This window comes from Eulemur rufifrons, chromosome 7 (assembly GCF_041146395.1).
Source record: "Eulemur rufifrons isolate Redbay chromosome 7, OSU_ERuf_1, whole genome shotgun sequence".
In the NCBI taxonomy this organism is placed as follows: Eukaryota; Metazoa; Chordata; class Mammalia; order Primates; family Lemuridae; genus Eulemur; species Eulemur rufifrons.
In genome coordinates, this window is record NC_090989.1 from 10559059 (window position 1) to 10630059 (window position 71001).

Genomic DNA, 71001 nt, shown 5'->3' on the forward strand with positions numbered 1-71001 from the left:
AACGTTTAGTACTTAAAAAACTCACGTTCTGCTTTCTCTTCAGAATAAATAAATCTTTCCTCTTTTACTAAAAAGTCTCATTGCCGTTTATGGCTGCAAAGTACTCCACCACGTGGAGGTTCCAAAATGTATTGAACCACCCCCCAGTTGCTGCTGTTCTAGCTGTTCCCAAGCATTTGTCTTCGCAAGCAAGGCTGCAATGACTAACCGCCAGCATACATTGCTTCAAACATGCTCTATCATCTTTACAATAAATTCCTAGACGTAGAATAGCTGAGTCAAAGGTAAGTGCATTTGTAACGTCAATAGATGTTGTCATTGTGCCCTCTCTGTGAGTTGCATGAATTTTCAGGCTGACATGAAATTATACAATGGCCTGATTCCCCCTGCACAAATCCACACGATGTACTTTGAAACATCATGACTTTGCAAACCCTATAGGCAAGGCAACAAAATGTTATCTAGTGGTAGTTTTAATTTGCATTTTTCTTGTAGGAGTGTCAGTGAGAAGCTCTTTTTACGTCCAATGTCCATTTTTTTCCTGTGATCTGTTTGTCTGTATCCTTTGCATGCGCTGTCCTTGGCTCACCCAGGCAGCCCTCGTTCCAGGGTGCTGGGTCTCATCAGGATCTCTCTGTTTCTCAGTGATCAAGTGGACTCCCCATGAAGACTTCAACCAGACCCAGGCCAGCACTCTCCTGGGGCTCTTGCTGGGTGACCACGTGGAGGGGAGGAATGTCACCAACTCCACCAGGGCCCTGAAGGTGCCAGATGGGACGAGTGCCGCCTGGTACATCCTCACCATCATTGGCATCTACGGGGTAATTTTCCTCTTCCGGCTGGCCAGCAACATCCTCAAAACAAATGATAAGTCCTTGGAAGATTTTTATTACTCAAATTTGACCTCTGAACTCAAAAAGAAAGGGCTCCAGAGCACGGTAGCCAAATGTACCGCACTGACCATTAGCAACAGAGCTGCCCTGCAGCCCAACCAGGCCAGCCTGGGGCCAAAGTGTGCAAACAGCAGACCCCAGACCGAAACCCAGGAGATCCCTTGAAAGTCAAGGCCAGCAGGTCTCCAACCTTCTCTCGGGGGCAGCAGCTTTGGGTTTACCTGGAACCTTGGGAGAGGAACTGAGCCCTTGGGTGGGGGAACATCACTGAGCCATGGGTGCTTCTGGCTAATGGGTGTGACCAGAGCCTGTAAATTATTTCCTTCTCAGGCTTTCTGGTGTTTTGAGAAGAGAGAGTGTGGCAGCGACTTCCAGCCACACTCGCCCTTCACTGGCAAAGCCTGTGCTCCAGGGAAGAGTGTGGGTACTGGATGTTCTCAGATGAATCTGAGGGACTCCTGGGCTGCACAAGAAGGTGGCTTCTTGTCATGGATGGATGGCTGAATTTGGAGTCAAATGCCCTGGATTAAAATTCAACTTCTGGGGGTCACATAAACCAAGCAGCTAGTTGCTCGCCTGGAACATGTGGGGGCTGGGACAGATAGTTTCAAGGAGTCATCAAATTTGTTAATATCATAAGTTGGAAATTCTTCATTTTCATTGAAAGAATGGGATGTATTGGGGAAAAGCCTTAATTTTGGAGTCAGAAGAACCAAACTCTAGTCTGGGTTTGATTATCAACCGCTTTGGTGTCCTTTCTCCTATCACTTCACCTCTTTAGAACTTAATTTCCACACAGACAAAATGGGGATAGTGATGCCAGATCTGCCAACCTTGCCAAGTAGATAAGATCCAATGAAATCATGCATATGAATGTAGTTTGAAAAGTAAAATAAATATGTAAATATAAGCTTTCCGTGGTGGTGTTGGTGGTGACCATGGTAATGACAGTTGAAACTGATGGTATTCTTGGTGTTGATAGTTTATGGTGATGGTAGGTGTTGGTGGTGGTGGTTGATGTTGATGGCGGTGTGGTGGTAGTGGGGGTTGATGATGGTGGTGGTGATTGTGGTCATGTTGGTAGTGGTGGTTGCTGTTGATGGGGGTGGTGTTGGTAGTGATGGTTGGTGTGGATGGTGGTGGTGGTAGGGGTTGTTGATGATGGTGGTGGTGATGGTGGTGGTAGTTGGTGTTGATATGGTGTTGATATTGATAGTTATTGATGGTAGTATTGGTGATGGTCAGTAATGTTGATGGTGGAGGGGGTGACAGTTGATGTTGATATTGATGGTGGTAATGAAGATGCTATTCTGTTACAGGAAATAACTAGTCCATTGGCAATTAGTCTCTCAACAGTGGCTGTGTTGCCTTGATCTACAGAAGATTCTTCCACAGGAGAGTCTATTGGTTGGTGACCTATGCTAGGAATTGAATCTGTGAGATTCAGGTGTTCCACATAGATAAAACAGATGCTTTGAGATTTCCTTACACTAGAAATCATATGATTCACTCAAATACTTTACAAATACCTGTTATTTATATATACTTGTCTCTGCTTAAAAAATAAATAAGATCTATAACTGATTAAAGAGATCATGATTAGCAGAATTTCTACAAGTGGCTTGAAGCAGGCAAAGAGAAAAATTACATTTTGTACCAATTTCTATAAAGTTCATCCAGGTCAGATTTTGGAGATAGCTCCTAGGCAGGAGATGAAATACTTTCTCCTGTCTGCAGAAGTGGTTTGCAATCAGCCCCACGATCTCGTAAATATCATAATGAAACTCCAAGCTTTTTTTTGGAGTGTGAGATATACTTCCAAGTTTTTTTTTGTTGTTTTGTTTTCACATTTTCCACATCTTCATTACCATCATCATCATCCCACAGGTTGGAAACAAAAATATTAGTTTATTTAAATAGTTCATGTGAGCTTTATGTACATGTTTGAGATGCTTACAGGGAAGGACAAAACAGAAGAGAGATGGACAAAAGTGTAATCCACAGTGAATGAAAGCGCAGAATGCATTAAAGTGGGGATGAATGGTCAGGACTTCAGTGAATTTAAGGATAGGACAAGTTAATTGGCACAACCGTACCTTGTTGGTTGCCTCTGCAGCATGCCTTTCTCCCTTCCTTAGCCCAACTCCCCATCTGCCTTCGGCTATGGCTCCAGGGAAGCTGAAACTGCACCCAGTTCTTTGGTTAGAGTAAGAGACCTTAGTTAATCCAATCAGTGCACCCCATATCCTGGCCTCACAGATCGGGTCCAGGGTGAACACCTGACCTAAGCAAGCCACCCTGATCAGAATGACCAGAATTCGGGAGCAGGAAAGCTCACGCTTTCTCAGGATGGCACTGAAAGCAGACCTGAGCCTGGAGTTGCTGGATCCATTTGCCGATATGAGAGAAGCCAACTTGAGGGCAAAACCCAACGTCTAGAGGACAGCAGAACTGAGAAATTGTGGAGACCACAGCCCTGATCACCTGTGCCCAAAGCCGTAATTAACCATTGGGATTTTTCAGTTTGTGAGCTGATGAGTTCCCTTTAGTAAGTGTGTTGGCACGCGGCTTCTTTCTCCCTCACAACCAAAAATATCCCAAATGATGCTGTTACCTGCCAGCTTCCTGTCTGCATGCAATGAGCCAGTAACGGTGGCCACAGGTTTTGCAAACAAGAAAAGATTTTATTCATAAGGCTGTCGTGCAGGGAGATGGGAGAACAAGTCTCAAATACACCTCCCTGAAAATAAGGCTTGGGGTATTTTACAGGGTAGTGATTGGTGAGTAGGAAAATCACAGCAATTGGAGTTTCTGTGCAAGCGTAATCAAGCTACGTTTCCTCATAGGACCCATGTGCAGACAACGTGGTGTTAATGTGACCTGAGGGGGAGTTTTTGGCCGTCTGATGTCAAAAGGTCACTCTTCAGGCACCCACAGGCCCAGCTGCAGGGTCAGTGGTCTCAACCAGCTTGAACTCGACAAAAGCTGCCCCTAGTTCCTGAGAAACAACTTTAAGTCTCTGTTGTTACTATAAACGCACAGCCAGAGAGGTCATCTGTAAGGAAGCTAGTGGGAGCTCAGTTGTGTGTTATGTGGCTAGTGACTTGCTAGCGGGAATGTTCAGATCAGCTAGAAGTAAGAGATTAAGAGTAAACAAGGCAGGTTAAGTTTGCAGGACTCAGTCAGGTCCGTCCTCTGTTTCAACACCAATGGACAAATTATTTCCTAAAAAAAGCAGCCCTTGGAGTAGAATCTGAAAAGAAAAGATATGTGATGTTGTATGTGGGAGGTTGGGATCACTTTTTTCTCCAATATTTTTCTATTTATAGGCTTTTTGTATTTATAGGGAAAAAATAGACTTGGTATGCTTCTTATTTCAGCCACTGATCATTCCTCAGATTTCTGGTTGCTTGACTTCTCAAAGAGAGTCAATGAGATTCTATCTCGTTTAACCCTCAACCCCGGAGTTGTCAATAAACTGCCATGGAAACCCCGAGGGGGGCCAGTCACAGTAGACCTGTGGCCAGAGACTGGCTCCAAAGGCATTTCCTAAAGAGCAAAAGCCACCATGGTCCTGTTGGCACCCAGACATAGTTACATGCACTCCAAGGACATTTTCCCAGGCTACCTCACTTCTGCTTGATCCAAATTCACACACTTTCTAGGAGCTGGTCTGAGAGTCTGCCTTGGAGATGTGTCCTTGGGTAGGAACTAGATCTGTGTGGGCTCCATCTCAAGAAATACTGATGGGAAATCATCTCAAGTATTATGGATTTTTCCGTGCAAAATCACTTAAATCTAAAATGTTCAGGGTCAGAGCCATTAATCACTATCTTGACAAGCTCATGAACTTGAACTTGACTCATAGGGAAGGTGTGAGCACCACAGCATCATGCTCAATTCAGAGAGTGGGAAAGAGATCTGCCCGGGCCACCAGCCGTGGTGGAGACAGGAACAGAGCACACCGATTCCCAACATTCCAGATGCCTTTCTCTGTGCCTGTAGTAAATTTCCCCCAGGATTTAAGGGATTGGGTCAGATAAAGGCCTTTCTCTTAAATGGAAATTATTTAACATCCATGCAGAATGGCTCCAAGAATGACTTCCTCTGAAGATCTGTAGCTGGTGGTACCAGGGTTTGTACCAAACCAAACCAAGGTTACTAGAGCTTCCCCAGGTGATTGGAACACACCTGTCCTAAATACAATTCTCACCAACTCAGTTGCCTTATGATTTGATTTTCTGATGTGACATAATTATCATTATTTAAAAATTATCATTTCTAAAAAGGATTTTAGAAAAGAATTTAGAGACTAAGCATTTGTTAGTATTTATACAACCCTTCCCAGCATAGCACGTGGGCTCTGATTCTCATAACTGATCCTGGTTGTATGGACTTCTCCTGGAGCAGAAGAATGCCAAGCCACTCTTCAAATAGAGGTACAGTTCTGTTGGCAACCACAGAAAACAATTCTAATTCATGCAAAAAGATTGTATGTGTTCACATTATATATATATAAAATAAATACAAGATAAAGGCACAGATATGACTTGGGAAGGCAGCCAATTCACGGAATCTAAGGGACAGCAGCTCTCAGGAAGGACGGGGCAGTCTGCTCCGAGGCCCGTGGTCAGTGCCGCAGCTGGAGAACCTCCTCTCTAGGACCCTCCCAGAAGCTGGCTCAGCTCCCACATCTTCTCTTTGTGCCTCTGCGCAAGTTTCAAGCATCAGGGGGAGCACAATCCATTGGATCAGGAAAGAGCAGGTGCTGTAGGTGGCCCAGGGAGTGGACAGCTCTGACGGGCTGGGGCTGGGTCATGTGCTCCCTCAGAGGACCGGAAGAAAATGCTAATGAGAGGGACTGTTGCTCAGCTATCACCCCCTCTGTGAAAACTTCTTGACCCCCTAAGGCAGAATTTGTTCTCCTCCAGGGCTACTGTAGCACTTTGTAAACACTTGGATGATTCAAAGAGAATAAATTTTATTCAACAGAACTTCTCCAAGGACAGGAACTGCATTTGTTTGCCAAGTGTTTGGCACAGGAAGTGAGTCCAGGGGAATGCAGGTGGAACTATTCCATGGAGACAGACAGGAGGGATGGCTTGGGGGTCTGCAGGAGGGCAGCACACGAAGAGAAGTGGCCTTGCTGTGACTTCCCCACCTCCACCCCCACCAGCCCTGGTCCTCCGTAATGTTATGAAACCCATGGAATAAATGCCTGAAGTGCGTGGCCTGGACACCAACGAAGGGATGCAGGGATGTGTCCAGACAGATCCGGGGGCGTGGGGGTCGAAGCAACAGGCAGATATGGGATGTTAGGGACAGAAGTGCTTTAGTGTAGGGTCAACTACTTTAGTTTAGTTTAAGCTAACAAAGTCATGGAGAGGCTGTCAAACTAAGGCTGGGGCCAGATTTAAAGAAATCTTTATAGAATGGGATGAGGATGAGGGAGGTTGGAGGTGGGTACTTGTGGGAGGCATCTGAAAACTAGGTCCATCTACTAGAGCACTTATCACCTCGCACTGTAAATGTAAGTATTACACTATAATAGGGTAAATATTGCTGTTTGCCCCACTGAACCATGAGGTTATTATTTTAAGAATAAGGATAACATCTTCTTGATCTTGGTGTTACCCACTCATTGCAAAACACACAATAAATATTTGCAGCTGTGCTTTAAAAATAGCAATACTCATTTAAAAATAATAAAAGCTAGAGTGAAAGGACTTGGTATGTACCAGCCACTAAATGCCCTACAGGTAGCATCTCACTTGCCAGCTGCCCGTCCTCCGTACCCCGGTGTCCTGCACTTGCCTCTGTTACGACACCCACAAACAAAGCTGGAGACAGAAACCACACGGTCACTTGGACAGAGGAAGTTTCATGTAAATAATTATTAAAATATGGTGGGGAATAAACTATAAAGATGCAAAGAGAACTCTAAAGGGTAATCTAGGGCTGAGTATCCAGACAAGGATGAACTTGGAGGGGTCCCCCTCCCCAAGGCTGGGCTTCAGATGTCCTTAGAGAAGGTGTCGTTTCAGCCACTGGCTGGAGTAAGAGTTCACGGCTGCCTGGGCCTCAGCTGGTCAGCAGTCACCAGGCAGCAGGTCCTCCAGGGCACAGCAGCACCAAGACCGGGGAGTGGGTGACCAGAGTCAGGGTGTTCACTCACTGGCAGGGTGGCCAATAGCTTGGTGTGATCCACGCCCGTGGCAGGAAGACCATGGGAAACACCCTCCAGGGCAGAGGCTGGCTGAGCCTAGTGGGTAGCATGCAGGGGCGTAAGGGTGTCAAGGTGCTGACATATACTAGGGACTGAATATGGTATCCCCCCAAAATCCACATGTTGAAGCCCTAATCCCCCATGCGATGTTATTTGGAGGTGAGACTTTGGAAGGTAATTCGGTTTAGATGAGATCATGATGGTGGACCCCCCATGATGGGATTAGTGCCCTAAGAAGACGAGACACCGGAGCTCTCTGCCCACCACGTGAGGACACAGCAAGAAGGCGCTGCCTGTGAGCCTGGGAACAGACTCTCAGCCGGCACCAAATCTGTGCACACCTTGGTCTTGGACTTCAGCTTCCGAGCAGTGAGAAAGAAATCAATGTTTGCCGTTTAAGCCACCAGTCTATGGTATTTTGCTATAACAGCCCAAACTGATTAAGATAGAGTGTGGAAGAAAAAAACGGCAAGGGACGCTTATGAAAGGCAGCAAGACAGGTTCATTCAGACTCCTGCAGTAGGGGAGAGGGACTCCAGTGTAGGCTAAGTTCAACTCCAGCTAAGACAAGGGCGACTGAGGTCTTTAAAGGGAGATCAGAAAGGGAACCCAAAGGGCCACGTGGAAGCGGAGAGTGCGGAGGGGTAAGTGGGGAATTGCAGAAAATGGTTTGCCAGGTGGCAGGGACGACGTGCACTTTGCGGTGTGGCAGCGCGGGCTGGGGCCACTTTTCGGGACGCAGGCTGGTGCGGCTGGAAGCCAGGCCGAAGCGTGGTCAGGTCCCTCAGCACAGGGTCCAGGCCAGTCCCCCGTGCCTGCGGAGTCTGGGTCGCTGGGGGCTTGCTGGCAGGTAAGCCTGGCCCAGGTGTGCGTGTTCACGCCAGGCCGTAATGCAGGGAGTCAGGGTGCTGGGAGCCTGGGGGCAGGTAGGGCAGTGGGTGGCCTGGGGCATGTGGTGTCCCATCGGGAGGGCCGTGAGAAACAGCTCTCTGGGCTGTACCGTGGTGGGTGATGGTGTTGGCTCCCCTACACCTGCCCATCAGCCCTGGCTCTCCTGGGCCCAGGAGGGCCGTTTCCTGCCACCTGGTGACTGTGGACCAGCTCTGGCCCAGGAACTCTGTGAACTTCCCCTCCAGCCATTCCTGGGAGACAGAGAGAGTGCCAACGGACTGCCACGGGCAGGGTGACAGTAAAGCAGAGATGAGGCAGGGTCTTACTGGAGCAGGGAGGGGACAGGTAACCCTGGCCAGAAATTGTCAGGGGGGATGTAAGGGAGGGCTCAGGGACAGACTGCCCACCCCAGAGCCTCTCAGGGACCTGACATTTAATAGTGATCAGGGCCGATCACGTTTAGAAGGAGGCATGGCCTGTCCAGGTTCTGGGTGGTCCTGAACCACCGAGAAATGGATGCCCTCCCCCTCCCCCACCAAAGGAGACTACTCCTCCTAGACCTGGTGGAGGGTTAGACGGTGGATAGTCTTCCATAGGCTATAAACTCTATTTTAAAAAAAGGCATGCGTGAAGTGTCAGTGACTCAGGACAATAAGTTATAGTAGAGCCGGAAAAATCAATAAACCTCAGGACAGGGCAGAAAAAGAGACGTGTATCATCCACCAGGAGCATTAGCAATATAATTAGACACACTGGAAAATTTAATGAAGTGAAACCACACAGCAGGATCACGTTGTTGAACCTCCAGTAAAAGTCGTAAATGTCAAATTAAGCCATGTCGTTTCAATGACACGACTTTCTGTGTCGCTTCCATGTGCATGCAAATCCTAAAGTTCTTGGAGTATATTATTATGTAATTATTACTTGCCAGGGGGATGCTGAGGTGCCTGCCCTGCAGTGTTCTTCATGGGTTGTTTGGAACCCTGATTGTCACGCGCCTGCTGCCCTCAGCTGCCACCAGGGCCCAGGCAGACACAGTCGCGTGTGTGTTTCTCTATTTAGTGCAGAGTGCAGCAGGGAGCCGCCGCCTCTCCACGCCAGGCAGAGCTCTTCGTCCCACACCCCTGCCTTGCAGACACACTTAGCATGGAGTATATTAGGAAGTTTAATTAGCAGAAAACAAATAAAGTGCGAGTCCCAGCTTGAGCCCAGGCTGTGTCCCCTGCTGGGGTCAGACGTGTCTGAACAGTACTGATGAGGGTTTATGTGAAGGGTGAGGGGCAGATCTCCTCCTAGAGGAAAAGAACTGCAGGGGGCCCAGGCACCCCGAAGTCCAAGCAAGAATCTTGATATTTATCTGGGGGCGGAGTGCTGTGTTTGCAAGCACACCCCCGAACCACAGCAACGGGCTGGAGAGGGGAGCGTGCTGACGTCTTAAGCCAGGAATGGGACTTGGCGTGGCTTTCTCCAAAGGAACCTGAGCTTCATAGGAGACAGATGAACACCTGAACCAAGGGCAGGGTACTGCCGGGGAAACGGCAGCTGCGTAGGCAACCATTAGTGCATTAAAGGTGTGACAGGGAGAGAGGATAACTAAGGTTTAATGAACACTACCAAATGCTAGGTGCGTTGACATATGCCAGCGCTGGCGCTCTTCTTATAAACTCCATGAGGGAGGATTTATTAGGGGACTGGCTCAGAGAAGTTAAGAAAATTGCAGATTGACACACAGCTAGTAAGAGGCTAAAAGCTAGCTCTAATAGATTCCAAAGTCTGTGTCATGTTTCCATTAAGTATTTGTCCAAAAACTATTTTTCTTTTCCTTCAAGGTGAGGATTGGGAGGGCTGCTAGTCTCCATGCTGGGCGAGGAGTCAGAAGACTGATGTTTGTCCCAGCTCTGCCACTTCCTATCTGTGTGGCCTCCGGAGCCTTGCATGGAAGGGTGGCTGGGGTTTCAGTCCAGTCCCGGTGCGCTGACTGCTGGAACAATTGTCTGGGTGTGGCAAGCCAGCACCTGCCCCTTCGGTTCCTAGATAGATGGATTTAGCTAGACTATCACTTTGTTAGAGCAGAAGGACAGCTTTGTGTCTGTATAACTCAGGACTTCGTGTGCATCAGGGCTGGTTTAGCTGTGAAAAACCAGCACCCCAATAAGTCAGTGGCTGAAAGCTTAACAGCTAGCTCTGTTTCCCTCTCCTGCCACGAGCACGCAGCAGGTCAACTGGGGGCTGTGCCCTGAGACCAGGTTGCCACCGCTGCCCCTCTTGAAATACTGCCGGAGACAAGAGCTCGGGAGGGCCCCACCTGGGCCAGTAAACGCTCCAGCCTGGAAGGGACACAAGTCACTTCCACCCACTGCTTGAGGGCTGCAATTAGCCCACAGTTGCTCCCAGCCACAAGGGGCAGGGAAGTGCCACCCATCCCGTGCACCTGGGAGGCCAAGAGCCAAAAATCCCAGGAGCCGTACTCACGCTGACCACACGGTCAAACCGGCTCCGTGACCCTCAACCATTTTTGACACGAAGGGGCCGCCCAATCGCATTCACCACTTTCCATCTTCTTTATTTACGTAAAATTAAACCTTTCTGCGTTAAAAAGTCTATGCACGTATATGTCTATGTGAGAAAAAAGACTTGCTCTTGTTCTAGTTCCTTTCAAAACTAACCCTGATGAAGTCAAGGTGTCAGCTGGGAAAACAAAACAAACCAGCGAAGCCTGAGGGCCTGGCAGCTCCCACACGCTGCGCCCACAGATCCCACCAGCCCTGAGTCGACCTTGTTCTAAGACGAGGCTTCTCGCCTTGGCTTCCCCCTAGAATCACCCGGAAGCTTAGAAAGCTCTCCCAGGCCTCGCCCCAGACCAACTGGTCAGACCTCTGAGCGAGGCCCAGACACAGCAACTCTGCGGAATCCCCCAGGTGATGCCTGGACATGCCAGGTTGGGTCTGCCGCCCGGGCCGCCCTAAGGCAGCTCCAGCCCCAGGGAGGCCAAGGATGGGAGCCGGCCGCAGCCAAGCCAGAGGCTGAGCAAGGTGGATGAGAACTCGGTAATCGCCCTGACTCATGCGTCCAGCGCCTTCCCAGCGGCGGGCAGCCGGGGATGTCGTGGGAGGGGTGCCTGGGGCCGGGGAAGTGCTGCCACTCTGCCAGGCCTGGGGACGGCTGCTGAGGAAACAGGAAGCGCATCCGGAGCCGAGCGTGCTCCACAGGTCCCAGGTGCTTACAATTCACACAGACACGAGTGCACATTCACACGCATTTGCACACCCCTGTGAATATACACACACACGCTCACATAAACAACATCCCACACACATCTCCATACTTCCACACACCTGTGCACTCATACACTCTGACGTGCACACTCGCACCTTTCTGGTTTCACAAGAAAGAGAAAGATCAAATTTGAGGGTGAGTGAACCTCATTCTCTCCTTTTCCACGTGGGCAAAGGAGGTCTGAAGAGAGGCCATGGAATGTGAAGAGGGTCCCTTGTCCCTCAGCCCTGGCCACCTCTCCTTCATTCTAGAAAGTACATTTTCTCTCTCTAGTTTTTTTTAAGATTTTTTTTTCTTTAAAGGATTAAAAGAAAAAGAAAAGAAAAAGAAACGGGTCTCTCTATGTTGCCCAGGCTGGTCTCAACTCTTGGCCTCAAATGATCCTCCAACCTCGGCCTCCCAAAGTGCTGGGATTATAGGCATGAGCCACTGTGCCTGGCCTAAAGGATTTTTTAAAAGAATTTCTTCTGTAGAAAAAGAGGTGACCGCGGACTCCTCTCTTGGTTGCTGAGGACGAGAGAAGGGGCGCACAGACCTCTCTTCCTAGGCAGCTTGTGTCTTGCACGCTTTGATGATGTCTGTCCCAACTCCACACGTCACAACAAGGATTAATTAAGATGTGCCTATGAAGGGGACAGGGCCTCTCCTGGTACTAAGTGCTCAAAAACGTGATAATTCCCCCTGCTGTTGGCAGAGCAGGGGCTTTGTGACCTCACATTCAGACCAGTGTCATCGGAAGCATTACCCCAAAAGCAAGGTTGGGGAGGATGGGAAGGGCTGACACGCACATGCTCGCACACGGATGGTGGCAGCATCGTCTACTGAGTCACTAATCGAGGTTTGTTCCCTGCGTGTTTTCCTTCCTGCCCTGCCTTTCGTGGGCAGATGCCAGGCCCTCTGTGGCCTGTGGCCTGGGAGGAGGTTGGAGATGCCAGGCCAGAAACCTGGGGGAGACCTGTTTCCTGTGAGTGGTGAGGAGACTGTGCTACTTGTTCCAAAGAGGGAGCGGGGAGAGGATGGTGCCACCAAACGGAGGGAAGGAGCCAGAGCTGTCCCCTAGCCTAGAGTGGGACCGAGGCTCTTGGGGGTTGGGGGAACTGAGGGATCCCAGGCTTATCAATATTGGTTCCCCCTAAAATGACCGGCTTTCCTGGGGGAGTGGCCTTGGGTACACCTAGATGGGCTGGATCCTGGCTTTGAGGTTCTTAGCCCCAGCAAACACTCCAGGGCCTGGTGACAGGACCACGGGGGCTTGGATCTGGGCACCTCCCCAGCTGCCCACAGTATGCAGCAGGTAAGGGCCTTACTGGCTTTGGGGGGGCAGTAAGGAGCCCCAGTGATGCCTGAATCCATAGCGATTTGATTTAACTAAATAAATGTGATGTTCCCTGCACAACTGAATTTGTGGAGTAAGACTCAAATCCACCATGTCTATACACACATCTATTTATAGTGGCAACTGCTTTGGGTTTTTTAGTGTTTTGGTGGTTTTTGTGGTTTTGGTTTTTGTTTGTTTGTTTGGTTTTTGGTGCAACTAGTTTCTAAATATTCTCTTTTCTTTGATGAAGAATGTGGTCTGTGGTAGGTGGAAGACAGCCCAACAGAGCTGCAGCAACACTCACATGTTGAATTTAGGGTCAGCCATCCATATCGTGTGAGTTCTCATTAAAGCTTTCTGTCTTTGAACTGAACAAACTTGATCTCTCAATTATACAAAGTTAATTTAAATGAATTAAACATATTGCAATGTTCCATCATAGAATTTTGGTTGCCTGGGCAGTGGAGAAGAATTAGAAGTAAAGAAATCTTTTCTAGAAAAGCAGATAGTAGTGGCTCTTGGGGCTGAGGGAGACACTCTGAGGGGGACAGTGTGTGGAGGGCTTCTAGGGGGTGGCCAGGTTCAGCCTCCCATCCTGGGAAGTAGCTGCAAAGAAGTTGGGTTAGGGTTAGGATTAGGGTTGGGTTAAGGTTCGTTAGGGTTAGGATTGGGCTAATGTTATTGTTAGGGTTAGTGTTAGGGTTAGGGTTACGTTAGGGTTAGGGTTAGGGTTCATGCTAAGGCGGTATCCTGCCAACACCCTCCAAAATCCCCAAAATGGGAGGTGACCTCATGAGTCTTTGTTCTCTCTCCAAGGTCCTTAGAAACCCCTGTGGAGCTGACAGCCAGGAAAGGGAAGTTCTGAGGATGCTCGAGGTTTCATGCCAGGGAAGGAGTGGGCAGGGATCCTCCCATGGTGAGAGAGGTGCCCACAGTGCTGTCCAGTTGGCTTCGCAGAGGCTGTAGAGGAAGAGAGAGCTTATTTTAGCAAACACAGTAAGGTTCTCTGAGTTTCTCTGGTGGTCCACAGTACAAAGCTTTCTTTCAGTCTGGGCCCCTCTGAGCCCCCACGTACCAGGGCAGGCTACTTCCGGTTCCTTGTGCAAGAGCAGTTGCTGCCCAGACTCATGCCTGGCCTCTCCCTGGCCAGTGGTGGTTGGTCACAGAGGAGTCCCCACATAGACCTCTCTACTGGTGCCTCTTGGTTCCTAGGATGCCACCCCCAGATCCCTGCATCCTGCCTTATTGCCCTAGGGCCCCTCTTACAGCCCACCTGAGTCTGGTCTCCGAGTGAACCTCGATCTAAATGCTTCCAGGATTCCATGATCCTCCAAACCCACGGCCCCTATGCTGGCTCCATGATCATCCTCAAGGACGTCTAAATTTGTGTGTCTTACACCAAATTCCTCTTGTCATTGTTTTCATAATATATTGCCAGATATACTCAGAATTAAAGAAGTTAAAATAATGAAATGTCATTTTGCCTTTCAAATTGACAAAGGTCAAAAGTTATTAACATCATGAGGTGGTAAAGACCTGGGAAATACAAATCAGCATAGCCTTTCCAGAGGGTGACATTTAAACCATATGGCTTTGACTCCTCCATTCCCCTGCCTTCTACACACGTGCACGGCTGCATGCGCACTCCTGAACCTGTGAGGAGACACTCACCGTAGCAGTGCTTGAAACAGCGAAGACCTTGACATAATCCAGATATACACAAGATAAGGGATTTATCAAATAGTATGTGCCCCGTCCATGCAATGAGTACATTAAAAAGCATGGGGTTTTTCAGTGCTAATGACACGGCAATATGTTTGTGATTTATCATTAGGTTTACAAAAAGCATGTTACAGAAGGAAATATAGGGTATGATTTTTTAAAAATCAAACATCTATTAAAGGGATGTTTATCTGTCTGGAGGTTTCTGATTGGTTAAGCTTAAGTTTTGCTTTACTGTTTACATTGGGTTGAGCTTCGGTTTGCTTACACAGGAACCCAAGGCACTGGAGCTGTCTCAGCTAATGGCCTCTCAATTGATTGTTTTTGAACCCTGGGGATACCTGAAAGACCAGAAAGTCTGCTCACCCCCAGGTACGTGTAGGGTTTAATGAACAGAACACTTAGAAAACAGGAAGAGCACACACTGCATGTAAACAGAGTGCCTGTGACCTCACTCTAAACGCCCTCTTGTCCCTTGCCCTGATTTGCAATCACTTCTTTGCACCTCTGCTCAGCCCCTTCCTCCCGTCAATGGAGAAACCTTCAGATTTGCTGGCTGCAGTCCCCTTGGGAGCCGCCATCCACTACACATTTACTGGAGTCTAGGGAAGCATTAGAGAAAAATTATTCAGTGACACTTGTTAAAGCACCATGAGGAAGACTTCATTCAAGGGGGAGACTATAGCAGTAGGTATAGGGACCACTGCAGTGGTGGGTAGCCACGGGGGAGAGAGATTGGGTTCAAGTCCAAATACAGTGTGGGCACATGGGAATTTATATGTAGCCAAGGAGCAGGGTGGGGGTCAGTGATGGAAAATTACTAAGAGGAAGCACCAGGGGGAAGGAGGATTCTGGCTAAAGTGATTTAACAGGATTTTTGTAGAAGACAGGCCAGGGTGACCAGACATCACCTGTGGTGTGGGTAGAGGATGACAAACCTGATCAGATGTTGAGAGTGATGAGGTATCAAGGGCAGGGGTACTTGCTATCTGACTTAGTAGGGCTCTTTTGCTAAAATTGGATTTGCTGTGATCAGAGTCTCTTTCCTGGGGTGCCCATTTCCCCTGCCAAGGCCCATCTCCTTGTGTTGGACCTTTCTTGACCTTTCTTCTCTCCCACTAGATGGCACCTTCCCTGAGGGTGGGGACTCTGCCGTCGTTCCAAGATTTAGGCAGAGCCTGGAACCTGAAGGAGCTCAAGATTTGTTGATGAAATAGAGAGAAAAAGAGAGAGAAACAGAAGCAAAGAGGGAAGGGAGGGAGGGAACATTTTCCATTTTTGCCATGGGAAGACATTTATTTCATTTGAATACTGGTCCTCGGTCTTGAATTTCTGTTGGTTTGTTTGTTCGCTCCTCCCTCCTATCACGTTTCCTTGTCCCTCCAGAGTCACCACCCAACTCTCTTGGGGCTGTCTTCCCAGGCAGTCTCTCTCAACAATAATGGCAGCCGTCTACTAAGCTCTGAGTCAGCAGGTCATGTCTGCTACCACATTAGTAGCTTTGACATACATATTCTCCCATTTTACAGATAGGGAAGTGGAGGCTGGTGAGGAGTGTAGCTGAGATGTGACCCTGGCCGCATGCAGTGCCAGAGCCTCTGCCCACATCCCAGCACTCAGCTGACCTCTGCTTCACCACACAGCCCCCTGGGGTCACGTTCACGCCTGCCACCTTGGCCTGACACCTGCTTGGACTCTGTCCCAGCATTTCCCACTCTGACATAGAAGCCACGCCAGGAAAGGCAAGATAAGTACTTGATTCTTCTATTTATTAATCGACACAATAATATAATGGTACCCCCCAAAGGCACCTCCAAAGGTGACTGATGAGTTTTTTGAGTACTTTTTTGTACCATTGTGAACTCACAGATTTTTATATATTTGTTCTGCTTGAATTTATTAAGTCATTTTTTGTCTATTGATTACTGATCAATGCTCAAATTCTTCCATCTTTGGCCAATAGGAGCCGCTCTTCATCAGCTCTTGGGCTCTTTCCGCAGAAGCCTGTAGTCTTTGGTGACTTCCTTGCTTTTTCAGGCTGCATGAGATGCCTCAAGCTCAACTGTGCATTTCCCTCCTCAGACCCAGACTCAAAGAATTCCCTGATTCCTCGGTCAGGAAATGATATTTAGAGACTACAGTCTGGGGTTAGCATTAAAAATCACCACTGGGTGGCTTTTGCTTCTCAGTCTTTTCCAGCAGACAGAGGTAGGAAATAAATATTTTTAAAAGAGAAAAATAAATCATTAATTAATACTGATATAGTCAATTCCTTTACATTCACATTATTTTAGACTGAAAATCTAACATTAACATAATTACTTATCATAAGTAATTTCATTTATCATAAAACAGACATGAGCTTCAAAATAATGATACCAGTACTATTATTGACAATAAAACTACTGACTATAGCTTCAGGTTGCATGTGTTTTTCTTTGTCCTCAGCATATATCCCATGAGGGAATATATAATCCAAATATCGTGTGAATATATAACCCAAATATTGTACCATTTGAAATAAATTCATGTCTGTGTGATTTTGTTACTGATGTGATAAGTAGCGAGGTTTACTGGTTTCTGTTTTATTTGTATCGTTTAATGATTATTTATTTTATTTTTCTTTTTGATTTACCTTTTTTAAAAAATATATAAAATGTTGACATTTTCCATTAAAATTATAAAACAAGGTACACTCAGAGAAGCCTAGAATTCTTACTTTTTTCCTCCCTCCTGTTCTCTCCTTCTCCTTATAAGGTAAGCATTTGAATCAGTGTTTGCTTTAGTCTTCTGTGGTTTGTACTTGAACATATAAGCACACTGCATATATATGCATATTTACACACACAAAAGATAACATAATATTTATACTTGTCTAAATACCTGAACAAGTTTCTCATATCCAAAACTGAAAATTGAATGAAAGAGGCAAAGAATTGTTGCCCTAGAATTGATCCATTGCACTACACTGTGTTTCACATTGTTGTCCCAGGCCACAGGGTCCCTTGGGGTGGGGGGAGAAAAGCGGCTGGCTGAGCAGGGGGACACTGGGACCACCATTACCACTTCTACCAGAGCAGTCCCAATTCTGTCCTACACATTTGGCATCCATGTCAAATTTGGTCTAAAAGTGGTTTCCACTACTAAAAGAAAAATCCTAAGAGGAAATGACCGCAAGCCAGTTATCAAACCAAACCTGCTGATCCCGGCCTCTGGGAGGGGATCTGTTTGGGGACCCCTCTGTTTGAGGACCACATTCTTCATGGTAACTTTACTATGATGGGATGGCCTTACTGTCTGGGGTCATCCAAACTTGAGTCCCAAGAAAACTCTTGCGTGGGGAAAAATCCTCATCCATTCGACAATAGAGCAAAGGACCTGAAAAATCATCTTGTCCTTGTCTTCGTTCGTCCCTGTGCACATTATGAAATGCCTTTAGCTCTGATTAAAGGGAGAAGAAAATACAAAGGAAATTGAAAAGACTTCTAGAGAGTGAAGGCAACGGTCACTTTGCCTGTGTATATAAGGTTAAAAGTGCTTTCCAGATGGGGCATTGAATTGGCTCAAAAACTGGCAACACCAGTGGAAGACAGGTGTGTAGACTGACTTCCTTTTGCTTTTTGCCATACCTTCCTTCTGCCATCTGGAAAAAACTACTCTTGATCATGGTTTTACACAAATTCTGTGCACACACAGACACACACCACTCAAGTCGAGGCCCCCCTGGACACGTCCTGACTATATCCCTGGTGCCTGGCATAATGCCTGGAGCATAGAAGGTGCTCGGTGACTATTTTTGGAATGGATAAATGAATGTAAATATTTCCCTCTAATAAATCAAATGTGTAGAGCCATACACTTCGCTCATTGCTATTAAAAGATTGCCAACCTCTGTCCCAGACCTTTGGCAGAAGTGATGTCAAAGTAGCATTTTCCATGGGTCCCATCTGCCATTCCCACATCATGTGGGCAAGCAGGGAGTTGTTCTGAGTATGTACTCCATGATGCTTTGAAGTCCAAAATGTATCTATGGGACTGACCCAGCTGTAAGAAAGCCCTTTATGAGGTCATCATTCCCCCGCTGGCCAGACCTCCCCAGACGAAGACATGCAAGCTTTTAAAACCACTTGAGAAGCCACCATGCCTCACTTTGCAAACCCTCTTTTAAGAAACATCATTATCAGAAGTCAATTTGATAGCATCAGGAGGAAGCAATGCCTCCAATATCTGAAAACCCTAAGAATGCTGCAATCTGATGGATTTAAGACTGTATATTTGGGGGAAACCAATATTCCAGAAAGCCTTGTGACGGGGCAAGACTTTAGTGATGGATATTTCATTCAAACTCCAAATTGGTGTATTGTGCATGCCGGTGGTAGTCAAGGATGGGTGCCTTGGAAATACCGGATGTTCCTGAGAGATGAGCTGTGTAACAAACAAGAAGACAGCCTCTTCTCTGAGTTCTGTGATGCGGTGAGAAAGATTTACGGGAAGTGTGCCATTGTGGTCAAAGACAGAAGGCTGCAGGAGGAGCTGAGGCCAAAGGAAGACAGAGAGGCTGAGGTCCAGCCCTACATCCCAAAGGTCATTAATTTAACCAGCATTGTGTGCTGCCCAGAGGTGGCCAAGTCCTGTGGCCATGAACTACTCTCTCTGCCGTCCCCTTGCAATTACCTGAGCCCTTTAGACGCAGCCTGGTCTTCCCTGAAATGGTTTATCATCAATAACAGAAAAGAGTTTTCTTTGCAGTCCATTGACAATATCTATTTGTACCAGTATATACTTTTAAGTGATTTAATTAGCAAAGGGATTGCAAGGATAAGCCCAAGCAAGTGGAAAACTTTAACTAACAAAGTACAGAGATGGGAAAACTACTATCTTGGGAAATTTTCTTAAGGGCAATTCCTCCAAAAAGCAGTGAGATTCTGCTATGTGTACGGTCTTTACCACCAACTTTGTGGACTGGAGTCCAGAGCACTGCGGCCAAAGATACTTCAACAGCGACCTCACAGGGGTGCTGCAAGGACTGACGGCTTCCTAAGGATGTTAGCAAATTGCTTTGAGTTTACTGGAGGTTTCATTAAAGCTTGTTGGTAAATGAGGGATCTCAACTCTCATCATGTTAAGGCCACTTTGAGGGCTTTGTTACTGAGAGGATTAGAGCTAACCCAACCCAAAGGAGGATGGTGGTGAGCAGGGGTGAGCAGGGTTAAAGGTCGTGTGGTCAAAATTTAGGTCCCAAGAGAAAAGGAGAACCAGCATGCAGTTGCAATAAAAAGCGAAAACTGGCTGGGCACAGTGGCTCATGCCTGTAATCCCAGAACTTGGGGAGGCTGAGGCGGGAGGATTGCTTGAGGCCAGGGGTTTGAGACCAGCTTGGGCAACATAGTGAGACCCTGTCTCTACAAATAATTTTTTTTAAAAAGTGAAAATTAAGTAGTGTGCCAACCAGTTTCACCCAACAAAATAATCCACAGGGAGCCATCAGCAAGGGACATTGTCCAGACAGTGGCCGAGCAAGACTCTTTCCTTCCTTTCATGACGGCAAGGCGGTGGAGGGTGAGTGAGGCATGGGAGGAGGTGAGACCTCACCCAGACCCTCCAAGGTGAGTTGGTGGTCCCAGCAAGGGACCTGGAGAGATACGACAGTGGTTGGTTCCAGAGGGACTTGGTGGGTGAACAGATGCAGTGATGAGGGTCTGTGGAACCCTGTTATCCAACCAACCTCCCTGCCAACTCCAAGAATCCCAACAGAAGGGCGTTAGACTTTGCCATGGAGTTTCAGCTCAAGGCCCTGCAGCCAAGCCACCTGCAGCTGGCACAACCACCCTCTGTTCAACTTTGGGGTTGCTGCCGTTGTAAGTTGTGAGGATTTGTGGTTGTATTTTTCACTTTGATAGAAAACGGCCGGACCGCTATTAAACATGACATAAAACTCACTCCTGTGTATACATGTCCAGGCAGTAATTGTACAATAGAAGTAATCATCCTGAGGTGTGCAAAGAGTAACTTCCATGGGCTGTTGCTAGGGAGGGAGATTGCGCGTGTGGGGGCCGGGGTATAGAGGAACTCGGTACTTTTCGCTCAACTTTGCTGTGGACCTAAAAAATGGCTCTTAAAAAATAAACTCTACTTGAACATAACTTGGGGAAATTTCTAGCTAGCTCCTAACAGACGGCTATAAGATTGTGAGGCCAGGTTCCTGAGAACCAGGTGCAGACAGCGTCGTTTGCTTTGCTTGTCTGCTTTCTCTCCAGAACCTCCCTGTGTTATTCAGAAAGACTTTGTCAGATGAAAATAGACGTTCAATGCTTTTCGGCGACTGAGTGGTGGACTTCTGCAGCATTTTGTCATTGTTAAAAACAGGAACCCTAGCATGCACCCAGAACAGCCAACCACTCCGAACTGCAAGGTTCCAGTTGTTGCGGATCCCACTGGACAGCCAAGAGTGCTGTATACATTTCCTCTGGCTGCTGTTACAAATTACTGCAAGTTTAAAACAACAGGAATTTATTCTCCCCCAGTTCTAGAGTTCTCCCCTAGAAATCAGAAGTCAGTTCCACTGAGCCAAGGTCAAGGTGTCGGCAGGGTGGTGCCTCCAGGGGAGAATCTGTTCCTTCCAGCTGCTGGAGACTGTCAGCATCCTTGGCTTGTGGCTGCACCACTTTCTCCTCTTCTGTGCCAAATCTCCCTTTGCCTCCCTCGTATAAGCACAACTGTGATTGTGTTTATGGCCCACCTAGATAATCCAGAATATCCTCACATCTCCAAATCCTTAACTTGATCACATATGCAGACTTTTTTTCCCATATATAGTAACAGTCACAGGTTCCAGGGAGTAAGATCTGGATACCTTTGGGGATCATTATGCAGCCAACCACAGATGCCAAACAAAGTCTTGTTCTGCCCATTGAAATATGGCATTTCTCCCTGGCAATTAACCTGGGGAGACAACTTTTATTGTGTGTATATTTGTGTGGTCTTTTTCTCTCTGTCACGTATATTTTAGGATTGAAGTTCCTTGAGAGCAAGTAATAGTATTCAAACTTCCTTGATCCCTTCAATGTGCTGTCGCTGTGCAGGCCCGAGTGTAGGTGGCCTGAGTTTGGGGACACGAGTGTGTTTTGCCCCACATCACATGTATTCCACACCTCCCCAGAGTTCCCGAATAATAAGCACTGATAGCTACACGTGCTTGATGCATTTAATCCTCACAACGGTCTATGATACAGGAACTATTATAATCTACATTTTACAGAGGTGGGAAACTGAGGCACAGAGAGACTCAATGCAGAGTTCACGCTTAGAGCCGTTATTCACGCTGCCTCTCCACTGACAGGAAACTCATTTAATCTTCACCACAACCCTATCAGGTGGGTGCTCTCATTTTTCCAATTGTGCAGATGAGGAAACTGAGATGTTGGAATGTCACTAAGGCCACCAGATTCCAAAGCCCGTGCCGCTCACCGCCATGCCTAGCTCAGCTACCAGAGCCCGGCTTTTCCTTTCTAACTCCCGTAATTTATATGGTGTGGGGCTGGCCTCTGACATCACACCAGACGGCAGCTGGCAAAACGGCCACCTACAGCTGGACACCACAACACAAAAGTTTTTCCACACCAAATCGAGGAAGAGGCAGAATATCTTTTTAAACACACAGTTTTTTGCAGTGAGGAAAAAAAAAAATGGAATGTTTTTAGGTTATCAGATGAACAAGATGAACCCACAGGAGCTATTTTTGTTTGAAAACCAAAACAATCTAGCAAAATAGGCTTAGGGCTTTATTCCTTTGAGGCCTTGTTTAGTCATTAGAAAAGCCAGCAGAGGAAAGAGAACATCAGTATAACCAGAGAGATCAAAAGCGCTACCTTTAATGTGCAATTTAGTTACATAAGATTGTATTCATAATTAAGAAATGCCACTTTATACTAAGTGTGGAAACTTCCAGCAGAAACCAACAGAAAGTGCACTGGGCTTTGGGAATCGGAGGGACCTAGTTGGAATCTCAAGTTTCTAGCTTATTAAGCTACGAGACTTTGGGTAAGTTCCTTTACTTCCCTGAGGCTCAGTCAACTCATTAGTAAAATAGGTTAATGCCTGTAAAATGGTGTAGCTCATGCCAAGCCACGACATTGTGTCTGGCACCTACTGAGTCCTCAAAAAACTGAAGCTCTTATCATTACAGTCCATGCTGAGGTTGAAGCAAATGTGTCCACAATTAGACCTAATGTCACTGGCCTCATTTCGTTTTTGCTCTTTGAGGAAAATTTTTGCTTCTTTTTATCACCAGGATGTAATAAGAATAGACACATCTTAAGATACTTTGATCAAAGGAAACTTTGTTCTCTGGCATTTCTTTTAAGACCATCTGCAATAGGTTGGGGAATTAATAATATTAATAATAAGAGGTTTCTTCCGGTGGGGGTGTGGCGGGGAGGCTGGTGAGGATAGCCCAGAATCTCTTTGGGAACAGCCACATTTAGTGTACTGTACTTAACAACAGTGGGTGCCAACACATGGCAACGCAGGGTTGGGCCACACACCGGTAGACCAGTCCTCTGGAAGTGAGACGGCGATGGTGGTGGTGGTGTTCTCCTTCTGAGTGGTTGGTTGATCAAACATCCAGTCCTTTCTGGCCTTCACCGTCACTAACAACCAGCTTCCCATCCCCACCCATGGACCAGGTGACTCCCAAGGAGGGGAGTGTCAGGAAACGGTGCTGGACCCAGGACGAGGCAGGAGGGAAATAAGCGAAGAGAGCATATTACCCACAGTTCAATCCGTCTGCGTTGGATGGGGCCCGTGTGGCCGATCGGGGCTGAGTTGCCCACTGAGGGAGAAAACACTCTGTCCATTGGCGATCATTCTGCCACATCCGAACTGTTTCTACACACTTGACTTCATTCAGTTCAGACAACCACCTCATACTGCAGGCAGGGCAGTGATCATTGAGCTCATTTTACCAGTGAAGACAAGGCTGGGGCCGTAGCTAAGTCACCTGGGCATGTACACAACAGCAGCAACAGGAGGGTCACAACCAGAACCCAAGTCTTGCTGTCAGAAAGCCCTCGCACCCATCTCTACCTGGCTCCACGTGTCAGCGAGGATTAGGTTGGACTATGAATAGTCCACAGAGATGTCAACAAAATAGAAGGAACCCCACCACCACCAAAAATAAGAAGTGTCAAGGTGTCAGTTCAGGGGTGATATAATGGATCCGTGGTCACCAAGGGCCCAGGGTTCTATCTTTTTACTCCATTGTCCTAGACTTGGTTCAGGCCTCAAAGTCACGTCATAGTCCAAAATGGCTGCTGCACAAGCCACTGCATTAGCATTCCAGGCAGTAAAAAAGGAGAAAGGGGCCGGGCGCGGTGGCTCATGCCTGTAATCCTAGCACTCTGGGAGGCCGAGGTGGGCGGATCGTTTGAGCTCAGGAGTTCGAGACCAGCCTGAGCAAGAGCGAGACCCCATCTCTACTAAAAATAGAAAGAAATTATATGGACAGCTAAAAAAAAATATATATATATAGAAAAAATTAGCCGGGCATGGTGGTGCATGCCTGTAGTCCCAGCTACTCGGGAGGCTGAGACAGGAGGATCGCTTGAGCCTAGGAGTTTGAGGTTGCTGTGAGCTAGGCTGACGCCACGGCACTCACTCTAGCCTGGGCAACAGAGTGAGACTCTGTCTCAAAAAAAAAAAAAAAAAAAAAAAAGGAGAAAGGGAGGAAGACTGTCTCCCGGTGACAATCCCTGGCTTCACCCTGACACAGGCGACACCTACACTCAGGGGCTCCCTCACACCTCTGTCACGCTCCTGTTCTGGCAGCGGAGGCTCCTTGAGGTCACACTGGTACCAGCCGTCTCTCCCCTCGGGGCCCAGGACAGAGTAGGGCACTGAACAAAGCTCGAGGACACTCGTGTCACCAAGTCTAGGGGAGACGCAGTACTGTGAGGATCAGGCATGTGGGCATCTTCAGGAATGAGTTGCTCGGACAGCTCTGCTTCCTAGACAAGACTTGAAAGAAAGCTTGGGGAGGGTAACCCTACTGAAAGAATCCCAGATTTTTTGTTTGAACTATTTGGTTTGTGAAATACATCATGAACGTCTCTGTTACGTATGTCTTCATTAAGCAGAATATATGAAACCGTTTAACTTTTTCTTCATGACTGAGGTCACCGTGATGAACATAACGTCATCGAGTGTGGCATTCCCGTGTGGGGTCTGCTGGCACGTGGAGATCGTGCAATGAATTCTCAGGCCTCTTCTGAAAGGCTGGCCTGGGGCTGTCCGGTGGGCAAGAACGTGGATTTCAGTTTCTGCGCTTTGCAGTGTCTTCCAGCTACCCGGGGATGGTCACCTCCTCAGTATGTATTTGTTCTCAGTTATGGTCCAAAGGGCTGCTGGACGGCGGGTCCAGATGGGGACAGTGGCAGTGGGCTTTATCACTCTATCCTCCTACCTACATCCAGCCGTGCACACGTGCAGCCAACCAATTATTTAAAATCAAACAAGTCTGTCTACTTCACATACCCATGGAAGGGAATGGGGCCGGTAACTCCAATCAGTGATTAACCATCTCCCCCTAGTGGTACAAGAGTGTATAGGAAAGGTAACTGAAAACAAACCAAAACCCCAAATGCTCTTTACAGAAAACCCGTGGGCATGCTCAGCGGTTTGGTCCAATCCTTGCCATCTTCCACTATGTTTTCCAAGAAGGTGGCCACAGGTTGCACAAATTCCAAAGCTTAGCTTTAAATCCCAAAGCCTAGGAAAGCGCCTGTGTTTAAAATACACTTGAGGATCTACTGGTCAGGCACACTTCATTCTCCATGAAAAGCCAACAGACCCTCCGCCTTGGATTTCTGGGGCACACGGCTGGGTGACCATGAGGGAGGAAGTGGCACCCAGAGCTGCCAGGTCTGCTGCCAGGCATGGCGGGAGCAGGTGATGCCCCAGTCCTGCAGAGTGAGCTGTGAGAGAGGCCAGGCCCCTGGTGCAGAAGCAGGGACCAGGGTGGGCAGGGCACGCTGCCAGGCTGCAGAGGGGTTCCTGACAAAGGCAAGAGGGTAGGCTGTGGCCTGGGTCAGTGCTGGGCCCCATCTGAGCAGGTCACAGGAGCGTGGGTGGGGGCCAGGTTGCAGAAATCCAAGGGCGTTATGCCTCTGCTCTGGCCACACATCCATGCTCCAACAGGACTCCGGGCCACAGCCGGGCTCCCAGGCAAAGGCTGGAGCAGGCTCCTATAGGGGCGGAGGTACGGGCTTACGTGAAAATCCTCTTCTGACTAGGGTGAGGTCTGCACCTTGCAGTGCCACCGTCTGTTCTGTACTTAGAACGTAGAGCCTATGTAAATTCTTTCCTGCTTCCTAAATTGTGATTGTAACTCCCCTGACTCCTCACATTGAAACTGCAAAGCTCCACCAAACTGGGAACAGCGGGTGGGATTGACATCTATTAATAGACACTCCCACAAATTTTCCACGTGGCTATCAGCTGCGAGACAAACATGCCACCATATTCCCGGCCCTGGTTACTGCTTCCTCATTCCCTGTCCACCCTGGTATCTTGAGAGAAGTGAGAGAACGTGAACCTGTAAGAGAGGGAATGGCCTGGGAAAAAAACAGCAAAAGATATTTTCTGTCTCTTTGAAACTTTCCTGACCCTTTCTGGGAACTGAGCCCTGCAATCCCTGTCTGGGGCAGGTGGTCGGGAGGGACAGGGGACTGTCTCTTGTTCTTTGTGTTATAGCAGATAGCTCAGCTGAACTGTGGCTCCAGCCCAGGCCCGGCACCTGGCCTGCAGAGGTCTGGGTGGGCCTCCCAGGTGGGCGGGGGCCACAGGCTTTGCCTCCGGCAGAGATAGGACAAGTAGCCCAGAACTGAGGGCCCTCCCTTTAAAAGCTCTGTATTTCTGCTTATGTACAGGAATTTGGATTTTGAGGCAATAGTCTGCCATTTTCCTCCTTTGCTGGCAAAGTAATAAACTTCTTTTTTCTCCTTCTCAAACCACTTGTTCTCATTCTTCTGATGTGGCCTCAAGGACCAGTGTCGAGCTTTCGGTAACAAATCCTTTTCATAGAGATCTCAATGTGCTGGGTGCTGAGCAGTAAACAATCTTACCTTACTGTTGCCACTGTTCTAGAGTCTGAAAGTCTCCTATGAACGTCCTGCCCTTCACCTTTATCTGCAAATCCCAACAAGCAAACTGGTAAGGAGAGGACAAAACTGCAGCCGGGAACTCCTCTTCTTTTTTCACGCCAGGACTGGAGAAGTGAATTCTTCCTGGACGCAGAGCCTGTTGCTGCAGGGCTCTCACCCTGCACCTCCTCCCTGTGAGGACCTCCCGGGGCAGCACCTCCACCTAGCCTCCCTCCACCCTAACAATGAAAGCACACACACAGGGCGACAGCACCTGCAGGAGGGAGAGAGGAGAAAAGGGCCTGGGGGAAGGCAGCCCATCAGGGTGAGGGTGAGGGGCCGAGGCTTCCCGGTGACCAGGATCCCAGCCCCACAGCAGATGCCTGCTTCGCCTGCCCCCGCTGGGATCCCCAGCTAGAAATGCAAAACTCCCTCCTCTCACAACATAGGTGTGTGTCTATGTCAGAGAGTGTGAGAGATACACACTCTCCTTGACTTATTCCAAAGACCAGAGACACCCGTTTTACAAAGGTATTTTATTTTAGTAAACAAAATACTGATTCTTTTAAAAGCATATAAAAATTCCCATTGTCTTAAGTTAAAGGCCCAGGTTGGGAGTTTATTCTCTGACACATCACTCAGTGGTTCTTGCTTCTTGGCTGGAGTCCACTGGAGCTGACATTTACATTGCAAAAGCTAGAAAGGAAAACCAAAGGGTAAGTAGGAGAAAATTGTTTGATAAAATTACAGCGAATGTTTTACTTGTTCAGCATTAACACTCAAGTTCAGCCTTGACAAACAGAAACTACTCAAGTTTATCTATTAATGAATGTATTTTTAGCACCACAATTTCCCTTTCATCTGAAAACCTGTTTTGCTTAAAACAAGGCACCAGTCTTTGAGAAGCTGCCAGCCGAGAGGGGAGACCAACTCCCAGTCAGTTCTATGCTCAGCAGGGGAGCCACCCAGGCCTACTTAACCAACAGGTCTCCCTCCGGTGATGTCTGCGGAGAGAAGAAACCTTTATGATCTCACATCTAATCTTCCTCTTCTCAGTTTAACCCGCAAAATGAGGACTGTCAGGAATATGAATTCAATCAGCAACATTGCAATGTAAACTGCCTTCCCTCACCCTTTAAAATTTCTCTTCCCCCTTCCTAGTGCCTGCTCCTGAGTTTCAGTCAATGAAACAACTTTAAAAATAAATCAGTAAAAGGCAAGGTTCCACGACAGTAACTTCTGTCTGGCAAGAGCCCACAGCTCCCTGAGGACCAGCAAGTGGCTGCGGCTGCTGGAAAGGGTGAGGAAGCGAGAGGAGTGCTCCCACGAGCCCACGTGCCGGCATTCAGGAAGGCAGCGCGGCTCGGGCTGGGCACGGTGGCTGAATCAGTTTGACCTGGGCTCAATTTCTGGTTCTGCCCTTCAGCAGGTACAGTGTGAGCCATTCTCTCAATCTGGATATACCCCACAGAGCTGTCAGGACTGAATAACCCAGCTGTGTACGAAATGATTAGCAAAATGCCTGGCACAGAATAATCACTCAGTAAGTGTTGCCACTGTTACTCCTAAGTATGCCTTTAACCTCCTAGTCTGCCAGTGCTGCAAGGGGATTCCCATTTATATTCGGAGGAATCTCGGGCAGGGTGTGTGGTCACCTAGCCCAGTGGTTCCTACAGAGACCTGTTGCTGAGAGGACTATGTATGAGTCATCTAATGGGTTTTCAAAAAAACAGATGCCCAGACATAACCGGAGACAGATTGGAATCTCCCTGAGGCTGGAGCCTGAGAAGCTGCATTTTAATAAGCAGCCCAGCAATTCTGATCCTTAGCCAGGTTTGGGAACCACTGATCTAGAACCCCCTACTGCCATATTTGAATCCTCTTTCAGAGAAGCCCAGAACTCAACCCGATAGATGAACAGATTGTATCGACACACCAGAATGAAGGAGACTGCTGTCATGTGTTAAATCTGTAACAGGGGCCTTGATGTGTTCAACTCCACAAGCACGTTCTGGGCCTCCTGTGTGCACTGTGGTAGGCACCGGCTACAGCGATGAATTAAGCCCTCGTGACTGGTGAGGAGGTCGTCGGGAAGGGCCCTCTAGCCTGGGACTAACCAGCAAGGCTGAGGGGCACGAAGGTCTATGGTGGCCAAGGTATGGCCCCTAGGAGTGGGGGGAGGAAGTGGGAGAGGTGGCAAATGAGATCCGGGTTAAGCACAGATTGGCAAGGGACTTATTTGCCACACCAAGGACTCAGACTTTATCTTGAAGATAACAGGGTTTCTTAAATCAGGTCGTTTCTCAATCTTCAAATGACCTGCGACTCCCCACCTCTACCTTCTCCACTTACATCTACAAGCTTAAACACCTGCAGTCCCAGACCACTGGGCCACAGACTGGTGCTGGTCTGTGGCCTGTTAGGAACAGGGCTGCACAGCAGGAGGTGAGCAGCAGCAGGCCAGAGAGTGAAGCTTCATCTGTATTTGCAGCCGCTCCCCATCACTCACATCACTGCATAAGCTCCGCCTCCTGTCAGATCAGCAGCGGCATCACATTGTCATAGGAGCTCAAACCCTACTATAAACTGCGCGTGCGTGTGAGGGATCTAGGTTGCGCTCTCCTTAAGAGAATCTAATGCCTGATGATCTGAGGTGGAGTGAGGCGGTGATGCTAGCACTGGGTAGTGGCTGCAAATACAGATTATCATTAGCAGAGAGGTTTGACTGCACAATACATGTAATGCGAGTTAATCATTCCAAAACCATCCCCCCCCACCCTCCTGGTCCGTGGAAAAACTGTCTTCCATGAAACTGGTCCCCGGTGCCTAAATGGTTGGGGACCACTGTTATACACAATTTGGGTGTTTTTAGTATGTGTGCTTCTCTGGGGAGAATGCCCACAGCTGTCATTAAATTCTCAAGAGTCCTGAGACCCTATGCCTATTAAAAACCACTGCAGGTTTAGAGAAGGGTGAACTGATTGGTTCATCCTCCGTGCACCTTGGCTCCACAGCAGACAGGGTCGAGGGTGAGGGTCTGCACCTTAGAGGGCAGGTGGGGCCACGTGCCCTCGAGCAACCCTTCAGACCTGAGGGACATGGAATTCTCAGACCTGTCACACCCGTTGATTGGCCACCCTGACCACTGGCTGGTTCCCATTCGCAAGGTCGGGTACCTCGATTCCCCTTCAGTTATCTTTCTTCTCTGACTGCTGCTTCTTCTCAGCCGCCAGTTTTTGCTGTTTTGCTTCCATCCTTTTCCTTTGGTATATTTTCACTCCAGCAAATGCCAGGCAGAGAATTAATGTCTTCGCTGCCAGGATATACAGCAGCAAGGGCACGTGTTCAAGAGCCTTCAAGAGGAAAGAAACCATTTGAAATGTTCTATCATTGATATGGGATGTTTCTTTAACTTCATGCAACCCATATCTAGTGAGCACCTATTCTGCAAGAGGCACAAGGCTAGGTGCTGGGGCTACACTGGGGACCAAGCAGACAAGGTCCCTGTCCTCGTGTGGCCAACAGTCTAGTTACACCCTGCTCTTCATCACTGGCTTGCTACTGGCTTCACGGAGGATCACTAGTCAGCTACAGGCATAGTGACTCTGGTCTCGTGCAGTTTGCTGGCCTCCCAGATCCCTGCTTCTGCGCCAGCAGCCGGGTCTAGCAAGAGGAGCCTGAACCAGGCGGCCTGGGTCACAGCTCTGCTCTGTCACCAACTGACTGTGTGACCTGGTCAGTCACTGGGCCTTTCTGGGCTCCCACCTCTTTGCCTACAAAGTAAGGCTGGGCTAGACCTTCCTTCTAGAATCTCCAGCTCTAGCACTCTATGATTTCCTCATTTCCAGCAACTCATTAGCACTGGCATTTGAAGATAAAATAAAATACAACAAAACTCAAAACATTAAAACTTAGCTACTGATTAACTGCTCCCTTAAACCCACTGGCTAAAACGAAGTCTGGGGAATAACTATGGATTTGAATTCCCCACTCCTTGCACTAGTAGGTTTTATAATGAAAATTCTATTTATCATGATGGTATCTCAAAGTAAATACTATCCTACTTTCATACACGTGGTTAGTATGACTGAATAATTATGAGGTTTTCGTGTTATTAAAAGTTCCTTCCCAAATAAAGTGAACAGGTATGCTTCTGTTGAGTAATCATTATTTTACAGGACCAGGTAGAATTTATTCCAATGAAATCATTACATTAAATTGCCAAATATCATTTATTACATGTAATACCAATAAAATGAGATTGTACTACAGGGAGTACATATGAACCTCCCTCTAACAGTTAGTTTAATGAAAAGTGATCTGAAACTAGTGAGAACAATATGCTCACAGAACTACGGGGCTGCAAAGAACTTTCAGGAGGACCTAGACTAGTCCGCCACCTTGTCTTCTGAGCAAGGCTAGCAGAGCCGCTGCGGGTTGGGAGGTCTGCCGTGTCCTGCAGCTCGCTCGCGAGGAGGCTGGAGCGGGAACGGACAGTCTAACCCCGGGCCAGGCTCCCTTCCCCTGAGTCCTGATTCCTGATGAAGTGGAATTAATGAAATCACGATTTATGTCCATATATGTTCCAATGATTTTATTCAAGTTCTTTAAGACTCAGACCTGGATGTGGATTCCACAGTTAGAAGACGGAGCATCGGCTGCTGTACGCTGGGAACTTCCCAGGTGCTAAGTGCCTTACGTGGTTCTTCACGCTTTCTCCACGGGGCAGACAGACCACTCTGATCGTGGAGCTGAGAACACGGTAAGCAATGGAGAATCTGACCCGGCTTTGACCTTCACCGACACAGTGTCCTGTACCATGTATGGTGTGCTCCCCACCCCTGGCAATTTTACAGTTAAATTATGCAAAGAAACGATGGCTTGGCTACTGAATTTGCCAGAGGCAACTGGACTCACTACCTTTGAAAGCATTTAAGTGGGTACGTATGGATATCTGCGGAAGGTTGTAACAGGATACAATAAGAATATAATGGACATCATGGGGGAGGGGAATACAAATATTTAAGTCATTTTAACTAAAACAGGAAGAACACAAGAACACTTCATAACCAGAAAATAGTTTTCAATGATGAAATCATTTTAACAGGAATAAACACAGAATCACTTCAGAAAGATCACTCTGGTGACAGTATGAAAGATTTACAGTTACGAAAGTAAAACTTTCAAACGCTTTACCCTGGTCAATATAAGCATTTTAAAATATTGATTTGGTTTCTAGACTCTTCCTCCCTTAGCCCTACTGCTAACCACTGCCCTCCGCCTGAAATCCTCAAATTTCTCTGCTTTCTTGAAGGTTCACATTTTAGAGAGGTGGAGGTTTGACTCCATTTATACAAACCAGCCATGAAAAGGATGTCTAACATTGTTATATAAACCTCTTTTCATGTTTATTAGGATTTTCTAGGCTAACTGAAGCACTGACTCAGACTAGGAAAGTTACTCTCTTCTGATTTTCTAAATGTCTCTAGAGTCAGTCTGTTAGACGGAGCCCACACAATAGCTCGTGGTTCTCTGTGATGTCGCAGGAAGGTACGACCTCAGCAGGAAGTTAGCAAACCCCCTGCGACGGAAACTCGCCGGCCAGTGGGCGCAGGTCAGTGGCGCGGTATTTACTTTCTTGTCAAAGGCAGTGGAGAGGCAGAAGTTGGGACTGAGGAGAAGGCAGAGCAAGGGCGGCAGAGGTCAAGGACGCTAAAAGGGCTAAAGCGAGGGCTTGAGGGGAGCCCCTTCCTGCCCCTCTCGAGGGCACTAAGCTTCAGTTGTGTTAAATCCCGCTCTGATTTCCTTCTAACAAACCCCTTACATCTCTCAAAATATGCAGACCTCCAAGGAGGAAAATGAACAATGTTGGGGTGGACTAGATCTATGCTACTTTTTAAAAACAAAATCCCAGTATCTGTGAAATGGGAATAATTAACTTTTTAAATAATGAGGTCACACTCGTTGCTAACGCACAGTAGTGCTGACTGTCGCTGCCAGCCATGGCACACAGAGCCGGAGGGGACGGCCACAGGATGCCTTCAACTTCCTGCAGCTCTCTGCAGGCGGCGTAAGCAGGGCCCGTTCCTTTCTGACACTACCCAGAAGGGGCCCGGGTTTAAACACAAGGCTGCTCCACGGTGCTGTGTCTGCCTACAGCTGGGAAGGTTTGGGTCAATTTTGTTCCTGACGCAGCAAAGGACTGTCACAGGCAGGACTGGGCTGGGTGGTCAAGTGGGTTGGTGTCGCTTCACAGTTAAAGAGAAAACTCTATGCGGTGCCTTGGACCCGTGTGCATCAGCATCACCTGGGAACTTGTGAGGAACGCAAATACTCGGGCCCCACCCCAGACCTACCCAATCAGAGACTCTTAACTAGACCTCAGAGTGACTGCCATGCACGAGCAGTGGGAGGACCACCGCCCTGGAGCACTAAACAGAATGCTTTGAACCCTGCTGACACAGCCTTTGGTAGCAGTTACTGCCTCTCACCCTACCAACTCAGCCACTGCAGCAGGTGATGAATGGCCTCTCTCAATCTTACCCCCACTTTCTGCTCCTTCCCCCTTCGTCCCCCTCCCCACCCCCACCGCTGTGCTCAGGCCCCCAAAAGCATGTTCAACAAACTCCCCTAGTTGTCCACACCTTCACAGAAGACTCACTCTGCCCTCCTGCAGGGCCCCCCAAGCCCTACGGCCACAGAGCTGCGGGAGGGGGAGAGCCACTCTCCCAGCTCCCTGATCCTGCTTCCAGACCCTTCCAGTTTCTCCTTGCAGTAGAAAGCTGCTGGAGGTTTTGAAGAAGGAAATGTTTATAGTAATTGAAAAGATTGCATACAATAAGATCTTATATTTGAAAATACACACATCATACTTATATATGTGGAAAAAAATACCGGAAGAAAATACACCAAAACTGTTAATATTTAATAGTAGCCATCTCTGGATTGTGAAACTACTTAGGGTTTTTATTTGATTTTATATTTTTCAAAGCAGTTAAAATCACATATTTTAGTGGCTGCTCTCTTAACCAACCTCCGCCTCACCTTACTGACTTCAGGGATTAAAAGTGGCATTTCCTTTCTCTCCGTAAAACCTGCTGACAGTTGCCACAGCCACTGAATGCCTCTAGCTAGCAGGTGACTCTGGTTTCCGGTGAACCTCTGCTCCCAGCAGCTGAATGTTGTGTTTACTCACCAACCAGTTTAGGTTGTACTCAATGCTATATTAAATAATTTATTTAAACACAACACTTAGGAAATATGACTACGAAAGAAAAAGTTGTTTCCGTGAAAACTGAATTGAATGCTTTGAAAGATTCAAGTCTGAGTTGGAAAAAAACAATGCTCTTGGTAGGACAAGTGTAAAACATTAGGGAAAAGCATCAAAATCTGGAAAGATTTTGTATGCAGATTGCTTCATAGGATCTTAATCCACTGTCTCAGTCACTTTAGACTCCTATAGCAAAGTACCGCAGTCCGAGTGACTATAAATAAGAGACATTTATTTGTCACAGTTCTGAAGGTTGAAAGTCCAAGATCAGGGTACAGCACAGTTGGGTTCTAGTGAGGACCCCCTTTCGGGGTGCAGACTGCCGACTTCTTGTTGTACCCTCACATGTCAGAAGGAGGGCAAGAGAGCTCTCTGGAGTCCTGTTTAGAAGGGCACTAATCCCATCTGTGAGGGCTCCAGCCTTAAGACCATCTGCCCCAGGCTCTACCTCCAAATACCATCACACTGGTGTTACGGTTGCAACATACGAATTTGGAGGAGATACATTCACTTCATTGTATCTATTTTAAAGAAACTAAAATGTAAAACTGTAGGTAAAGCTTTAAAGGCAGGATTTTTTGCAAGAAAAGCAAGGCAGATCTGAAGTCAGCAGACGCGCACTCAAAGAAAGGTCTGGCTTTCTTCCAGAAGTCTGGTAATAAATGCATATTTGTATGTTTTAACATTAAATATTATTACGCTTTCATTTACTTTTCCTTTTTAATCAACCCACTTCTACAGAACTTTTATTCTGAATTTTTACAATCAGGAGGAAAGAAAAAATCCAAACCATAAATACTTAAAACTATTCTTACCTTCCAGTTCATGGCAGACTAGCTGTGAATTTACTCCTGATCAATGTAGGCCCCCCACAGACAAGCACATGAGGAGAAGGAGCTAGAAGGTCAGGCTCAGGGCACTGGAAGGTCTGATCTGGGGCGAGAAGAAAAGAAAAAGGTCAGTTTGGGCTTTCCGGGGCAGACCACCTTAGGAAGATGTCTCTTCAATGGAAAGAGAGCACGCAAACCAAAAGCAGAGAGATGGGTTGTCCTGACAAGGCGACCTAGAGCCCGGTGGGAAGCAGACAGGCTGGGTGAGGGCCAAGACAGGCCTGGCTCTTGTTGGGCAGAAAGCTCTCCTCAGCCCCCAGCAGAGGTGGCAGTGCCACTCCTGAGGGGACATGTGCTCCCATCCCATTCATCTGTGGAACTAAGAGCCCAAGTCCAAAGGCTGTCCCTCCACCCACCTCCTGCCCTGAACACGGGCTGGTTTGTGGATGGGTGTCTTTCTGTTTCTCAGGTCCTCTGAGTGTTAATCAAGCTAATCTTGGTTTTTAAAAGATTATCTGGAGGCAAGGGAATAAGTGACAGGGGAAAAAATTGTCCTAAGAAAGCAATTCATACGTAGAATTCCCTCTAAAGCACCATGGAAGATAAGGCAAGATGTGACAAGGCAGGGACACAGCCAGAGCACAGGATTTGCTCTGGGGCCTCACAGGTCACTAATTTTAGAACACATACCCCAAGAGCCAGAAGACTTTCTTCTCTGCATGAAGAACCTACACGCTCTGATAATTGACTTCCCTCTGAGGCCTGAGTCTCATCTGTAAGTGAAGAAAGGAGGTGTCAAACAGGTGTCTAGGACCCTGACTTTTTCTGAAATTCAATGATTTATAGCATAATAATCATAGCTTCACTTTATTGTGCCAGGCTATGCTAACGTGCTCAGATGAACTAACTCAGTCCTCACAGACTGCCCAATAAGGCAGCTGATTACTCCACTTCATAGAGGAAGAAAGAAAGTGTAAGTAACATATCCAGGGTCTTACAGGTGGGCCTGGGATTCAGACCCATCCAGTCTGGTTCCAGGGCCTTAACCTCAGTACCATCCTGATGCAGGCAGGGAGCTCCGCATTCAAAAACCATGGCGACACTTTCCTTTAAACATACTTATAGTCAGAATTAAGAAAAGTGGTAGAAAATTTCACAGGCCTTTAGAATGGGGATAAGATGAACTTCAGGGAAGATGTTTTCAAAAAAATTCAATTACAAAAGCATGTAAATATAAAAAGTTATATCTCATCTCTTCAAGGTTATAGTATCTTGAAAACAAGCTAGTAGTTGGCACAAGATAGCCAAGTTTTCCCCAGAACTTTTTCAAAGTCAGATAAGCTAGCAATATGAATTTACACTGTAGATCTGTTTAGATGTAATCACGGTAAGTGAAGGTGCTATAAAAAGAAAATCACAGCCTCAGACACCTGTGAAGAGCTGGCCCCATAGATCATTCAGTAAGAAAATTCCTTGTTAACCTCCCATAAGCAAGAATATGCAAACTGTACCTGTGTCTATCACCTAAAGCTAAAGCCTATCCAATTCCACACTAATAATGAATTACAAGTTTGTCTTACAAGGTAACAGAACTGGACAAGACAGAATCAGACATTCTTCCACCTTCTCAGACACATCTACATAACTGATGCTTCCTTCACTCCCTTCTATTATGTAAAATGTAGATTTCTTGGGCCTCACAGGAAGGTAGCTGCTACCTCATCACCCCCCACCCCCGCCTTTTTCCTGTCTATATGCCTATAAAATGCTGAAGTTTCCAACATCCCCTTCAGAAAAACAGCCACAGCTTGTCTGCTGTTTGTGGTTTTCCCAGACGCATCCTCAAAATCTGGGCTGAATTGAGATCTCCACTGATAGAGATTTTTGCTTCTGTCATTTATTTGGGTTGACAGTGCTCATGACCTTCCTGTATACATGGCCCACTTGTCCTTATGTAGCAGCAGATTCTGACCTGCACTGAAGACGTATGTTCCTAACATGTTATAACTGTTGCTAGAATTTTCCCTTTGAGTATCTCTAATAATCTTAGGGATTAGCTATGTTGTATATTAAAATAAAATGTTTAAGGCTTGTACATTTTGTTTTTAAAATTCCTCCTTTGAGTTGTATACAAATATAGTAGGTGACTTTGGCTGTTCCCCACAGATTTTCTGAGACCAAATTATAGACCCAGTGAATTGATTAGGATATTGATTCCCAAGGTCAAGGACAAAAAATAGGTCCAAAAATCTTGCAGGAGGAAATAAATGAAAAAGAACATCCAGTGGTCTGGCCCTCTGGTAAACATGTGCTATGATACCAGCAATGTGACTTTGGACAAGTCACTTGGCCTCTCCAGGCTTCAACTCCCCCATCTGTAAATTCTCCTTCAGAATGGACTGTAAACATTAAGCACCATGCTCAGCACACAGAAAGCACTAAATAAATGTCAACCATTATTGTTGATAAATCTTTCTTCTTGCAGTAATGGACATCCCAAGCTGAAGGATATACACAAGTCACACCCAGCAGGAAATGCAGTCATTCCACGACAGCAGGATATGAATAAAGAATAAGCTGATGGCCAAGAGAACAGGAGATCTGGACTCTGTTCTTGGTGGCACCAATGGTGGGACATGTGATCTGGGGCAAGCCTTTAACCCTAAGAATCAAAATGTTCTCATTTTGAAAATAAGAGTGCAAAAGATAATTCTTCAACTCTGGAATCCACAACTCAACCATCCTCTCTGATATTACAGAATCTGACTTAAAAATATACTGGTGGTTGCCTCCACTTCATACCTAGAGTGACAGAATTCAAGCTCTTTAGGAAAGAAACCTGTGTAAAGTCAATCTGCAATAGGAGTGGAAGGTGTGGGTGAGGGTGGAGGACAAAACGGCAAACCCCCCTGATTAGCCTTGCTCATTCCCACCCACTGCCTCTGAACTACTTTTCCCCACCTCCGTTAAATTACATGCCCCAAGTCAGCCATTATCACAGCACCCTGCTCCCTCCTGCAAATGAGAACTAAAAAAGCTAAAAATATCACTGAGCTATTTGCTCTGCTGCCATATGTACACCGGATGCAATATTAGAAACAAGAGGCAGCAGGTATCTGAGGGCTGAACTGCAAAAGCCAACAAGATGAGAACAATTTTTACAAGCATAAAAATCTATCAAGGGCAGGGAATTTTAAACTTCCCATGGAACTATCCAGTCTTAGCTTAAAACTAAACAAACAAAAAAACCGACAATTGGCTTAGCTACCACTCCAAATATTTCTATCTCCCTAACTGCAAAAGTATCCTGAGTTTTCCTTTGCCAAGCTTGTCCTAGAAACAAAAAAACATACTCGCTTATTTTGGTTAGGCCAATTAAAGCAATATAGACAATCTATTGCCCACAATCTACATTTTCTTCTTGGCACACCTAAGAAACTCAAGGGTCAGTCTATCTTTTGGTGGCTAACTCCTTCCAGCCACTAATCAGGCGCTGCCCTTTGCCTGAACTTTCTCTCTTACTCAGTATCTACCCCTTTCACGCCAATCCTTCACCCAATCATTTTAGGTCCGGGGGCGGGGAGGGTTCCAGGTGAACCTTGGGCATCACCTGTCCCTTCTGGCTCTGCTCAGGGGTCGGGGGGAGAACCAGCCCCACCCGATCTCGGCTGCTCAGACTCCACATCTCATCACTTCAGGGATATGCTAGGAGCCATCCATGCCCTGGGAGAGCCGCGCTGGTGCCTGCACTCGGTGTGCAACCCTGGGCGAGTTGCTGAACCCCTGTGGGCCTCAGCTCTTTCTCGGTAACCCGTGCGCCAGTCTGGAGTCCTTTTTCCCCCGACCTCAACACTCGGAAGCAACACCTGCCACACTCAGGCCTGAGGTTAAGGGCTAGGGGCCCTCATCGCTTCCCCAACCCTTCCACAAAACAGTGTGTCCAGAACATTCGCTCCTCTCCCAAAACCCTTCGGAGACCAACACCCTCCGGTCGGAACTAACGCTGGGCCCCGCGCGGGCCGTGTGCCAGCCTGAGCACGCGGATCCGCGGATTCTGCGGCGCCTGGGCGGCCTGGGCGGCCTGGCCGGGCAGGGCCGCTCCGCGGGTGGGACCGCCGCGCCCGTCACCCTCCCTGGCCCCACCCCGGGAGCCGCGCGGCGGACTCCGGCAGGCGTTCGTCTCAGAGAGAAAACGCGATCGCAGGGCCAGCCACCAGATCCCAGCGCCCAAAACAGCTTTCGAGCTTAGGATCGTGCTCCCGCCGACCCCGACGTCACGCACTCACAGCTCCCTGCGATGGAGCCTCCGGCGCCGGGCCAGCGCACAAACCAGGATTCCTGCAGTGCTGCCGGGGAAAACTACACGTCCCGAAATGCACCGCTTCGCGCGCCGGCGCAGTGGGTCCGGGTAGCCTCCGTGGGACGCAGGCGCAGTGGGCTCGGGCCGCCTCCGTGGGGGCGCGCCGCTCTGCGCGCCGGGGCAGCTGGCAAGGGCAGCTGGCAAGGGCAGCTCCAAGGGGCTCATCAATGCATGCGCAGGCGCAGTGGGTCCCAGGCGATCCTCCCTGGCGCTGTGACTGGGCACTGCAGTCCGTGTTGGCCTGGCAGTTGGGGGAGTGATGGGATATGGGCCTGGCACCTTGGTCCAGGCCGGGGACATATTCTCGTTCTGAACTTCCTGAGCTGGAGGAGGACGGCAGCTGGAGGGCTGGTGGTCGCGGGGTCCCTCCCCGCCTTGGGCTGTCCCGCATTTCCTGGGTGTCCCCGCTGCTATCTGCGGCTGAGGACACGTGGGTCCCCCCATAAGAAGTGTCCAAATCTAGCGTTCATTTTCTTTGACAACATGCATGCATTTTCCGTTGGCATAACAGTGGGGATCCCCAACACTAGGTTCCCAGATGTCGTCATTCAACAAATGCTTCATAGACGCGTGCAGAGCTGGAGCCCACTCGGTCCTTGCTCCATGGGGAGGGCAAACTGGTTCCCGAGATACGAGGATGGCAGGACAGAATGCACGTAGAGAGCAAACGGGTGGGGGGTTGCATCTGTTGACCAGGGAAGTTTTCCTGGAGAAAGTAACACAAATAGCTTTGTTCTAAGCACTTTGCGGCTCTTGTCTAAAAGTTTCATAACAAGCTAATAAAGGATTCGCAATAATTACAGCTGAGCCTTGAACAACTCAGGGTTTGGGACACTGCAGTCAAAACTTTACCTATGACTTTGAACCTTACCGAAAACAAACAGTCGATAAACATATATTTTGTATATGTATTATATACTGCATTCTTATGATAAGCTAGAGTAAAGAAAGTATTATTAAGGAAATCATAAGGAAGAGAAAATATATTTACTATTCATGAAGTGGAAGTGGATCACCATAAAGGTCTTTATCCTTGTTGTCTTCACATGAGCAGGTTGAGGAGGAGGAAGAGGAGGTGTTGGTATTGCTGTCTGGGGTGGCAGAGGCAGAAGCAGTGGGAGAAGTGGAAGGGGAGATAGGCGAGGCAGGTACACTGTAACTTTTATTGAAAAAAATCCACGTATAAGTGAACCAGCACAGTTCAAACCCGTATTGTTCAAGGGTCACCTGTATAACCATTTCACAAATGAAGAAATGGAGACACAAAGAGATTAAAGTAATTTTTTTCCCAGGATTTTTAAAGCCAACGAGTGTCAGAGCTGGGACTTGACTCTAGGTAATCTGAATCTAGAGTCTATCAGATCAGCCACTACCATGGTTTCCTTTTTAAATAGCCTCAGAGCTATGCTTTAAGAATAAGAGGTACTCAGGTCACGTGGAGCCAGTAGACCAAGCAGAAGGAACTCTAAAAACAAATGGTGTAGAGAAAAACAGCAAGTTGCTTGAACTGGCACTTTTAGGTGCCAGGCTGAAAGTGGAAAGCCTGAGTTTGGTGGGAGTTGATCCTGGAGTGGCAAAATGTAGCAAATGGTTCAACCATTATACAACCAACATGCTTGTAAAGATCAAGCTTTTCTCCCACTTCCCGAAAGTGAAGTTGACTGATAGATAGATAACCTTCTATGTTATAACTTATACTTTCAGTGATAAAAAATAAAATGTATTTAATTAGGAAAAGCTAGATTTTTTTTCCTTGGATTGTTTCCCTGTGTCAAAGGTAAACAAAGCCAGACACTAGTTAAAGCAATAAGGATAGAAATTCAGTAACGAGGACAATAGGGAAGAGGGTCAACTCCCATTTGTGCAGAGGTGACTGAGTGTGGGGGCAGGGCTGGAGCAGGGTCAGGGAAGTGGCAATATATGAACAGTGGGAGGGTTTGGTCAATGTGATCTGGGTTTGTTAATTGGTGCATACCTGGAGCAGAAACTAACTTCTATCCGTGATGGGGCCAGTAAGTTAGAGCAAAACCCGGGGCAGTAAGTTAGAGCAAAGCCCTCACCCAGCAGGGAGAGTTTGAATGTTTGCATTTCAAAGAAACAAAACAGCTCGGTGTGGTAGAAGATTTACATCTCAAAGGGGGAGAGATAGGATTTATAATTGCAAGCTTTCTAAAGTAACTGCTCTAAGAGGGGGTTCAGGGGCCTATCTGCCTGTCATCAGGTTTTGGCTGGAACAAATAGTAAATTCTCCAGGCAGCATTCACTTTTCTCAGGTAGGCACTTTAAGGGGGCCTGGAGTCACCCCCAGGATACACCCTTCAGCTGTCAGAAACTATGCTAGTGTTTGTTCAAGTCTCTTAGTGTGCGGAGGTGGATGAAATCATTTGTGCCAAGAGTCTGCAGTTTTTATAGGCCAAGGTTGGGGTCTAGTCAAGAAGAGGGCTCAGAGGAGCCTGACTCGTTGGTTTAAGGAGAAAGTCTTTGTCACCTGGTGGAAACCTCACATCCCTGTCTGAATATAGAGCAGAGGCCTGGGATTTATGGCCCCACTGCTGCTCTGGGCTCTCTGGGATGCGTGTTTCTGTGTGGGACAGCATTTCTGGGTTTCTGATCTGAGGGAGGAGGCCGCTCTTGCCACATCTGCTCTTGGAATGTGAATGGCTTTCTCGAACACTGTATGGAATGCTTCTGTTAGCATAATGGCAAATCTGTTATTAGGAAACAGATAACTCATATGTATCTCACTCTGTCATTTTGGAGAGACAAAGCTTGTAGTTGATAATGGGAGTCCTGCAAGCATGCTTTGAAGAAGAGCTCCTTGTCTGAATTTCATCTTAGTTCCCCGAGGCTTGAAGCCCTGCACACAGTTGCTTTGCCAGGCTGGGCAGGGGAGAGAGAACATGGCCAACTAGGAGGCATGAAGCTAAAAGATGTTGGGGCCGTGCACATCTATTGCCATTGACTTCCCACTCTCAGTTGCTCTGAGAGAGGAGACCTTGCCCCGTGTTTGGCCTGCCTTCCTTTCCCTGCACTGGCTCTGCCCACTTTGTGTTGATCTCTGGTAGCCCCTTGCCACATTCTATCATCATAATGCTCACTCTCTGACTCCCTCTCTGCTGTATGAGTTCCTCCAGCTCACGGAGTCTTGTGCATGTCTGCACTCCTGGGGTCTAGGCCAGTGACCCAAGTGGATCGATGTTGCCTGATTGAATTAGCAAATGAAATCATCTAATCTCAGTGGACTGTGGTTTTCTCTTGAATAAATGAAGTGGTCTGCCAACAGCAGAATGGTCAGCCCTGACATTCCATGATATCGTGCACCCCACCGTGCAAAATGTTAAGCAGTTACTGTCTAGCTTTTCAACAGACATCAGCAAATTAGACACTTTCTGTACTTTTAGTTTTTTCAAACATAAATGAAAAATCATAATGCAATTGTTTATAAAGTAACATTATAACTTTTTATTATTTTTTCTTAAATGCCAAGAGTTTCTAAAGGTTAGTTTTCTGCAAAACTTTAAATGCTCATTTAAAAATATGTTTCTCTTGCACCAGGTAGTTCTTAAATATTTGACTTCTCTGGTCTGGATCATTTGCCCTTTGAAATGTTTGTTCTGTCTTCAGACTTCCAAATAAGTTAAATGCCAGGAAAATAATAAACGTAAAGTCACCTCATGGCTCTGTTCATTCATTACTTCAGACTCAGCATTCATGAAATAATAAATAAGTTCTCCTATGTCAATCCGGTGAGCAAGTGATAGATTTTGAAACTCAGCTTCTGGAAAGTACATCTGGGTTATTTATAAATTGAATTTGTCACATACAAATGATGAGGAAGAAGATTCAGTGATTTGTAAATCTCTGCTTTCTATCCCGCTGCCACTGCCCAAGCACTTTACTTCAATTTGGCTTTATTTTCACTATTGACATTGATTAAAATGACATTTACATTGCCCAGAAAGTAAAAGAGGACTTCAGCACAAAATAGTACTCCAATAAGCAAACATAAATCACTGAAATTGAAAAGTCATCTGTCTTAGTTGGCCAACCACATAATCTCCATGAAAATTCTCAGCAGAGAGGAAGGAACTCACTTTCTTCCAAACAATGACAATCTGGCCTTGCTTCGAGGCCCTGGCATCTCTTCATATCCGGATATCAGATATCGGTTTGGTGCCTCTCTCCCTTGTCAGGGGGACATTTTGAAACCTACTGCACCAGTATTCTCATGGATGGTGGCCTTTGATTCTTCTAGATTCAAAATTTGACTTTTGTACTTTTCCTGCCAGTCGTCCACAATGTACTGGTGGTAGGGGTCGTTGGAGTGTTCCTGCCTCTTGGATTTCACCGTGCTCACCAGGATGGCTACAATGATGAAAGAGAACATTCCGATCATCACCATGAGGTACAAGATGACGTAGTAGAAGTTCTCAGCATCCACCTTGGCCTGGAGCGCCTCTTGCTCAGCTGTCGTGTTCCTGCGCCAGTTGTCCATGTACGTAATAAAAATCCTTTTGAAGGCATCCTCCAGGGTCTGTGTCAAATTAGATAAAGTAGACATGTTTCCCTCCTGCTGCAATTTAAATAATAAAATAGATGAACAAGGTTAAGGAAACAGATCCTTTCAGCATCTGGCTACCTCAGGGGAGGGAGGGAGACACAAGGGGAGAAGTAATATTATTTCCTTTTAACATGGCTGGTCATTGGTTGAGTATATATTTTCTTAGTCTTTAAGCTGATTATATACATTTTATTCATTTTCTGCATGCATGATTATTTTACAATAAAATTTTAATGGAGGAAATATATACATACACATTTTGATATCATTATATATGTAAACAAATGTATACATGCATATGAAAATGGGGAAGACTAGAAGTAACTAAATCAGAATGTTAGTAGTGGGTAGTGTACTTAAAGACATAGATTTTCTTCTTTATGCTTTTCCCATGTTCCAAATTTTCATCAGTAATCTTGCATTACTTTTGTTTTTAAAAAGGTCAGTAACCACACAACAGCTAGAATAATGCCATGGTCATTATAAGTGCTCAACAAATATCAGTTGAATGAAGCCATGACTCATGTGTAGTCTCTGGTTTTAGACAATTGTGGGGCTTTAGATATAAGATTGAGGCAAAAGGTTGTAAGAGGCATTGACAGACTTTCCAATTTGTTCCATCTTCTATGTCTGGGCAGTGTCCTATCCCGAGTATCCTCAAAGGAGGAGTACGTATATTTACATCTGAAAGAAGTACTCTATGTAAGTGATGTAAAGAAACAATCTGAGAGATCATTCATATTTCCAAAGCCATCTCTCATTTTCATACCACTGCACTGCCCGGCCACCAACATCTCTCACCTGGTTGATGCAATGCAATACAATACAACTCCCCCAAACCCATCTCACTGGGGTTATATGTGCCCTTCTCTGCTCTGCATAGCAGTCAATGTGCTCCGCCCCCCCTGCCTTTTTTTTTTTTTTTTTTTTTTTTTTGAGACAGGGCCTTGCTCTGTCACCCAGGCTTGCTAGAGTGCAGGGGCATGATCATGGCTCACTGCAACCTCAAACTCCTGGCCTCAATCGATCCTCCTGCCTCAACCTCCCAAAGTGCTAAGATTATAGGCGTGAGCCACTGTGCCCTGCCCAATGTGCCCTTTTTAAGACAGAAATGGGATCATGCCATTTGCTTGCTTTTAAAATGACGCAATAGCTTCCTGTTGTTCTTAAAGTAAAATCCTAATTCTTTAACAGGGTTTCCCCAGTCTGGTCTGGCAGGCTCCTGACCACCTCCCCAGTTACCTCTTGCTCACCACAATTTGCTCACACCTGTCTTCTTTCCTCTCCGTCAGTAAGCTCTCTTGCCTCAGGACATTTGCACATTCTATTCCCTCAACCTAGAATACCTTTGTCATCCTCTTACACCTGCTACCTCTTCATTTTTTAGGTCCCAGCCTAATTGTCACTTCTTCTGAGAAGACTTCCGTGATTTGACTCTAAATCAGTTCCCACCACCACTTTTCTCCAATAGCATCTTAATCTTTTTCTTCAAAAGCACTCTTTACAAATGTGGGAATTAAATTACACAATGTGTCTGTGTGTGTATGTGTGTGTGTGTGAATTATTGGCTTAGGGTCTCATCTCACCACTCGACTGTTGTGTCCACCACCTTTGTGTAGCCTGGGATAGCAAATGTCAGACGCAGAGCCTGACACACAGAGGGCACTCAATGGATGTTTGAGGAATGAATTAAAGTGCCAGGCACCGTGCTAGGCTTTGAGAATGCAGAGATAATAGGAACTCTGTCTCTCAGAGGCTTAATTTCATGAGAGAGAACAAATAAATGACAATGCAATGTGCAAAGAATCGCAACAGATATGAAGAAAAGAGATAAGAGAGCTCAGAAAATGGGGCTGAACACGGTTCATAGATGGGGCAAGTCAGCGTAATCAAAACTGGAAGCAACACAGTGAGTAAACCTGGGATTAGCAGAACCTGCAGGTCGACCTACCCAGTAAAACTCAAAGGTCCCAATGCTGGGTCTGCCTACTACTGTTCTGAAAGCAGTGTCCCCTCTCTTTAACATGCATCTTTGCTTTCCTTCACTAAAAGAGAGGTTTAGCTCTCCCCTTCTGGGAAAGAGACACAAATAAACTTCCAGGCATTTGTCCCACAGAATAGGCCTTCCCAACATTTACCTCCTTGAGAGTTACTGTAACCAAGACAGTATGTTTTTGTCAATCTAACATTTTAAGTTCTATTATTCAAGGAACTCTAAGATTGTTCTTTCCCTTTCCTCACCAGACAAGGCCTAGTGGGTTGGAAGGAAACGTAATAAATAGATCAGATTGCCCCAAGCTACACAAAGCACACTTTCTAAGCAATGTAACAGAGACAAGTTTTTTTTCTTTTAAAATAATACAGCTCACTGTGAAAGAGTGGAGCTGAGCTGGCTTTAATCCACACTAGACTTTGCCTCTGGATCCTTTACCCTTGAAAAGACAAAGTCTACCCATCATGGGTGAGTTCACACTCATTTCATCTGTCAATAGACGAGCCCACCCTCACCCTCTCCCTCTGTGCAATGTTGGGTTAATCTGGAAAAGTCCGTGGGGCAGGATCACTTCACCTGTGAGTGTTTTCACCTCCTGTGGCTTCCAACCCATCTCCACAGCTTCATCCAACAAGGAAAATTCTGATGGTGCCAGCTAATACGTCCCCGCAGTGGCACCCTCTAGAGAAAGCTCAGTTTCCTTTTGTGAAGCCAAATTGGAAAACTGGGCAGCGCATAGGGACGGCTAGAACAGAACCGGAAGAGCTAATTGACAAAGGGCCGGTGGTGGGCGCAGAACACCCCTAGGGGTGGGCGTTTCGGGGAGCTGTGTGTGAAATGGTCCTGGGTAACCGTGGCAGAGGAGAAAACCAGAGAAGGGGACCCTCTGGGTAGGGAGTCAGATGCCCGGTCGTGTTCTCCCTGGGGTGCAGTCAAGACTGGAATTATTCTAGGTATTGCTGGTTACTGGACAGTCCTTCTCTGAAGGAGTTCTGTGTACGCGCTGGGTCGCAGAGGGCCCTGCCTTGTCCTGGGTTCCCCGAAGAGGCAGCAGCATCACAAGCTCCTGGGTGATTTGCGCTCTTCTGCCACCCGGCCGCCCACGTAGCTCTGTCGTGGACTGTGCCACTGAGCTTGCAGCTCCCCCAGTGACTCCTTTAAGTGAAAGAAGGAAACATCCTAATACTCTACGGCAATGGCCACAGGATAGGCCACGTTCACTACCCACATCTTTCTGCGAACATTTTCATCAAAGTAACTCAGGAGCTTCTCACCATATGTGAGAAATGCAGGCCAGCTGTCTGGCATACGAGGGAGCGGGCATGGGAGAGGGATGCCTTGACATTTAGCAAGGCCACCGAGACCGGATGCCCCAGAGAAGCCTTAAGATTCAAGGGCTGGGAAGGGATGGGTCACTTGAAGTAAGTATTGGGGAGGAGACAGAGCTGGAAGGAAAGAGGAGAGAACAGTGACATAACCTTCTGCTTCTGGTGTCACCATGCATGAGGAGAAAGAAATACACTTTGTGTTTGCAGACTCTAGGTGAGATAGTTCTTTTTCTTTTGTAGTTTTAGGAACCCAGGTGGGTTGTCACTGCCTCCACAATACTCTACCTGATCTCCCTAAGTCTAGGCAGACACCCCTTTTCTGCGCTCCTCTGCAAACTACCATGTTGGTTTTGTTTCCTTTTTTTTCCCATTACCCGTTTATTCTTCGAATTTTTTACTTCCATGATGTTTAGAGAAATTAAGTAATATGAATCATGATGACATGGGAGCTGGAGCTGCTGGAGGCAGGGATGGTTGTGTTCATCTTTGGGTCCCAGGCCCTTCACAGTGGTGGGTACAGAGCAGATCGTTACTGAATGTTTGGTGAATGAACGACAGTTCCTCTCTCTGCGGAATTCAATTCGAAACCACCAGAACAATGATTCTTAATTGGGTGGGAGGAGGTTGTGATAGATCCTTTGAAAAATAAAATAATACTATGTTATTTTATTTTTCCCCAGAAAAGCATACATGTGCACATATGGAGCTCTACATCCAATTTTATGGGACTCCTGGGCCCCCCGAAAGCCCGTCCAAGAATTTCTCCGACGAAATGCCTTTGAGATAAGGGACTTCAGTGCTGAATGCCACTGGAGTCACTTGGGTTTGTTTCCAGGTGTGGGCATGGCAGCACTCGCCAGCCCTTTAGGGCCAAGTGGCCAGTACTGTCCATTATTTGTTCAGCAATTCTAACCTGGACAAAGGCCCACTGCTGGGCAGATCAGGAGGTGCTTTATGGTAAGACTTAATCATGGAGATGAGGAGGGCTTGTGGGGATTAAACAGCTAAGTGCTGACCCCTGGCCAGGCTGAAAAAGTAAGGTCCAAGGGGATCCCCTTTTTGAATACGGACGCATGAGACGTGGCTGAGTAGCCCGTGTCTGTTCCATGACCACAGGAAAGAACCAAATCACAGAATATGAAAGCAATTTCATTGAAGGACATTATGCCAAAATATATTCAAATTATAAGTGGGCTAATTTAAATTTTGATTCCCGGAATAACTATTTAACCAGTAGACATCGCCCATATTTGGTATACATACTTATCCTACCCCTAAATAGAATACCATGATAGGCATTTACTTTAGAAATGCTAAGACAACTATTATTTGTGTTCTTTTGAACCATCATGAAAGTGCTATTTATATAGGTTAGAAATGGTCAAGTATTGGCAATTTTATGTGTTTCAGCCTAACAGGATCTAAATTTCCAATAAATGGTTCTTGCTGAGTCACTAAGGGTGGGCCCCCAGAGATCATTTGGGCTGGCTTGGTCTTTGGTAGGTGGAATAACATAGCCCAGAGAGCTTAAATCACCTGTCCAAGATCACAGGGCTCTCAAGTTGGCCACAGTGCCTGGACTAGAACCCAAGTCACCCAGGCCAGTGCCCAGCACTCATTGTCCTAGTAGAGGTCACACATTCCAGTAATTCTGTTTCCATTGCCTGTGGCTGGTTGGCTCAACTGGGTAAAAGATACAAGACCAAGACCACAGTCTTAGCTTACCCACCTCATTAATTGTGACCTGTCTCCCAGTTACAGAATGATATCCTAATTCCAGCTGTCCCTGTCACGAATGTGCATGATTCATGACAAGGGCAATCTGGACACTATAAAGAAAGTAACGTTCATTTGACCCCAAAGTCCAAAGTTCTCATTTCTTGAAAGACGGTGGGTTATTAGTGTCACCTGGGCCTAAAATAGGCATCAATGTCTTTCATTTTCATATCAAGAATAGAAAAAGATATTTATTTCATTTATCCCCATGAATCCCCCATTAAAAAAAAAAAAAAAAAAAAAAAACTTTCAAAATTTTTACCCAAAAGCAGTCATTGAAGGAATAAGTAAGGTAAACACAGGGAAGGAAGGAAGGAAGGGCGGGCGGGCGAGAAAGCTAGGTCATATACCAGGAAAATCATTCCTTTTATAGTTTTCTGGAAAAGGAAAATAGGTAACTTTGTTACGTAACTACTCAAAAAAAGAAGAATTTGTAATAAAACGTACCTAAGCGGTGTGTGAGCGTATGAAATTCCTTTACAAAGCCAGGCTGTTCTGAACCTTCTGGCTGGAGCTAGCGAGCTCTCTTCAGGGTCAGACATAAACCTCAGCCTCCCGGGGACCTTCAGCTTGTGACCAGCTAAGCCCTCGCTAACTGCAGTCTGCAATCCCAGGCTTTTGTGAACCCAAATGTTTAATCTAATCTTACGTGGAAAGTTAAATACTGACTAGCAGTTGGGAGTTAACCTTGGTGCCTGATGGGGTGTGCCCGAGCGGAGTGTGGCTTTGAGCAGAGTGGCACAGGTTCCCTCTTGGGGCCCCAAGATGCCAGCTCCAGCCAAGGCAGGCCTGGGCAGTGTGAGCATCTCTCCCCAGGAAAAGCCTTCCCCTCGGGGCAGCCTGGGCGGGCAGCACCATTCCCCGTCAGAACACAAGCTCAAGGACAGCGTCAAGGGGACCCAGGAGAGGAGCGGAGCATGGCCATCTCTGGGTGGGTGGTTGGTTGAGGAGAAGGCCAGTATAAGTTCAGGCAGGTGCCCGTGTTCTGAAAGCCTCCGTGTAAGCTAAATTTTGTTTAAATACCCCTCTCTGGGACACTCTGCAAACGACTTTGTAACATTGTTGTCTTGTAAAAGAGAAACTGGTCGCAAAGGTACTGTAGGGAGGGAACAAAATACTTAAAGTCCTAGCAAGAGCTAAATAAGCTCTATTTGCCAAAAGATTCTTTCGGTAAATAGAATTTGTGGGAGTCCTTGGAACTGGAAGGAGTGGGGCTTCACGACAGCTGTCAAAATCACTTCAAGGTCATACAGCTGCTCTCTACTCTGTAACTTGTGTTGTTGTTGTGTAAAAGGAAGTTTACCTTTGTTTTAAAATTGGGTCTTCTCATTCAATGGAGCTTTGAACAATGTGGCTTGAAGTACACGGGGTAGCAAGAGGAAGATGGCTAAGATTTAAAATGATCTATAAAGTGAGCATACTAGGTGCATTCCAAAGAAATACAAGGATCCCTGTAACACCACGCTGGCTTCTCATTGCACCATTTGTCCTCATGACTGCCTTCACTGACCAAGGTCAGACAAACCGAGCCAGAAAACAAGTTTGAGAGCTGTCAGTGCCCCCATAGAAGTGGGCTAGTCGAATGAAAATTCCGCTAGTTGATTGTGCCACCTGCTGGTGGAAACAGGGAACAGCGGCCAATCTTCCTCACTCCTAAAGCAGCTCTCTCTGCTTAACTTCACCCTTGAATTCTCCAAGTTCCAAGAGGAGGAGAAGCCCGTGTGCAAGTCTAGGCTCTGGTCCTTAAAGGCAGAACTAGAAGACAGTATGCCACGGGGGCTGACAAACCAGGTGAACAAATTACTTAGTTAGCGTCCCTGGTCTTTGGATTCTTCATCTGTAAGATGGAGCTATAAAGAGCTCCTACCTCATTTGGGTTGTCATAAAAATTGAACGAAATAATGGACATAGAGCACTCAGTACGGAACCCAGCACAGGTAAGATAGTAAGTGCCCTATACGTATTAGCTTTTGCAATTATTTTTAAGAGAAATAAGCAAGAAGACATGCCAGTGAAAAGTAGAGCTTGACCTGACCTCACCAAGCAAAAGAACATTCTAGCAACAGGTGAAGAGTGGCTCCCTAATGGTTTATTTTTAGAAAGCTCTTACCCATACCTCACTACACAATTCACGAAACTGTGACTGAGAATCTGGAATGAGATGGGGACCTTAAGAAATGGATACAGAGTGTAAATATGACCCAACATCAGTTAGGGAGTGGAGAGGAAAACGGAAGGGGAAAGAGTTGTTGAACGTTTCTCTCCAACAGGCTTCTTCCTCCTCAATCTGCACAGCAGAGGCTCTCAGTAGATGCACTTGACATCATCATCCCTGAGAGGAGAGTAAAATGGTATCTGCCCAGAAAACAAGGTATGTAAAAGCAAATGTTCTCTTTGCAAATCAAATGGCAGCCCACACCTTTACAGAGCTCTGCTGCCTACATACGGCATATGTTTATGAAACCCAAGGAATTGAGCCTGCTTTTGGATTTAAAATGAGATATTATCTGGTCTGACATCCAGCACTAACAAAACCCAAAATTCTCCAAAAGAAAAGAGCTACAGGAGATTTTGTGTCTTGTTGAGTCTACCTTTAAGCTATAGGTTCTGTTCTTAGCGATACAAACCAGTAGGCTAACAAGATTCCTTAAATAGAACATGACTGCTAATGACAAATAATGGGGGATGTAGAGAGTTGGATAATTTTTTTGGAGATCTTCAAATCACTGCCTCTCTGCCTCACTCCAGTCCTGCTACCTACATACCTATCCTGCTATCCCACAATGGATACACTGGCTACTCTACCTATTGACTTCCTGTTATGGTAGGTGAGGATATTAGCCTCAAGGGCTACACCCGCTTCCCTCCGCCATATCCTCCCAATATATTAATAGTTACATCACAATTTAGGGTTAAATCCAACTTTGGAGTTTGCATTACTATGGTGATATAACTATTGCTACTGGATGAGCCTAGTAGTGAACTGTAATTATGTCTGTCCTATACAAGTTTTTTTTTCTTGTAGTAGTTAATCATTCTTTCCCTCTTTCTCTTTTTATTTCATTTTATTTTATTGTCATTTTTACTTAGCTGTCTTTGAACCTCTTCCTGTAGCCCTCAATGGCTAACTAATAAGTCCTTAATACAATTTCCTACTTGGCCTGCCTCATCACATAATCCATCAGTTTCATTTTTTCGCTAGAGCCACCCCCAGGGGCTCCATCCTCGTACTCCACCTGGACTGGTTGCTCCCTAAGCCTGCATAGAGCTGTCCTTTTGGGATTTTCTTTCACCACCATCCTGAGAATTCTCTTCATCTCTCTCCTAGGCTGGGATCCCTCTCTCCCTCTTTCTTGAGGAACAGGGTACCTAAACATCTCTGACTGTTGGCCCGTATTTTATGAAGTTCCTCAAAATTGGCTGGAAGTCCCAAGTCAAGACGGAGTTCAGTAGAAGTAGTTTTATAAAACAGCTCCCTGAACTCTGGCATAATCCAAAGATTGAGAATATTCTAGAGCTCCATTTCCCATCATGTTCATTGGCGGGGGGAGGGGGGAGGCGCTAATAAATGACATCAGAAACAAGGGTTCTGAGGTCAAATTAACTTGGGTGACTCTGGCTTAACAAAGAGGTTTCATTATGGTAGGAGTTCTTAGAGCCTTTAATATGACCCAAGCATGGCAAATGCCAGGAGGAGGCTATTCTATGCAGCATTTCCCAAATACATCTGATAGTAGAAACTTTTTTTCCCACAATCTTTTAGGGCCAGTGGTACACAGCCCCTGTCTTACGTAGAATAGATCTGAACCCATGGTTCTTAACCATTTTAAGTTGTGAATTTTGAGAATCTGGTACACATTAATAAGTTCTCTTCAGAAAAAATGCACATAAACATACCTCCAAAAACTTTGCATTCAATTTTACTTGATTGCATTATAAATATATTTATTTTATACAAGCAGAATATAAAAATAAATTTTTCATGCAAAATGTGATATTCTTTTGAAAATGAATTAAAATGAAATAAAATTGTACAAATAATACAAAAGGTAAATTTATTTGTCAAAAAATCCAATTTTAAGAGAAGTCTCTGCCATTTTGCTTGAATGAGTTATTCCAACATTGAATAGTCTTTTGACCTCACATAGCACAAACTATCATGTTAAAAATGTATGGGTAATTATGAGAGAAACAGAAATAAAATCTATAAATTGGAATGCAGCAAAATTAATTTTCTTGTTTAAATAAAAGCAAATGTAGAATATTTTATCCATTCAGTGGAAAGCACTTAAAGAAAAAAAAGTTTTAAACAGAAATCACCAAATAATGTGGTAGAAATATATCTGCTATGGCATTAATGTTTGTGTCCCCCGAAAATTCATGTATTGAAATCCTAACTCCCAGTGTGATATTATTAAGAGGTGGAGCTTTGGGGAGGTGATTAAGTCAAGAGAGTAGAGCCCTCATGAATGCAATTAGTGCCCTTGTAAAAGGTCCCAGAGAGCCTGGCCCCTTCCACCACGTGAGCACATAGGGAAATGGTGCCATCTGTGAACCAGAGAGGGAGCCCTTACCAGATACTGTATCTGCCAACACCTTGATCTTGGACTTCCCAGCCTCCAAAACTGTGAGCAATAAATTTTTGTTGTTTGTAAGTCACCCAGTTTATGATATTTTTGTTATAGTATCCCCAACCAAGATAACATCCAAATATATTAATAATCACAATATCCTTAAATAAAATAAGCACATATTAAAAGATTAGGATTATTCCAATGAAAATGATGCTGGAAAAAAAAAACTTTTCACTTTTTCATGAACAATACTTGAAGTTTCCAGTGGAGCTCATGAAATAGGAAGCTTTCTTCGATGATGTTAGCATGAGCCAATGGTTTTGTGAAGAGCTGGCAATGGCTGCTCTAAGAATCCCTTATAGTTTCATTCAGCTACACACCAAGCCTCTACTTTCTCTACATCCAGGTCAGAATATTAGAAGAGATGACAAGATTCTGGAGTGAATAACACCATATGACTGAGGAACTACTAGGATTTTCTTCTTCTCTAAGCTACAAACAAGCACGGCTATTGCCAACAAACATGGCTTCACCAAGGACTCTCGGAACATGTGGGGCTTCTTTTGTTTAGCAACAAAATAAGCAACTTTGTAGGATGTTTTGGAGCTGCTGCTCCAGTGACAGAGCAAAGCACGTTTTGTTGAAGTTTATTCCCTTCAGATGGGGCCTTCGCCCAAAGCGCTCCTGAATTTGCTGGCTTCGTTTGCTGGAATTGAGAACTTTGCCACCAAGAATCAGGGGACCTATTTTACCCTCTAAAGCCAAAGGACACCTCAGCTTCACTGTGTTCTATTTTCCTTGACATTATTCAACTTCAGTGACCCCAAAAGTAAACAATGACAGATGTCATGGACCTAGTGGCTGGTATGGTCTTTAATTTCTGCTCATGGAAAGTGAACATAACCCGGAGATCTTGAGGGCTGTGTGTCACTTATAGTCCCTGGTAGCATTTGTTCCCCGGTGCCTTAACCTGGAGTGAAATGGCACCTTACCATTATATTAGGGTTGTTTCATGAAGATAATTTTCAAAGAGGAAGAGAATCAAAGCAAACAGAAAAGATCCCCCGTATGCAGGCCACCGATGTGCGGGGCTAACACTGGACGGGAAGGTGAAGCAGGAAGGCCTGGAACTGCAGGGGACAGCCGTGGGGGCTTCATTTCCCCAGGATCTATCAGAGGCCATTGGGCTCTTGTAGGAAAAAGCAGATCAACCCAACCAGGGACCAGAGGGAGGGCTCTCACATGCAAACTGCCTGCTTTCCAGTTTTGCCAAGAATCAGGCCTGCCTTTTGAGTCTCTGCTTAGAGCTCCAGTTCCTCGTAAGGCATCCAGCAAAATCCTTTCCAGATATATGGTGTTTGTTGTTGTTTTGTTTTGATTAAGAAAATTTATTGTAAACATTGTATACTGGAAATTTTCTATGAGAGTAGATTTTAGGTGCTCTTACTACACACACACACACACACACACACACGAACATGGATATGTTAATGATAATATAAATATGTAAAACTATATGGTAATTTGCTTGACTCTAGTAATCATTTCACTATGTGTATGCATATCAAAACATCATGTTATGCACCTTACATATAGACTATAAAAAAAGGAAATCAAAAAGATTAAAAGAGAAATGTTGAAGAACAATGAAAACATGGGTTATAGAAATTATTTTAGTTCTATATGAAGACTAAACTATTTTGTTTGGAAATAAAAATACTTGATGTTTTATCCAATATTTGTTAGATGCTATATCATTTTTTCAGACATGCATATCCTTGACAGCATCTCTCCTTCCTCCCAGAGCTTTGTTTAGGCAGATTTTCAAGCAGGTTTTCTCTGGAACTTCTGTTTCTGATTCAAAGGCAGAAGCCCAAGATGGAGAGTGTTCAGGGCAGGAAAAGCGTCCCCAGGTACCCCTCCCTGGGGAAACCACCCGTCACAAACTCCTGCTCTCCACTCTCCTGATGCCCCCAGATTTGCCCTCAGTGAGGACACCCACCAAAGCCAAGCTCCTGCTCCCTTGGGAAATCTTTCAAACAATTCCATCTTCATGAAAATTTAGAACAAAGCCATGGTTCTTTGCCTTGTCTTAGAGAAAACTCATCTCCAGACCTCTCCAGGATTGCAAAATGTGGTAGCTTTGAGAATTTGCTTCCTTAAGGAGACAGCACAGCTTGACCGAGCACCCAGAAAGGGGATGGCCCAGGAGAACCTACTGTGTGCATCTGGAGGATTCCTGATGACCACGTTCCAGTGCATTGTTTTCAAGCCTGACTAGGTAGGGTGTTTACAATAGGTCCCCCTTTGCTAGGGCTAGAGAAAGAAAATTTAAACTCAGAGGCTGTGGTGTTCGAAATGGCCACACCGTGTCCCCACAGCGCTGCCAAGCACGCCGGGCTCACAAAACAACAGGCAAAGTCCAGAGGCTTTCACCTCTGCATAGACAACAAAGGGCAGCCCTGATGCCCCTGGAAAGGTGGAGCTGTCTCCACCGTCTGCGCCCACTGCCAACAGCCCTTGGAAAGGCTTGGGGGTTGTTCTTTTTCCATTTTTTTTTTTAATTTTAGAGAACAATGGATACCACCACTCTATATTTCTCTTTAAAAAAAAATTTTTTTTTGGAAATAATTATAGACTCACATGAAATTGCAAAAATGTTGAATTCCATCCACGTACCCTTCCCCCAGCTCCCCCCAGTGGTAATATGGGACGTATCTGTAGAATAGGATCAAAAGTAGGAAATTGACCACATTCAGATTTCACTGTATTTACATGCACGTGTGTGTGTGTGTGTGTGTGTGTGTGTAGTTTGATGCAGTTTTACCTGATGTATAGATTCGGGAGCTACCACCACAATCAAGGCATCTCCCTTGTGCCACCCCTTTATAGCTGACCCCCCTCTCCCATTTCTAGCCCCTAATAACTACTAATTATATATCCCTCTCTATAAATCTGTCATTTTGAGAATGTGATAGAAATAAGAACACACAGTAGGTAACCTTTGGAGATCAGCTTTTTCCCACTGAGCATAATGCTCTTGAGATCCATCCAAACTGTCTTGTAGATCAATAGCTACTTTCTTTTCATTGCTGGGTAGTATTCCATCACAGGGATGTTTAACCATTCGTTCACCTATTGAAGGAAATTTGATTTCTCTTCTTTTTTTGCTATTACAAATAGAGCTGCTATGAATGTTCATGTATAGGTTTTGGCGCGAAGATAAATTTTTATTTCTTTGGGCCAAACACTCAAAGGTGCAATCACTGGGTTCTATAGCAGATGCATGTTTAGTTTTACAAGAAACTGCCTGCCAAATTTGTTTTCTGAATTGCTGTACCATTTTACATTCCTACCAGCAATGAGTGAGAGTTCCAGCTACTCCAAATCCTCACCTGCAAGGCTGTGATTTTTGTACCTCTTGGTCATGAAGCCGTAGGACTCAAGAATGTTAGAACCAAATGACCCTTAAAGATTATCTGGTCCAGCCCCTTGATTCTACAGAAGGAACCAAGAAGCTGAAAAAGGACCTGACCCTCATTTCTACCTCTTTCAATCCTTCCAGAATCCTTACCACCTTCCCTGTTTGTCCCCTCTCAGGTAGAACCATCTCCTCTTTATAATATCCCTGGGAAACTTGCCAAAGGCTGGGAAGGACCTGAGATCTTTGTTCAAGCCTCTGGGAAAAGTCTTGTCCGGGAAATTTGACCTTGTGCTTTGCTTCCATTAGTGAGACCAGGCTCCAGTTGCACTTTCAGATTCTTGCATGGCTTGACTCTTAAAGCAACACTGCATTATCTACTCTCAGGAAATCACTAATAACAACAAAGTTCAAATACAATGTGAACTTAGAGCACACAGCCAGCTTCCTTAGGTTCACCTTGCCTCCTGCCCGTCAGTAATATCAACAGCCATTGCTACCAGCTCAGCTACTCCGATTTGTCGAACACCTGCTCTGTGCCAGGCAATGTATGAGGAACTTTAGACACTGTGGCTCTGGTCTTTATGCCAACCCTGCAAGGTGGTTACAAGGAACCCCATCTGACAGATGAAATGTCTACAAAAGGTCATAAGCTCTGACTCCAAAGTTTGGGAACAAAGGAACCAAGTCTAGGTTGTTCCTTTGCACACCCCCTTCTAGTAAAGAATGCATAAAATATTGTTTTTCGTGACAGAAGTGGCTTTTCCTGTCATTTTCTGAGCTTAAATGTGCAAGTGCATCTCTCTTCCTGGGTTTATACCTGAAATTCGGTGGTGGCAGCCAGCTAGCGCCAGAGCAGAGCTTCATTAATCCAGTGATCAGCCTGACTTCACAGGAGCCCTCAGCTGATTCTCATGTCATGGCAAAGGCTTCCAACCCAATGGTATCATTTCTAGCACTTTAAGTTCTTTGTTAAAATAGCAGACATCCGTGCTTCCTTAAAAATCACTATTAACATCTGCATGCCTTTCTAAAAAGGGTACATCTCACAGCAAAAATTAAAGAAATGCAACATCCAGGTATAATATAAAATGTTTTCACTAAACATCAATTGTTTTAAAATGCTGCTTATTCTATCTTCAAATTTTCTGAATACAGATGTGTCTGTTAAATAGATGTGTTTTAGACCCGTACAGCATTTTGAGTGATTAAAAGCCTTTGCAGTTCTCTGTGCAGATGCAGTTAAAACAGATCCGTAGCTTTGTTTAATATTGAGTTTGTTTGAGAATGTTTTAAGAACTCAAGTCTTTTTGCTTTGCTTGTCAATGCCCAAGTTCTCATAACCTGCTAATTTCCCCCGTTTCTTTCTGTGTGGACAGATTGTTTTCTTTTTCTTCATTCTCCCACGAATGGAGAAAGACGACTGCTTTATACATGCCTCATGTCCCCGTGACCTGGAAGGGCTGTTTCCCTAGTTTGCATATTTCCTACACAGAACTTCTCTTCTTCCTAGTTCTCTTTTCTTTGAATTTTAAGTACAGTGACCCACTTGGTCTAGTTTGTCCTGGGAACCCTTTTGGTCCTAGGCAAAGCAGTGTGGCTGGTCACCCTAGTTTCAAGTTTGAGCAAAAGTTAACCCGCATTAAGATTGAGATTCAGCTTCAACCATGGTAGCAGGCTTCGTTCTCAGTAACAGACCTATTATTCATGGGTTCACTCATTCATTCATGCAGCAAACATAAAGTGAAGCCCAATGTCCTCTGCCATCCCAAATCCATCTATGTGACTCTTAACATTTCCACCTTTCCCTGCAGTTTTTGATGCCAACATTTCATTTTGTATCAATCATCTTCTAAGGCCCACAGTGCTGAACGCGGCATCTAATTCAAATGGATGCTTCATTAATGGTTATTAAATGAAAGGGGGAAAAAAAGTGAATGCTCTTCTTTTCCTTGGGGCCACCACTGTCATCACTTAAGAGCCTTATAAGCCCCTTCTGAAAGCTCAAGAAAGCTCCTAGGAGGGAGTAGAAAAGGGGACGAATGGGGCGTCATGATGTCACATAGGGTCCTGGCTCAGATAAGGACAGCAGTGTCCAACGGTTTTCAGAATCTGCCTCAAACTTCAAAACTCCTTGTTACCCTTCTGGGAATAAAATCTCCCCCATTTATTTCTCATGAGGTTTATATTTATGTGTATGAGGGGCTTGCAGGTAGGAGAGATTCATAACTCAGGAGCCATCTTAATTTTATATCAGACCTCAAAATTGAGGAAGAGGACGTTGCGGTGACTGGGGGAGGAAGAGGAATTTGCCTGAGAGATTGTCCTCCATTCCCAAATAAGTTCTGTCTCTCTTTCCCAGCCAGACTCTCTATAAAAGGGAAAACTGGACAACAGGCTAGTGGGAAAGGGAGCAAGTCCTGGCAACCTTCTGTGAAACACGTACACCACGCTGTTTACAAATTCCTGTAGCCAGCCCCGAATCCAAATGCAGACAACTCTGTTTATGTAACCAAAATAGATGCTTCAACCATGTGATTAAGGTGGCTACTGGGAGTTGAGCCCCTGAGAGGAGACATTTGCTGCAGCAGAGGCCAGAGGGGAGCGCAGGGCACAGGATCCCCTGGGTCCCTGGGCAGGTAGGAGGTTTTTTAAAGACTAGTTTTCTGGTGCAGAAATCTCCCAGGATAGGCGTGTCTATGATGCACTGGAAAGTGGAGACAAGTCACAGCCTGGCCCTTTCTTTGCTGTCTGTCACAGAGGATGGAGTTCTTCATGGAAAAGGGACTCATCCAGCACACTGCAGCCTCATCCCCTCCCAGCTGGGGTGCAGTAAAGGGTCCGAGCTAGCAAGCTGCTTCCTCAGCGTGGAGTCTGGAACGAGGCCCCCCTCCTGCACCACCAGACTTCCAACATATGGTTCCAATCAGCCACCCACTGTCTGGGTCATTAAGGAGGCTCGAATGTTCTAGGGCCAAGAGACGTACAGCCCAATAAAACATTCCCTCTGAAGCCTAGTCCTGAACTCGCCATGCCCTTCACACCTCTGGACCCCCGGCCTCATGACTGCGATGGCCTTCCTCCAGCACACTCATCTTCAAGGTGCAGCTCAGATGCCATTTCCTCTCCAAACGCTCTCCAAGCCCTCCCCATCCTGAAGGAGCCATTCCTCACACCTCTAGGCATTGTGGTCACCCATCTCCAGATCAGCCCACTCCGCTCATAGTCACCTGTTACCCTGGAGTCATTGTCCTTCCACTAGCCTTGGCTCTGGCATAGTGTCCAACATGGGCAGTCACGTGGTTAAATGCCTTACCTTTCTGAGTCAGTGGAAGATGACATGCAGGGGACAGGTGTCTGGGCCACAGGATGAGAGCAGGAGTGGAGGTGCCATGCCCACAGTTGGGGCTGCCAAAATCATCCCATCAACTCTCTTCATCCTTCAAAGGAGACCTAGATTCTCATCACTTCCGAGGCCAGGCATGGCCACCTGGCGCCCATGGTAGCTCACCTCATGCTGGGCTTCTCCTAGCTCTCGTGCTCCAGGCTCCTTGGACTTCCCCATTGCTGGAAGGAGCCATGTGCTTGGGGACCTTTGTGTACTGTTTCCTCTCCCGAACCTGCTCTCTTACCCCCTCAGAGCCACTCTCTGCCTCATCCTGCTCACAGTGCAGGTCTCCACCCAAATGCAACCACCTTAGGGACAGCTTCCTGGGCAGCATCTCCCTGGGTCTAAATGTAGTCCTTTGTTGTGTGTTTGCACCACATGCCGGGTGCTGCTCTGTGTGACCTGTCTGCACTGTCCACCTACTGAAGTGCAGAGCAGGGGGGTAGAGGAGTGGATCCCAGGAGTCTGGCCTTCCCCCCCGCCCCCCACACCTCTTCCCAGCACTTGAGTGTTCGTTTCCTGTCTACTTTCCTGCCAGACTCCCAGAGGGCGAGACATCCATCTTTCCTCCACTGCCTTCCCGGAGCCCAGGGGCAGATGAGTTAATGGATCCACGAATGAATCAACCAAAGGGGACCTAGAAGAACCCAGGAGAGACAGCCTGGAGCAGCCAGAATCAATGTCACCTTGAGGCAAGACTAAGCTTGAACTTGACCGTGGCCCACCACAACAGGGGCTTCCAGGGAACAAAGGGTGACTGTTCTCTGCCCAAATCAACAGGATCTTGCAAAGCAATTCGGTCAGAGGAGAAAAGGCAACAGAAAAACCCCACAGTTTTAAGCTGAGTGTTGTTTTCTCTTTTCCTTTGGAAAGAATAAAAACAAGTGTTTGTCACTGAGTTGTTCAGGGGAACTCAGGTGGCTGCGGCACGTAGCAAGAGGAAGTTCTTGACAGTCAAAATCTCTGATCCCAGAGGCAGACACAAGGAGAAAGAGGCCCCGTTGAAGTCACACTTGGATGCCAAGTTCATGGCACAAGGGAGGGCGCTGTGGGAGCCAGGCCCAGGCCTGGACACACAGAGGGCATTCACAGCCCCATGGCCGCGGCCCCCTCCCACCTGCTGGCCCTGCGCAGTCCCAGCAGCAAACAGAACTCTCTGTCCGGTTCCTGAGTCCGGCCTGTGCAGATAACTGCAATAATTGGCAGGTGGGCCTCTGGCTTCTGGGCTTCAATTCACCAGGGGCTCATGAAAAAAAACTGGATGTTCCGCCGCAGTAGCCGGTATTTAGCTTGGGCTCGGGAAGCCTCAGCTTTCCACGACAAGAAACGACTGTGCGGCTGCAGCTGCCCTGGGCAAACACGAGCTCCAGGACAGCCCCGGAGAAAGAGGCCCCCGCTGGCCAACACTCAGTTCGCTCCCTGGGAAAAGAGGAGGAAACAGCCCTTCCCTTTGACCTGCTGCCTCTCTTGGGAGCACGAGGAAATGGAGAAGAAAAGAATCTTTCTGGGAGGATTTCTTTTTCTGGATGGAAGGGAGTGATCATCACCTCCAGAGGTTTTCCAGGCCCCAATGCCCTCGTAATCCGTCCCATGAACACCTGTGATAACAGGGATATTTGTCCCTGTCCACAATGGCACCATCATGTTAACAGTGTCTGCTGCCCACACTGCAGGAATCAGCCTCCTCCACTGCTCTGCCTGCTATGTGCCCACTGCAGGCATCACCAATCAACAGCGGTTATCTTTTCCACTCAGCCTTAGACTCAGACTCAGAATCCTTCTCAACACTGCAGCCCAGGAAGCCATAATAAACGGACAGGAGTCGGCACAAAAGCTGGAAAGGATTGGTCACTTCAATTTAGTAACTCAGAAGAGATCAAAGTTATCATATCCTCAGAAAGTTTCTGCAAAGAGAAGAGTGAAACGAAGCCAACCGTGGCTTTAAAGTCCATTACCAGCCAAAGAGTCGCCATCACACTCTCCAAAGGGTGGGCCCTCTGAGGGTGGTCCTCGGGGAGGGGACCACTGGGCGGCCCAGGGCTGGGGCAGCCAATGCCGGGGACACGTCCTTTCTGCTCATCCCGCCCTGCACTTGAAGCCTGTCCTTCAATTGGAGTTTTTGCCACTAGCCTGCCACAACAGGGACAGAGCTGGCTGCCAGCCTGGAGTCAATTCTGGGAGGCAGCGGGCCCTCTGCAGTGGCTTCCTGTGGTGGTCTCCTCCGCTCCTTGCCCAGCAGCCTGCATGCGGAAGCTAGTGTGAAGTGCTGGTATGGGAAACAGGGAAGAAACGGCTTCCCTGGGGTCTGACCCATGCTCCGCACAGAGGAAGGGCCCTACGTGCAGGCTCCAGGTAGCACCAACTATTCCTGCATGGCCAATTGTCCTTTTGGGCTTCCTTCCTATGGGCTTAGGAGGATGTCTCTTTCTAGACTCCCTTTCCCACCCCTACTTTTCTAGACATTAGAGACAAAAGCTGGAATCTATTCCAGTAGTGCCTCCCACTTTTCAGCAGCGTGCTGGGGAGGACACCGCGAGCCATCCAAGTTGGGTGCTCCGTGCTGAGCTTCAAGCTATGGCCCTAAGAAGGGAGACCTTGGCCCCTCCTCACCCCCTCTCACCTCTCGAGGGCTGTGTGCTTGGTCCCTGGGTCCCACTCCCTGGGATTTGAGCTGACACTTTAGCTCTCTAATTCTGTTTCCTCACCTGCAGAATGAGAATAATGGTATCATCACTTCCTAGGATTGCTGTGAGGACCAAAAGAGATAGATGCTTATCATGTGTACACCCACTAAATGCGGGCCGTCATTAATGTGGCGGCGATATTTCAGCTACAGTGCCTCTCTGTGGATTGTTAAAAATTGTGATAAAATACAACTCAAATTTACTCTTTTGAAATGTATAATTCAGTAGCCTTAAGTAACTTCGCAATGTTATGCAACCATCTACTATCTAGTCCCAGAACTTATTCATCACCCCACATCACCCTGAACGTTCAGCAGCAGCGCCGGACAGATTCAGCAGTCACTGCCTGTCCCTCCTTCCCCCCAGCTCCTGGCAACTGTTAATCTGCTTTCCATGTCTATGAATTTGCCTATTCTGGACCTTTCACACAAATAGAGGCACATAATATGTGGGGTTTGTGTCTGGTTTCTTCCACTTAGCGTAATGTTTTCAAGACTCATACACGCTATAACACACATTGGCACTGTTTTATGGTTAAATAATATTCCATTGTGTGGATAGGATATACTACATTCCATTTATTCATCTGTTGATAGACATTTGGGTTCTTTCCACCTCTTGGCTATTGTGAATAGAGATGCTATGAACATTTGTGTGCAAATTTTTGTTAAATACCTTTTTTCAATTTGGGAGGAATTGTTGGGTCGCATGGTAATTTTATGTTTAACTTAATTGGGAAACCACCAAAAATGTATACTGTTTACATTCCCTCCAGAAATGTATAAGGATTCTAATTTCTCCATATCCTCATCTACACTTACTTTCCTTTTTTTTTTTAAAAAAGATGTGGCCATCCCAGTGGGCGTGAAGTGATACCTCATTGTGGTTTTAATTTGCATTTCCCTAATGACATTGAGCATTTGCATATCTTCTTTGGAGAAATGTCTATTCAAGTCTTTCACTCATTTTTTTAATTCGGTTGTTTACCTTTTTGTTATTTCTCTTATGGATTTTAGGTTATTTGCTAACCAATGGGGTTAGGAAAAAGGGTCAAAAAGATATGAAAGCATGTGTGGGGGAGGGCAGGGAGGCAAATTCAAACTCACGGTACAACCTGGATGTGCAGAAATGAAATAAAGTCCCTTTACTTTATCTAAAACTTACTTGTCTTCCTTCAGAGTGTTTACAGCTGGTTGGTAGGGGAAAGATTAATTTTTAGCCTGATCTGCTTTATAACTTAGATTCTAAATTTACACAGCCTTCCCAGTTAAGCTCAGTCTTTCTAGAAAAACAAAACAAACTCAAATTCCAAGTCCAGGATTTCTCTTCCCTGACCCAAAGGTGATCACAGCCTCTGCAAGCATGGGGTCGTGGTGGGTTTGTAACCTCAAGGCAGAGGGGACACTTCTGCAGCCTTGATGTGGTGACCTCTGCCTCCTCTGGCCTCCTAGGCCATGTTCTGGTCTTCTGGTTCAGTCTTGCCACACTGGAGACAGGGGCCAAAGGCTGTGGCTGAGTCTTCTCCTCTTGGCTCCATCAGAGACACCTGCTCCTGGCGACTTGGCCTCCCTTTGGGTCTGGCTGTGACTTCCCTCAGGCCCTCCTTCCCGAGATCCCACCCCAATGCCAGCCAGGTGGTTGGTTCCTCTGGGTCTCATGTGCACCTCAGGTAAACCAAGAGCAGCTCAGGAAAGCCAAAGCCGTGGGGCGTGCCTGCCGCACCGCCTACACCACCATGTTTGCACGGAGGAGCTACCCCCAGGCCAGCTGCAGCATCGTCCTGGAGCCCCAGAGAGGGCCAAGGACAGCAACAGCATCCTGCAGGCTCAGATGAAGTGGAATTCCAGAGGTGGTGTCCTCAAGGGGAAAGGGGATGGCATTGGGGTGATGCTCTGCCTCTGAAACCCCTTAGCCCACAGCACCTGGCACCGTGTTAGACAAGGAGGAGATGCTCTAGTGATCAATTGCTTGGGTTGGCTGTGAGCAGTGAGAGCCTTGGGAGATGAAAGCAATACCTCAGTGGCTGTTTCTCTTTGAACCAGAGAAAACATTCAAACGGCCACCTCGAGTCCAACTCTGTCACTGACCATGAAGTCCCCCAACTTACTGCCCACAAACTGACAAATGTAAAGGGTCTATATTTATACCCCCCTGCCAGTCCTGCAGGCTTAGAGGAAGGTATATTTCCCTCCTTTCTGAAGCTAATTCTCCCACTTCTGTTCATAAGTCCCTATCCCTACACCTTCTTCAGGATCTACACCTTGATCGGAGGACGAGCTGGAAGCAGAGAAGACGCCCTGCCCAGATCTTCAGAGAAGTGGTTGACTTCAGGCTGGCTCTGAAAAGCAGAAACTCCTGTGTCCTCTGCACCTGCTGATTTTGCCACTGTTTGATCCATGTTCACATCCCGATCTGCCTGCCAGTGGCCGCAAAGTCATGAGCGCTTGAGGGTCTCTGTGGTAAGAGGGAGAAAGGCCGACCAAGCCTCCATCCCAGCAGCCTCCACTGGAGCCAAAGAGCCTTGAAAAACCAGTGAAGAGAACACTCAAGAAGGTGCAATTAGAGTCTGAGAAAAGGACTTCCTGGAGCAAAAAGGAAATGATTTAAAAAACAAAACAAAACAAAACTCAAGGGCTGGGCGTGGTAGCTCACACCTGTAATCCCAGCACCTTGGGAGGCAGAGTTGGGAGGATCGCTTGGGCCCAGGAGTTCAAGGTTGCAGTGAGCTATGATGATGCCACTGGACTCCAGCCTGGGTGACAGAGCTAGACCCTGTCTCTAGGGGGGGAAAAAAAAGTCAGGAAATAAACTGAAACTAAAAAGAGGATGATCACTGTTGAACAGCGAGTTAGAAGTCTAGAAGATCAAGTGAAAGAAATAGCTCATAATATAAAAACACAAAGAGATGGAAACCAGAGGACAGTAAGAGACTTAAAGGACATAACAGGAGACATGACATTCAAATAATAAACGTTCCAGGAGGGGGGAGAGAGAGAGAGAAAGAGAGAACAGATGGAAGTGAAGTGATATTTAAACAAATAACAGAGGAAAATTTCCATGACCTGACACAAGATTTAAGACTATAAATTAAAAAGTCCAAGGCCCAGGGCAGGATTATTTTTTTAAAGACACACACCCAGACATAACTGGGTGGAAATCTCAGAATTCTAAGGATAAAGAAAATTGTTTACCAGAGTGAGAGAATGAAAGGTCTGAAGGGAGGACAGCCTGGTGCTGTTACATCTTTGCATGGTTCTGATGAACCCCATGAAAATAAGCACTCGTTATTTCAAAATTTTGACGAAGGAAAATACTGTAATGGCCTTTCATGATTTTCATTTGTCCATGGACCCTGTTGGCCTGCACATGGCCCTGGACCCAGTGCCTAGCTGTCCTGTGCTTTTGGCTCTGTCTCTGACCTGGGGCCCTGGCCAGCCGGAGCTCCTTCAGGCCAGCAAGCTCTTCTTGACTTTGAGCCTGGAACTGACGTGGCACTGGAATGCAAACAGGGCATGTTCCTGCCCTCAAGGAGCACAGGGTCCCCCAGCAGAGCCTTTGCCCGTTGGCGCTTTGCTGATACTCAGAGGAAGTGATGAGACAGAAACACTCGCTCGCATTTCTCCTCCATGGTCCACCTGCCCCTCCCTGCCCGCCCCCCATCAAAGGAGGGTGGCCTAACACTAGAAACAGTGGCTGCCATGACAGCCCCAGGATGGCATTTCCTGTGACCCGGCTGAGGTTCTTCTGAGACACGATGGGTCACTTGGCATCCCCCCATCCATCCCAGGTCCCTTCCACTCTCCGTGCACCCACCTGCCACACATCTTCCCCCCACAACTCTGCCAGCCACACTGGAAGTCAGGGTGCCCTTATCCTGGGGACACGTTCTGTATTTGAATACCGACTCTCCTCGTGGGCTTGCTTTCCAAGACAATAGGAAACAGGCCACCTTGAGGCAGGGTCACCAAGGTGGGAAAAGGGATTCCTTGAGATTAAGAACCAAAGGAAGCATTAAAAGAGGGAACTCCCTGAATGGGAGTGTTTTCCCTTCTTCTCTGGTGTCCTTCTGCTAAGGGAGGGGAGATGGGGACATAGAAAGCTCTAAGAGAAGCCAGCAGGAGACGTGGGGGCAGGAGCAGGGAGGCGGCCCTGTAGGAAGAGCTGCGGAGGGCTACCGCCCAGGACACTGACCTGCAGTGCCAGGATCTGCCAGGGGGCAGCTTGGAAGGGGTGTGAGTGACATTCAGCAGAAGCTGGAATGCCAGCATATTGGACAAAGTGAGGCTTCCAATCACCATATGTGGCTGAGAGGTAATGAATTTGCACGTCTGAGGGCATCTGGCAAGGCATAAAGGAACAATGTCCCAGGCGCTCAGTGACCTTGAGTGACACCAGATCCACCCTTGGCACAAAGTAATGAGCACATACTCCCTGACAACCAGCCATCTCCCCTCCTCTCCTCGACGTTCCAAAGCCCACCTTTCCCATTCCCCAGCCACCTGTCTGGCCTGAAACTGGCCAAGGCCTGGGGCTTGGGCCTCTTCCTGACTCCAAAGTTTCTTCCCAATTCCAAAAGCAGAGAAACGAGACCATGGGTCACCCCTCCTTCCTACCCCCTGAGACACACAGCTGAGCTGGAGCAAAGACCCCAGAGGCCCAAATGAGGAAATGTCAAGGTACCCCGGAGCAACACGAAGCCACATTGCCAACACTGGCCAAGGTCTGAGCCAAAGGACATAAAGAAACAGGCTTTCCATGGCGAGTATCTCCAAGGATTTGCACTCCTGCCCAGTAGACACAAGCCCCAGAGTGCTAGCTTGGGGAGGGAAGTGCCAGCTTTCTGTTTAGTCTGGCACCAACCGCATGGGCCCACAAGGACCAGCGAGCCACCCAGTGTGGATTTCAAGGCTCCCAAGTTCCCATGTTTATCTTTAGGCTCAGTTCCAGGAGCTCAGCAATGTGTCCATTTCAAAATAATCATTACGATAGACTGTCCTCGGTGCGATGCAGACTTTGGAATCCATGTCAAAGTACAGTAGAACAAAGCACCCTCAGAGAAAGCAATTCTGCCTAATGACTCTGGTGCGTGAAGAATGGGATTTGTCATAAGAACTCTCAGACTGCACGTGGGCATCCAACACCTCAGGGAGAATAGGATGTGAAGACATGATAGTTGATGGACATAATTAGGGAAATGGCCAGCATAATGTTTTGCAAAATTGGGTGTTTCAGCTGGTTCTGGTCATCGGACAATGAAAGGACCAGCATTTGGATATTCAATTACCTCCTGACGCTGAGGACTAGTTGAATATATTTGGTTCCGGAAATGTCCCAATAAAGCAAGAGAAAATGGGAGAAAAGGCTTTGGCTGAGGCCAAGCCATTCTCACAGCTGCAGAAAGACAAATCCCAGAGCACCCACCACCACACCCCAGCCCCGGCGCCCACGTGGCTTTAGGAGGCTGCCCGCAGCGCAGCTTAACCACAGCCTGGCAGCTGAGCATAAGGCAATCACGAACCCCCCCAGGGAGACGCCTCCTGTCCGTTCACCCTACCCCTAAGGCGCACCATCTCCGTCTCACTGAGAAAGACTGAAGCAACCTTTCTGCCTGTTGGTGCTGGACACTCAGCTCCCCCCACCACCCTCGGTCACCTAACTATCTGCTTCCCTGCCTCCTTATGAAAATCCACCAACCTCCCAACCACACACTGACATTTCTGGCAGAAACACCCTTATTATACCACCTGAACCAACAAGAAACAAAGCCAGTCAAGAAATTTGCCTATTGGGACTGCAAAGCTTTGAATGCCATCAGTCATGTGGAAAATGTTGAGCTGGGCCTGGCAGAGCCCCCCAAGGCCTTCATGCAAACAACAAAAGCTGCTGAGCACTTTCAAGCCCACGTGGAGGAGGAACCGCTAATCACAAAGCCAGGCACTGGCCTCCTCGGATGGCCCTAATGAGCACCAGGTGACCACGGATGAATGCGACCACACTGTGTTTGTCAAGTCTGAGGTTACTGCAAAGCCTGAAATGAATGAGTCTACAAACAAGCCAATCTATCTGCCCAGGAGCTGGAAAGAATAGGATGTGGAGAAGGCAGGGGGACGGGAGGTGTCACCAATTACTTGTGGTTCTTGGAGAGCCAAGGAATATACTTGGAAGTACAACTTCTGAGAGCTGGAGAAGTCTCTGGTTGGCATCCCAAGTTTTCTGGATAATATCAGAGTCTCTCAGACCATCCAAGGCAGGCCAGATGGAGGCAAGATTGTGTAGTGTGCAAGCTTGCCTTTGACTCCTCTCTGCCTTTCTGCTGTCTCTTGCTCATCTTCTTCCTAGTCTAACACCACACAAACACACACACATGCACACACACAAGAAGAGTTTAGGGTCTTCCCTTCTCTCTTGCCAAATCCCTGTTCCTAGAAAAGGCTCCGACACAACTGTGCCCTGATCACAGGTCAAGTATCGATGAATTTGTATCATAATGGGAGTAGATGGTGGGTTACAATTCGCACCGTGGACACTGAGGAGTTAGCTGGGGGGACGAGGCGAGAGTCACGGTGATGTATGCAACGATGCTTGGGAGGAGGGCTCGGGGAGACTCGCCCAACTCTGCCCCTGGCTTCCCGTGGGCCGTGGGCACTGGCCCCTCGTATCGGTCTCTGTCTCCTCATCTGTGTAAGGCAGGGGACAACTCAGGTGACTTCACTGTTCCTCCAGTCTTGGCCAGTCCGTGGGCAGCAGGTCAGCGGGAGCTTCTCATGAGCTCTGGGAAGTAACCGGGCACGTGCACAGAGATGTGGGGATGCCACAGCCAGCCTGTGCCACAGGGCCCAGGAGGCCTGGCCCTGCAGGAGGCCGGCCTTGCAGACCGAACGGGGGCCCTGGAGGACAGGCTGTTGCTCTCACAGTGCCCTTGGGGGCGTCTGGGGCTCATGTTCTCCCATGTCCCTAGAGAGGCCACCGGGAGAACAGACGACCCCGCCCAAACTCCTCCAGCTCCCATCCGAATTCTAACTCCTCCACAAGGCACCCCTGGTCCCCACAGCCCAGGTCCCCTCTCCTCTGCTAGGTCTCTTTTCACCAAGTGCCCGGGGCAGGTCTAGCTCGGTGTCACCCCCCTGCAGGGGCTCCACTCGTGCTGCAGTTACAGTGGCCCTGCCCTCTCCCAGTTCTCTCCAGGCAACAGCGTGTGACAGGGCTCTCCAGTCCCCTGCAGACATTTCTCACCCTGTTCATCATCCTTCCCCCTCCCCCACCAGCTGTCACCCCATGGGGCAGGACGCCCACTCCCCTGCCTGCAGCATCTGCCTGAGCCCCGCTCAGGACTGGACACCCCGTTTGCCTTGACCAGACGAGAAGTCTGGGCCGCAAGTGACCGTTCCTTGTTATTCATAAGTTTTGTGGGTTTGGTTTTTGGGTTTTTTTTTTTTTTTTTTTTTTTTTTTTTTCATATGAGAGGTATTTGGGTGTCTGGGAAAGAATTTTTAAAATAACTTTTTATAGCTAATGAAGAATTTTTAAATATCACTTAGAACAAAAGGCCTTTTTGAAGCCCAGTGCCCAGAACATCACCACAATGGACACCCTGTTTGTTTGCTACAAACTGTTTGCTTTGCTACAAATTGAACGCAGAGAGAGGGCTTCGGGGGCCTAGGGTTGTACAGATCTCAGCCTTGAAAAGAATTCAAGTAACCTCAGCCCCATTCCACACGCCCCACCTCAACTATGCGCTGTGGAATGATGTTGTGTTTGGAGCGGCTCGGATTTGGCCCCGGCGTGGGGTGAGCAGTGGATGGTCTCTCACTGTAACTCTGTGCTTCAGATCCTGGGGCAAAGGAAATTCATAGAGCAACTCAATCCTTTTGACCTATAGAAAAGACCTGGGAGTGCATTTGGGCTAGAAGGGAGGAAGTGTAGGAAGGAAGGAGAGAGAGATGTTCTCTGTCCTCGCAGCCTATTGTGGATGTCCTCACCCTTTAAAACCTCCCCCCAGGCCTGGCTTTATGAAAATGCACCTTCCCTGCTACTGAGAGGGTGTCTAGGGAGACTCAGTGACCACCTTAGTCCCATTTTCCCCTCAGTTCACCCCACGTGCTGTTATGGGCTGAATTGTATCTGTTCCCCACCCCTCATTTATACAGTGCAGCCCTAACCCCAGCAAGTCAGAGCGTGGCTGTATTTGCAGCAGGGCCTTTAAAGAGGCGATTAAGTTAAATTGAAGTCCTTAGGGTAGACCCTAATCCCAACCTGACTGGTGTCCTTACAAGAGGAAATTTGGACACAGAGATACCAGGGCTGCACACACAGAGAAAAGACCACATGAGGACACAGTGAGAAGGTGGCCACC

The 71001-nt window shown here is 47.0% G+C and overlaps 4 protein-coding genes across 7 annotated transcripts in view; 2 read left to right on the forward strand and 2 right to left on the reverse strand.

The window, feature by feature from the left end:
* SMIM34 (small integral membrane protein 34) overlaps positions 1 to 1058 on the forward strand; it is a 5589-nt gene extending 4531 nt beyond the window's left edge. The window contains exon 4 of the mRNA XM_069471938.1: positions 646 to 1058. Coding sequence (XP_069328039.1) covers positions 646 to 1058 — 413 coding nt within the window. The remainder of the gene's footprint in view (positions 1 to 645) is intronic.
* A 17408-nt stretch (positions 1059 to 18466) lies between these two features.
* On the forward strand, positions 18467 to 19423 carry C7H21orf140 (chromosome 7 C21orf140 homolog). The gene has a single exon (XM_069472317.1). It carries the CDS (start codon positions 18467 to 18469, stop codon positions 19220 to 19222), a length of 756 nt encoding a protein of 251 aa, XP_069328418.1. The 3' UTR covers positions 19223 to 19423.
* A 7618-nt stretch (positions 19424 to 27041) lies between these two features.
* Positions 27042 to 38910, reverse strand: SMIM11 (small integral membrane protein 11). 4 transcript variants are annotated; one of them, XM_069472318.1, is made up of 5 exons: positions 38850 to 38904; positions 35254 to 35336; positions 34549 to 34666; positions 29640 to 29816; positions 27042 to 27159 (listed from the first exon to the last, which is right to left on the reverse strand). In XM_069472318.1, exons 3-4 carry the CDS (start codon positions 34558 to 34560, stop codon positions 29652 to 29654), a joined length of 177 nt encoding a protein of 58 aa, XP_069328419.1. In that variant the 5' UTR covers positions 34561 to 34666; positions 35254 to 35336; positions 38850 to 38904; the 3' UTR covers positions 27042 to 27159; positions 29640 to 29651. The 4 variants fall into 4 exon arrangements, with proteins under 4 accessions (XP_069328419.1, XP_069328421.1, XP_069328422.1 ...); XM_069472320.1 differs by having other exon boundaries at positions 38846 to 38873; XM_069472321.1 differs by lacking the exon at positions 35254 to 35336 and having other exon boundaries at positions 38850 to 38910.
* A 3684-nt stretch (positions 38911 to 42594) lies between these two features.
* Positions 42595 to 49173, reverse strand: KCNE2 (potassium voltage-gated channel subfamily E regulatory subunit 2). The gene is made up of 2 exons (XM_069472323.1): positions 49029 to 49173; positions 42595 to 43496 (listed from the first exon to the last, which is right to left on the reverse strand). Exon 2 carries the CDS (start codon positions 43482 to 43484, stop codon positions 43113 to 43115), a length of 372 nt encoding a protein of 123 aa, XP_069328424.1. The 5' UTR covers positions 43485 to 43496; positions 49029 to 49173; the 3' UTR covers positions 42595 to 43112.
* Positions 49174 to 71001: the final 21828 nt, after the last annotated feature.

Coding starts and splice junctions, on each gene's coding strand:
- C7H21orf140 (XM_069472317.1), top strand. CDS start 18,467: ATGCCTCACTTTGCAAACCCTCTTTTAAGAAACATCATTATCAGAAGT.
- KCNE2 (XM_069472323.1), bottom strand. CDS start 43,484: ATGTCTACTTTATCTAATTTGACACAGACCCTGGAGGATGCCTTCAAA.